This window comes from Photinus pyralis, unplaced genomic scaffold (genome assembly GCF_008802855.1).
Source record: "Photinus pyralis isolate 1611_PpyrPB1 unplaced genomic scaffold, Ppyr1.3 Ppyr1.4_LG8, whole genome shotgun sequence".
In the NCBI taxonomy this organism is placed as follows: domain Eukaryota; kingdom Metazoa; phylum Arthropoda; class Insecta; order Coleoptera; family Lampyridae; genus Photinus; species Photinus pyralis.
In genome coordinates this window covers 22,079,701-22,141,074 of record NW_022170819.1, presented here as the reverse complement: position 1 = coordinate 22,141,074, position 61,374 = coordinate 22,079,701, and the positions used below count along the sequence as shown (strand labels likewise).

Below are 61,374 nucleotides of genomic sequence, written 5' to 3'. Positions count from 1 at the left end.
AACACAAAATCGGCAAGTTTTGGTTTTTCTGTCATATCTTCGGAAGTAATCGGAATTTTTTTGTTTTCTCTAAAGCACGATAATAATGGTTTAATTGCGCATCTTTTCTCTAATTTGACCATCGTCGTATCTTCTATGGTTTCGATCTCCATGATAGACATCCTTATCTTGGACACAGTTTATAGATTTTTTCCAATTAATTGGTGAATTATTTCCGAAGAGTTGGCCAAATAATGAAAAATCCTGGCCCCCCCCCCCCGGGACGTCCCTGCGTTTATCCGACCCCGACTTTTACCCCAAGCGAGAGAAAGCCCGCACCATACTGTAGTTTATATAGTAAATCTTAAATTACTTAATTCTTAAAAATTTGGAAAATGTAATCCCTTTATGGCTTAATTGTATGTTGGATCGTCCTTGCCCTTTTTATAAATAGAATTTGCGGAAATGTTTTTAAAGTAGCCGCAGATGTAGGGTAGGTAGGTACGAATTTATATTGAATATGTCGAAGACTATTATTTTCATAAATGATATAGTAACATTTGCATCCTTTGCGTGCATTTGTTTGCTTTCATTTTTAAGAAAAGAGAGCATTACCTACATGTTTCGATAACGCAAGCACAACAAAAAAAGGACTATCTAATTTGATGCAGTCGTTGATGCGCGTAATAATATATGTATAGATAGATAGACAATAGACATGGAAGATTGCGATTTGTACGACGAAAGAAAAAAAATAGTTCGTGTAAATAATGCAGCAGTGGGCAGTGAATGTATAAACGGTTGACGCCATCTATTAGTTATATTGCGATTTAAACGGCGAAAGAGAAAAGTCTTGTTTTTACGTCTTTCCGTACAATTTTTACAAACCTTGTCCTGATAATGAGAAACACAACAAAAATAGTTATTTGTTTCATTAGTACAAAAAATGTCAGTTTTCGGGACGAGGAAGATAGTTGCTGGACGACGCGTTAGCGGAGTCCAGCAACCTTCCGAGTCCAGAAAACGCATTTTTTGTACGAATAAAACATAAAATTTTTTCTCCAACCCCCTTTACTTCAAATTATATTCGAATTTAGATTCAGTCACAGTTTCACTACTAGTATAAGAACTTCTGCTTTCTTGTCCTCACGTGTCATGCCACTCTAGTTTTTAGGTTAACTTATAACCTATTCGTTCTTACTTCTTACTTCTCACCTATCGCGACTTTGTAGGGAGCAAATCTTGAGGTAGCATGTTCTGCCGTTTCTATAATCTCTGGCGGAGTGCAATCCATGTCGCTATCAGTTTCAGTCATTTCTAATGCATACACAATTAATATTGTTATATTTGTATTGAAATAAAAAACTTACCATACAGTTTTTTAATTAAAATTAATTGCAATTAACTTTTTCAAATTTTGAATTCAAAATGACAGATAATAGTGCAAGGGGTCTGAAGTAGATGGCGTTACGCGCGACGGCGGGTTGTATACGTATTAAAATTACGTTCATAGAATATGTAAATTACGTTACACATGGTTTAAATAAAAATAGCGAGCGTAAATCATTTTCAATACATGTACATACGTATAGGTGACATCATTATTTGCATTTATATGCAAAAAGATTTGATTTGTATGTATAGAAATATCTTATAACCTGCAATGTAAAACGATGTCAATGTGACATATCTCCGTGATTGTAATTTTTTAATTGGCCAACTTTCAAGGTCAATTTCTTTTTGGTACTAGGACCAAAAGTATCCACTTTTTGTACAGTTGCCAATTGCCATGGTGAAAGCGATTAATCCGCAAAACGTCAATTTTACGTACCGAACACTGTCACAAAATAGCGTCTTATTCAGGTGGTTGGAGAAAAAAGAATTATCTAATTTGGTGCAGTCGTTCTGAAGTGATGCGCTTACATAAATTTCGGCGATTCATTTTTATATATATATAGATACATTCAATGGTGTTTTTTTGGTAGCAATGGTAGCAAGCGAAACTCGACCGAAAGGAACTTTAATATGCTAAAGATAATAAGGCACGAAGTCGCTTACGCGCCATGTTAACTGCAACGGTAGCAAGCAAAACTCGACCGTAAGGAACTTTTCAATTTTTTTACCTCTTGCCGTACGATTTTTTTATTTTCTCACCTTTTAAACCTTCCCTGAACTTCCACAAATAATTCAAAACCAAAATGAGCCAAATCGGTCCAGCCGTTCTGGAGTTATAGCGTCAGGAAGGAAAACACGACTTATTTTTATATTATAGACTATTGTCGAAAGTCTGTATTGAATAAGAAAAAATAACGATATACCGATACCGAATAATGATATCGAGTTTTCAACATTACAGCTCTCTAAAATAGATTGTTTTAATTTTATTCCTATGATTCATTGATTCTGTTGGTTTGATTTTAAGTTTACTTGACACTGGTAGCGACAAAGGTCGTCGCCGCGGACCATAACCTCCCAAGTGAAGATGTTAGCGACCGTGCAGAGGACTGCCGGGTACTAAGGTGTATTGTCGATAACGGTGCCCCTTGGATACCGGGCGACCTCCGAGTGGTAGCCCCTTTCCTTCGGGACCAACAAACCAAGCGTCCAACGCAGGCCTTATTCAAACTGCGGAGGGACACTGTTCCGGAGTCGCATCTGGAAGTTGACATCACTGATCCTCAGTCGAGGTGCATTACGGCTGGCAAAGCCATTATCGCCGATTGCAAGGACCATAGACTGGTTGGAGAAGACCAGCCCTCTTATTAGGTCCTAAAAGTGCAGAGACACGTGCCTAGGGTAACCAAGATGATGGTTGTCATACGGGCTCTCGGATGACACGGCCGCCATCTTCGAAGCTTCTCCAAAGCCAAAGCCTTGATCCTGGTTCCTTATGGAGGACGTTCTTCCGCAGGGAGGAGCATGGTAGGATTCTGCTCGCATTTGGTGTCGATTTTCAAGCGCACAAGTCATTTTGTGAAATTTAATGAAAAAGAAACGTTTAAGCTTGTTCAACTAGGTAGTTCACCGAATAAAAATAGAAATTGACTGGGGAAAAAAGAACTTACTAATAAAAAAAACCAGCCGTCCAATTAATATTAAATTATGTAGTAAAATTAATTGTAATGATGAGAATGCGTAACATAAAATTATAAAAGTTAGCATGTAGACTTCAATAGGTAACATTTAGGATAAAAACAAGTTTTGGGAATTATGGGTCAGGTAAGCAGGTACCAAGGTTCAAAGAAAGGGTGAAATACACAGGATGTGACTGATCTTTGGTAAAATAGTCTTTTTGTTAAAAGATGGAAAATTACATGGCCTTGTAGGCAAATTTAACTAAAAACAAGATATGTGGAAATTATTGAATCGCCACTCATTTATCGCACATAGATTCTAAACTGCAGAGCTTTGATTAGCGTAATCCCGCTCCTGCAAGATAGGTACCAGCCCCTGGTTTCGAGCCTACAGTTGAATGTCGAAGTCAATCACGGAATTAGGTGTCGCTCAATTTTGACTAGTTTTTACCACCCCCGTGACTGCTTCATTCACGGAGAAAATGGTTAGTTACAAACAATAGTCCGTACATACATCAAACGAATCGGTAATTTCCACATATTAAAATAAAATGATCAAAACCTATATGAATGTAACTTCTCGGACAAGACCAAGTAATCAACACATAAACATAAATAAAGCAAATATTACACCAAAAAGGTAAAGGATTATAAACAAAAGGATAACGGCATTAAGCATGTCATTCTGCATTGCGGTTAAACCAAGTAATTTCAAAAACATACATTGAAACACAAAAAATATAAAATGCGGCATACAAAACACAAATACGATATAAAGAAATGCAAAAATTACTACCTGCATTAAATAACACAAAACACTGTGATGTACCCAAGTCGACAGCTCCCGCGCTATCGAAAATGGGAAAAAACACGAACTCGGAACACTGGAAGTAATACAAACCTCACACTCGACAATGGCCGGAACCCCTACGTTGTGGAAAACCAGGTTGCACTTACTCGTACCCATGCTTATTATCGGAAAGGTGGAACGGAAATAACACGCTTAATTGAATTTGAAACACAAAGTTTATTAAATAACTAATCAAAAGTGTAAAAATGAATCAAAAGGCTGAAAGACATCCTACAAATTTAGACAGAATACATTTAAAGCCAAAAAGTGCGGACAAAAGAACTGTACTAAAGAAAATTCCGACTCACCGTTCACAGGTGTGAAATCTAGAGGGAAAATCTGGAGAATGAGAGGTAACATTGGATAACGCTAAACACATTTTACAACACATCTACAATAGTTATACAAAGAGTAATAATCGGAGTAAGTAACTCTTGAATTGGACAGATTGAAATCTGACGTTAATGAAATACAAACTTGATAAGTTAAAGGATGGCCATCACAAGTAGATTTAAAAAGCACCTTCAATCTTTTCCCCATGTGTAAAAGAATACATTCCGAAGTCTCTTACATAAAGTGCATAAAATATACATCGTTAATTAGCCAGACCTCCTCCAATGTAGCAGGTATGTAAGATCCTTGATACGGTAACCTTAGACTAAAGTTGTCGTTCGAGATACATACCGCTAAGTATCTTTATCACTCCGGAATATACCTCTGCAAGGGCGAAAAGGTTAATTATACTCAAAAAAGGCTGATTCATACACAAAGAATTGAAGTCTGAAGTCGCTAATCAATCCAAATGGGTGCAAGACAAACAAATGAAAATTGATAGCTGGCCAATCTTCAACAAATCAAAATAGGAAACATTTTTACATTGAAAGCAAAATACACCAAATTCAAGAATTACTTTACCCTGCATTACAAATAGCTGAAGGCAACATAAACTAGCTACAATATAAATCAATTACAACTAGGCACATTACCTTTCCGTTATACGGAGCACCACCCTAACTGTCCTGATCTCCCAAAGCAAAGCAAAGTGAACTCAAAGACAAAAATGAACCTGTGTGAACTCTAAAAAGCTAACTCGGTAAAAACTAAATCTATCCACCATTTCCTCCCTATACAGACTACTATTGTTATAATTGCTCACATCGAAGAATGAATACATTTGAATAATAAACCTATTGTTTTTCATGGGAATGCTATTGAATTGGGTCTCGGTATCTGGCAACGGTAGTTTGAACGGTGTCTCAATATACGGTAACGGAACTTCTTGTTTGAAATTTGAAAGCAGGCATCTCAATACTACAGTGACTTTATAAGGACAGTGGCGACAACTTATCATAATCCGCCATATTGGAGCTAAAAAATTGATTGTAAGATCAATATACCTTGTCATGTCAAATTGTGAGCGTAGAATAATAAATGTCAGTTTCATTTAAGTAAAGATTCTTGTTCAAAACGAACGGCGCAGAAATGATCGTTTAAAGCTTTGCAGAACAACCTATGGGAAAACAAATGCCTCCCAAATTAAAAAGGTATGGGTATATGGAAAACGGTATAATAAGTATGACATATGGTGCAATATCCAAAATGTACATATAAATAATCATTAAATTGTGTTTGACATTTCAGTGTCTTCTGTCACTTCTTGTCCCCTGTCGCGTGTTGCTCCTTCCGGACTTAAAAGTATTTCTTTAGTCTCTTAAATGGAAGACAAAACACGTTGATCTAGTCCACGGAGTACAAGAGATCAATATTCCATGTGCTCCAGCAAACATGAAACCAATTCAAACGTATTTACGATCACAATTGAATTTGCTGCTAAATTTCGGATAAGCTGCTTCTCTAACCAGTTTTCTATCTAAACTCATTAGGTATTTAGGGCGTCTGAAAAAAATTTTACATCAATTACCAGTCGTAAGGTTAGGCACAGTTTTACATCTAAAAACACTAAGCGGATTACATACCTTATAATATTGTAATAAATCCAAACTATATGCGTCTTTAAAAATCGAGTTTATATAAAACTGGAGACGGAAAACGTAAAATAAAGCAAATACAAGAAGCAAAGTATAAACTATACTTCGTTCACCCAACAGAAATAGTTAAGCCCCTCCTCAACAATTACCGCCAAATTTGAATACGACATTGTTATTGGTGTAATTTTTGAAGCCACAATCACACTTGTAAAGCGAATTGGCCGAATTGGGTAATCTGTCATCTTGCCTATTGCGTTTCTGCCGGTTTTTACGTTTTTACATCTTTACTTGCGTCAATTTGCCATTAATCTCCTTTATTCACACAAAATAGTCTTTATAAAGACTCGTCGGTGTATTCTAAAGATAGTCAGGTGAGTAATTATAAAATTTTATACACGATTTTTACATGCCTGTTTTTAGGGTTATATTATTCGCGATCAAGAAAAGTTGTACGCAAACATGAATGTCGCCGGTGCTGCTTTCTCTCCACCGAAAAAACGTTTTGCCAAGCACTTTTCAGTTGAAGACAAAACTGGCATTTTAAATATCTTCAAGGCATATTCGGAAGACAACCCGGAGGTATCTAAAACGGATAAAGTTGAGTTTACGGCTAAAGCAGCAGGTAATTTTCATCTTAGGCACATTCATTTTTACTTATTATTGTGTAATTTAGGTGTAAGCATTCCGAGACATTGGCCCAAATTTTGTAGGAGTGGCTTAACTATTTCTGTTGGGTGAACGAACTTTAGTAACATGAAGCCGTGACAATTACAGGTGACACTGTCAAAACAGTATAATTAATAATTATAGCACGGAGTGTACCGCGTCGTTTTGAAGGTTTTATATTGGCCAGTTTGGAATTTAGCTCCAATATGGCGACCGGAACCAACGACCAATCAAAAACGAGATACCCTGTTGTCGCCACTGTCTCTATAAAGTCACTGTACTCAATACCAACAAACATTTATGGTGTGACGCGTTCACGACCGCCATTCAAGACAAGATGCCAAACGTAATCCACGTTCGTGCTCTTCAGATGGCGCAAATCGGTTTCCTCTACTAAAAATTGCGTGGTTGTCAACTCTCAAAAATGTTTGCATCGTCGTAAGTTGTATATACAGGGTGGAACCCCTCAAACCTTAAAATTAATTATTTCCAGTGTTATGAAAAATTAACGAACACCATAATTTCATTATATGTAGTATTGATAAGCTCTCATTGAAATTTCGTGGCTCTATGTTGAACGGATCCGGAGTAAAAAAATAAGTAGTGGAGCCGCGCACGGATTTTCCATAAGCCGTAATGTATTCCTCCTAAGGTCACGTGACTTTTCGAGCGCTCCGGAATGGCTCCGGCCTGTAAGTATCGTAGGCCTCGACTTTACGCCTTACTTATGTAAAGTTGACGTTCACTCATTAATATAAACATTAATTGGGGGGTTATGAATGCAGCGTAAACACGGTTTTTTTATAAGGCTAGTAGGAAGGTTCATTATGTTAACCACAAACAGCATAGAGCTCCTTGGCTTTGACATTTGACATTGGTTTTCATTTTCAAATCAAATCTATTTGTGTGTTTCGTTAAGTAAAATGATGTAAATTTTTAATCGATGGTATAGTCTCATTTCTTATTTTTACATCGTGTACCAAAATTTAATTTTAGGACAATTTAATAGAAGAAACTCGGAAGCTCTCCAACACTCTAAATATATGGGAATTTGGCTCAATCTTGCAATTATTTACAAAACATGAAGACAAGGAACCAATAGAGCGCCGTTATTTAGTTTTAGGAGACTATTTTGGATCAATTCCATCTCAAGATAGTGCAACTTGTCAGCGAGAAGCCGACATTATAAAAGAGATTTTCCCACAAATCGACAGAGGATATATTGTAAAGTTATTAGAAATTATAGGCAATGAAGAAAATCGCATTCGAATTATTATAAAACTTCTACTTAGAAGGGTAAATAAAATTCGCAAGCGAGCCAATAATGATATGGACTCTGTCAGTCAATCGCCGACAAAAAAAGTTAAATTAAATGGTAATATCCGAGAAGCTTCTGTTGCATATTACAATTTTTTTCCTTAGACGAACTTGATGTTTCGTATTCTACTGCTGGTGAACCTTCTACCTCTAAAGTGCAAACTACCTTACCCCGCCACAATGTGCTTGATATAAACCAGCCGTCTACTTCTAAGGCACCTGAAGTTCCACTGCTATGTGATTGGCTTGGTACAAATCAGCCTTCCACATCTAAATCACGAGAGAATTCAACAGTGGTTAAAATAGATGATGCTAAATTGCCCGAATTATCAGTGGTTGATGAAGTCTCGCATTTGTTTCAGCTTCCTACAGCCACTAACAGAGGTAGTTATGACAATCAAACATTGCAAAGATACAGATAGTGTTTTAGATAAAGTTGCTGAGTGGTTAGATATTGTTGACGCACCTCCAGCGGTAGAATCAAGTCAACCTAAAGAAGGTAAGGAGTCATAAACGTTTCATAGATATTTAATTGTTTAATTATACAAAATAAAAACTTTATTTATTTACCTATTCTTTTAAATTATAATTGAGGTATTCTTTTCAAACTGAATCCGCTATAGTAAGTTGCGTTATTCATTTTAGTTACCCCAATACTGTTAAATACGATTTAAATGTGTATGTTAGTCAAATTCAAAGATTTTAATGAGTTTATTTTCATATCACCAATTAGCAAAATATTCGTGTTTATTATTTTTTATACGTTTCAAAGAATATTACACTATGTGTAAGCAGAGAATGAAGTGTGCGAAATTCAGGTCAATTTGCTGCAAATCCTATGTCACTAATTCCAGTGGCTTCGATACTTACTAATGGACTGGGTCTATTCATAAAATTCTGAACAAGTTCTTCCATACAAGGTTTTGTGGACAAACACAATCTTAGAGTTAAGTGGACGTCAGAGATGGTGGCACAGAAGATCCACAGCAATCTCCAGACTTGACTCCCCTTGATTTGTTTCTTTAAGGCTTGGGGACATTTTTTTAAATTTATTTTAATTATTGTCCCTCCCTTGTTTTGGGCTCTCAACAGTCTTGCAGTAATGCTTTTTTTTCAAAACGGTAGTGTATAAAACTCCACTCTCTGACAGCTCCTAATATCTTTCTTATATAGCCTTAGGTTTACCTCATAGTCCTCCCAATTACCTATAGTTTTGTTCTTCTTTGCCTTATTGAACAGTTTGCTCAACTGAATTTTCTGCTTTTCGAGCGACCTACACCACTTGGTCATCAAATGTTTATGTTTCCGTTTAAAAATGTGCTTTATTTGCTCAAGAGTTGTGCACAATTTATACTTGTTTTAAATTAATTCTAACTAGACCATCCAAATTTGATGTGGGTATGTTTGTGAAGAGAATTTTATGGTCGGTGGGGAGCGCATGTTATAATTTTAAAGTGGGTGTAGCTTGGGGTAAATGCTAAAAGTTATCTAAAAGGACGTGTTTTTGTAATTTTTGATTTTTTATAAAAATTACAATCTGTGGTTCATTTTGAAATGAAAGCCCTGTGTACGGGGTGTCGCATCGAACATAATTAAAAGCAAAATTGTGCACAATAGTTCTGATCGCCAGTACCGTGCTATATTCCAGTGGCATATCAAACTTATGTTTTTTTAAATGGACTACATATTTTTTTTTAAAGGTTTGACTGTTATGGTCATTTGCCTTTATTTCTTAACTAATCACTGTAACTATTTGCCTTTAAATTCTTTTTATTGGCCCCGTTATTTTTAAATATTCCATTAAAGTTTCTATTGCACACTTCTCATCACGAAAAATTTCTCGTTCCGTTTCTGGTATACCTACTTGCATTATTCTCTGTATGTTATACGTTGGGCATTCACAAAGAACATGTCTGACACTCAAATAGATATCACATTTGTTGCATTTCTGTTGTGGGCTGTTTCCTAATAAATGTAAATGTGTTAAGTTTGTGTGACCGATTCTTATTCTTGATAACGCAACTTGTTCCCTTCTACTTCCGTAGTACTTATTTTCCAATGGGATAATGATTGGCATGATTTCCTTTAGGTGAGTATCTACATTATTCCATTCCGTCTGCCATGTGTCTTTGTTTCCATGGCTATGAGAACACATCAATAACCGAGTCAATAACACATGCCAGATTGCGTAAAGTTTGGCCGTAAATACACTTGCCTGTTTATGTAAAGTCCAGGAGCAAGGATGCTATATAATATAAGGATTGCTCGATCACTGAATTTTTTCGCCGCGTGTAGTGACGTCAATAGCGGACCCCGACGCACCGCATGCTTTGATTTTTCGATTTGTGCACCACTTTCATTTGTATTTTATATTATTGATTCTAAGAGCTCCTTCTCACGATGCTTTTTTGAAACGCTGCAGAATGGAACTTTTCTTCGAAAAAAAGATAGGTTATGCGGAAATCCATTCCTCCCGATGAGAAATTAGCTTTATTTCTCAGATGAGTAAGAACTGAAATTTATTACAAGTCTCTGATGTACAATTTCTGTTATAATTTTGCAGTTTTCAACACCGTGCTACAATGGTTTTTACCACACAATATGAAGTGTTTAGCCTAATAGTGCTTCGCCTTCCTTCAAAGGTCGAACTACAACCCCCACATATCAGTAATAACAATCTTAAACATAACAAACCTAGCTTTATATACAAAATATCAGTACACAAATATGTACGCTCTTCACTAAGGTAAATGATACACAAGTAAATCAACTCTCCTCAAACCAGACACCATTTTTTAAAAAAACGACGTCCTTTCTTGGTATGTGCGCTTTTGTTGCGTGAAGGCGCTTCTGAAAATCGCTTCACTTGTGGCGCTGCAAATCGCATTGTGTGAAGTGGTCACGCTACCAGCCGCTTCAAAAAACGCCTGGTAAGAAGGGGATCTAATACGTCCAAGTGGATGTTGTAGGTAGGTATTTAAATTAGAAACATTTGTCATTCATCGTCTACAAGTTTACAAATTCTCCTTCGGTTTTTCACATAAATGTCGTGAACCCATCTCATCCTGCGTTTTCGGTTTTTTTGCTCTTCATCATCCATGGAAATTGCAGCTAAATCAGTTTATTAAACTTTGTCCATCTTAAAATATCGATTTCTCGACGTTGACGTTTGACACTGGCTAAAATTAGCACCAGTTGAGTGTAAAATGTGAATACTACCTCAAATTATTATTACAGTCCAATATTGCACGTCGGCGTCCAAGCATTTTTGTTGCAATATAGCGAACACTAAATACACACAGTTTTAACGCTAATGCAAAAATGTTGACAACTTAGCAAATTATAACTGTCAATTCTGACAGCCAGGTCCGTTGGTGACGTCACATATGACTTAAACGCGGGCAACATTACAAGTATAGGGATCGAGCAATCCTTATATTATATAGCATCCTTGTCCAGGAGTATGTTTTTCCGTAGGTATGAATGGCGCTTCCAGTACCTACCTATTGTCGTTTTAGATCCATCTGTGCATATGGCTCGGTAATCATAAAATTTGTTTTGAATTTCATAAAATGAAGTTTGATATACTTTATTCGGTGTAGTATCCTTAGGAAATCTTTCAAGGCTTAGTATAATATCATCCTGTCTGATTACCCATGGTGGGTATTCCGAAATATGATGTTGGAATACATCAGGTTGATTAGGGATATTTGTATCCATAAAGTATATGGCCCTAGCAGTACTTGGTTGGCACATGGTAGGTCTTGCATGAAATAATCTGGCAGTGATTTGGTAGTTCAAATGTTCTGGGAGCGATAAAACTTTCAGGTAATAGTTAGTAAGGATCTTTTTCCTTCTCAGATACAAAGGAGGGATACCAGATTCTACATGTAGCGGTGAATGTGGGCTCGTTCTAAAAGCACCTAGTACCACCTTAAGACCGTTTGCATGAATTCTATCTAATACTTTTAGATGTGATGGTCGAGCTGAGGGGTAAATGATGCATCCATAATCGTAGATAGGTAGTATGTACGTTTTATACAGCACCAGGAGTGTATTTGTTTCAGCGCCCCAATTTATATTAGCGATACATTTAATGTTATTTAGCCGTCTTTTGCACTTCGCACTAAGATATTCAATGTGGTCCCTAAAGTACATTCCCCTATCGAAAATCATTCCCAGAAGGCTTATCGTGTTTTTTATTTGAATCAGTTTTCCTTTAATAAATAGTTGTGGTTCAGCGTATTCTGTTCTCAAGCGGCAGAAGTGAATACCTGCTGTCTTTTCTCTAGAGAAAGTAAGTTTTCTATCTTCAGCCAATGTCACCACGTTATCTATTACTTCTTGTATTCGACCTTCCAATTCCACCATAGAACTTGAACTGCTAAATATCAATAAAACGTCTACGTAGAGTACCTTATGTACAGTATCTGGAATGGAGTTAATTATGTCGTTAATTCCATTGAGAAAAAGCGTTACACTTAGGACAGATCCCTGGGGTATACCATTCTCCAATTTACATAATGTAGATTCTACCTGATTTAGCCTAACTGTAATATATCTTTCTTCCAAAAAAGATAGAATAAAGTTTGCCAGGTTGCCTCCACATTTCCATTGACGCAACTTTTCGATTATACTGTGGCGGCACATGGTGTCATATGCTTTTGAGATATCAAAGGACACTGCAACCGTATGTTGTCTCTTAGCAAAGCCTTTAAACATTTCGTGTTGTAGGTTTACTAACTGGTCGGTTGTAGAGTGAAACCTCCGGAAACCTGTTTGGAACTTAGATATCTGTCTATTATCTTCTAAAAACCACATTAATCTTTCATTCACCATTCCTTCTAGTATCTTGCTCATGTTACTCGTTAGAGATATTGGTCTATAGTGTTTAGGATCAGATATGTCTACCAGGTTTAGGTATGGGAATTACTACTGATCTTCTCCACTGTGGAGGGTATATACCAGTTTGATAAATCTTGTTGAAAAGGTAGAGAAGGTCTTTCTTTTGGACAAGAGATAGATTTTGCAACATAGCGTAAGTGACATTATCTGGGCCAGGTGATTTGTCTGTTTTTTGCTTTATTATGGTTTCCAGTTCTTCGATGGTAAAAGGTTTGTTGTAATTATGCATGTGATCTTCAAAACGCGTAAAAGGGAGAGGAGTTTGATTAACGTCTTGATCTGCGTTGCAAATTAAACGAAAACTTACAGACAATGCTTCCGCTATTTCTTTGGGGTCTTCTACAGTTTGACCTTGTATTTTTAGTACTCTTGAGGGTTTCTCATAGGTTTTCCCCATTATACCTCTAACCTTTCTCCACACTTCAGCTGTGGGTGTGTTAAGGTTTATTGATTTTATATAGGTTTCCCATGAAAGCTTTTTACTTTGAATAACTGCACGGCGTGATTCTGCTCGTGCCTTTTTAAACGCTACAAGTTTTTCAACTGTACCTATGATTGCGTTTAAAATCTTTAAGGGCCTTGTTCTTGTTTAAAATTACCTTTTTTAGTTCTGCATTCCACCAAGGTACATGAACTGGTTCCATTTTCCCACTAGTTTGAGGTATACAAACGGTTGCTGCATTTATAATGTTATCTATGAATTGTTTAACCATATCTGGTACATTGCCCGAGCTTTGAAATAATGACTTGTTTAGAATTTCAGAGTATTGCTCCCACTTGGCGTTTCTGATTAACCATTTCTTTGGTCGTATTTCAACGGCTCTTTTATTTGTCAAGAATAGGTTAATTGGATAGTGATCGTTGTCTTGTAGATCGTCAAGTACTTTCCAAGATGGTGTTGAGAAAGAAAGATCTATGGCAATGATACGGCCTCCTCTATCTGTTGAATCTGACCCCCACATTATTGAATGTGCATTAAAATCTCCGAGAAGTACATATGGAGCCGGGAGTTGGTGCAGGACATTTTCTAAATCATTTAAGTTCCAATTAGGGTTTGGGAGATAAATATTGCAGATTGTTGTTTTTAAAGGCGCTTCTACTGCAATTTCTTGCTTGCAGGGTTCTTTTGTAGGTATTTCTGATTTTATATACCTACAGTGTGTCCCAGATCGCGTGGGATTGCATGGGTAACTTTGTTATTATTAAAGATAGAGAATTGGTTAAATGGGCAATGTTTTGCAGTTTTGGATGCTTATTTAAAATTTCCTTATGGAAATTCAAAATGTCGCATAGGTTCGACGTAAATTCAAAAAAACTAAAATTGGTCATTTCCTTGAATGTCTTATATCATCGAAAGTATAAGAGATATAAAAAAAAGTTTTATATAAAAGTGACTGTCTTTGATACGCTTAATTTAGAATTGATGTCAAAAAAAAATTTAAGATGGCTACTTTTGAGGAACATTTACCAACTTCCTAAAGTTAAATGGGCGCCATATTGGATTTTTAGATTACTTGATAGATTTTTTAATTCTCTTTTCAACGAGCCATCATAACATAAGATTGAAAATAAGATACCAATTATATTAACGGTTTTTGTATTTTAATCAAGTAGTCTGTGACGAATAAAAAAAAAACAAAACAAAATCTATTCGAGGCAACAAAACATGAAAATAATTACACCAGATGTTTCAAATACTGGCCATTATTAGTGAAACACACTTCAAGACAGTTTAGTTTAGGCAACGTGTTGCCATTGATGATTATTATTATTATTGTAGTGGTAGCTACTTCCACTATACTTTTATTTTTTAATTAAGTACTTACTTTTATAATTTAATGTACTGTACATAATTCGTGAATTGTGACCTGAGCAGCCAACTTGTTGGTAGGTAGCATAAACCAACCCTTTCTTCGAAACATACGTTGTCGAGAAAAATCCTTTAAGGAAGTTTATTGGAGAATTTGTAAATCATGGTGAGCAGTTAAAGATCCAACGAAGATTACATGACTTCCCATTATGCCATAAAATACATTAATTTAAAAAAAATATTACTTGATTTCGGCGTGAAACTACACATGTAGGTTTTCCTGTGACGAGTAAGTGTTCATTATGTCGATTTGAACACTCCGCAGTTAGAAAAATAAGATTCATCTGTCCATATACTCGGACTGGTAAAACTGTTAGTTTCGATATTCTTGCGGATAAATCACCTACAAAATATGACCTGGGACAATGTAATACATTGTGTAAAATAAAGCGAAGTGTCTTGAAATGTGTTTAACTGTATAATGGCATGACATTTTTTCGAGGGGATAGTTTGTAGTTATACCACCATTTGTAGGTATGTAAGTATGGATAATAAGATAGTCAATAAGTGATGTTATAAAAATCAAAATTTTTCTAGGCCTACTTATATAAAATTTTGGAGGGAGTTGTAGTGTCCAAACCCCCCTCTCATGAGTGCGCCCCTGATTTTTTAAACATCTGATGTAATTATTTTCATTGTTTTGTTGGCTCGATTAGATTTTGTTTTGTTTTTTTAATTCATCACAGCCTACTTGATTAAAATATAAAAACCGTTAATATAACTGGTATCTTATTTTCAATCTTCGTTCGGCGGCTAAACACAGGCGCGCCATGAAAAGTAATACTTCTCCTCCACATAAAATAATCTACTATTCTCTCCTGGACTCCATTACACGGGTAAATTTGTGGATATCGTTATGTTTGTAAAAAGTATTACATACTCGCATATTATTTAATTAGCAGAATTGAATAATACGTTGCCCATTACCATTCAATGCCCTTTCCCCGTAAGCACCCACCAGATACCCTTGTTCATTACTTATACCTACTCGGCCATTTAAATCCCCAATTATCATACACCTTTGTTTCACTCTGTCCGTTTCATCCTGCAAACAGTCCCAAAAATCATCCTTAATTTCCTTACACTCCTTTTCCGTAGGGCCGTATGCAATAAGAATTGACCACATGTTACATTGACTATTATCATTAATATCAATCCTAAGCAGCCTATCTGTTATTACTTTCCAATACTTCACTTTGTGAAACCAATTCCTATGAATAAGTGCACCTACCCCTGCTTGTGCTCGCTCCGTCTCCTTACTCCTCCAAAAATCAAATAGTGCCCATTTTTTAACTTAATACATCCTTCTCCTTTCTTTTTTGTTTCTGTTAGTCCTATTAGTTTCATGTTTGTCTTTTCAAATTCGTCGATAATCTCGTCCTCCTTTGTGTTCAGGCTTTGCGTATTCCATAACCCAAATTTCCATGTTTCGTTCCCTGCTATTTTTATTTGTCTTTGATCTTGATTTAATTGCTGTTCTGCACCCCTATTAATTGCCGTTTTCGCCTTCCCCCTTTCCGATGTTTGCCTATTCTCATAATATTTGTTACGTTTGATTGAATACCTATTTCCTTTCTCGTTTCCATTTCGCATTGCCATGGTTGTCGTCTTTCCTATCTGTTGAGAAATGCCTGTCAGTTTTTTGATAGGCATCCCAGACTTAATGTCCTCTTTGACGATATCTCTTGCGGTGACCTTTGACTTATGGTTCTTCCCTTCTTAACCATATCCTCACCGCCTTCCTGATGCTCCTCAAATAGATCTTCCACTCCGTACTCCTCTCCATTTACTATTAATTTATTAAATTTTAGGTACGCACGATGCCCAGTTTCCTTTGCTTTTCTCATATGGGGGTTCAGTAATTTTCTTTGCTCAATTACATGGTTATATTATATTATATTAGGGAAATCCTCCGTTATAAACACGTCCGTGCCTCGCAAATTCTTTGTCATCTTCAGGATTTGCAATTTTACTTCAAACGTACTCAATTTCATAAATATCGGCCGATTTTTCTCGCTTGGTTTCTACCAATGCGTCCTATTTGTTGGATTTCGGATTCTATGATTGCGTTTACACCTATATCCCTTAGCACGATTCGTATCTTTTCTTTTAAGTGTAGATCGGTTTCATTTTCCATCTCCTTTACTCCATGGACTATCAGATTATATTTCCTGGCATCTTTCTCGAGGAAATCCATTCTTTTATTTTGTTCGGTTACCATTGTTTTGGGTTTTTCGTTCTCGGATTTCAGAGCCCGATTCTCGTTTTTCATTTCCTGAATTTGTCTCTGGCAGTCGTCTAATTTGTTTTCAATACGCTCCGATCTTCTATTCAAATCTTCTAGTTGGAATTTAATGTTTTCCAGTATAACTTCCATTATTACGAGTTATTTACGATTGCTGGGTTTGTTGATAAACAGCGCGCGTTATCTTATTATAACCAAAATAAAAAAAATAAAATAAAATAAACCTAATATATAAATTTCTACTTACAGTACAATGGGTGTAAAAATTTCTCACTCAGGCCCTGCTTTACACCTGACACTTTCTTTACAGGTTAACAGTGCTAAATAACTCTTTATCTGTATTATATATCACTTCTTGAAAAAAAGCATCGACAATTGGTAAAACACGGTATTTTAATAGTGCTTTATTTTGCAATGAATTAAACGATTCACAAAACAAATACATAGGTACAATACGTTACTACCCTAATATCAATACTTTTTCGATCTTCCTATTTTTCCCGCCTGCTTCTTTTTTGCTACCCTTGATTATTCACGGGATTTTCCACACTTCTATCACTAATAATTAATATTTAATTGCACAGCGTGACTGGATCGTATTTACGATTTAACGCGCCGACGCGACTCCAGATCCAGAGTAAAAAAGAAATAATGGAAGTTGTGACCTTTCGAGCGCTCCAGCCTGTAACTATCGCAGGCTTCGGATCAGCGCATGCGCGCTCGATAAAAAAATTGCGAGTCATATAGTAGTACTGTTCTAATGTTGAAAGCCCTAATTTATAAAAGGCGTCTAAGCGAATGGCTGATAGTTATGCCGACCTTAACATTTATAGCAGCACTTTTAGCTCTGTTTCAATTTAACATAGCAAATTTTTCTGTAAGTGAAGCGGTAATATTTGACTTTAGTGCCACCACATTTTATGTTATTAAAAATTTTCTTATTTAAACTTATGCCCATGCCAAAACTGCCTTCATATTCTAATAGTTTCTATCATTTCAGACGTTACGCCATTCCATCTGCATAAACATATTCAGGAGATGTTTTCAAATATTTCCATAAAATATATAAGGACTCTATGTAAAAGACTAAACCTAAATAAGCACGAGCGACCTCCTGAAGAAGTGATGGATTTCATAATCTCAACATTGGTAAACAATACTTTGTACGATGGAGATGAAGATGAAGATGAGGAAGATGAAGATGAAGATGAGGAAGTTGAAATAAGTAAGTAATTTAAAAAGAAAAATGGTTCGGTTATATTGTCTTTTATTGTTATAGCGAATGTGACAACCCAGGAACCTACAAAATCCAAGTAAGTCCTAAGATATCAATTGAAATTATTCTTGTCATGCACATAAATTTTTCCTACTGTAAAACAACAGCACGCATCTTCTCACAACAGTTGGGAAATGCACAAAGTACACTCCTGCCAGAATGTATGGGGGAAACAGTGAAACCTGCACTTACTAAAACTTTTCTTCCTTCCGTTCTGTTTGTATGTTGAACGGGCATTTTTTGACTGACAAGACCAATTGTGCTGTTTTGGTCTGTTGATTCTGTTACTATCATTTTTAGCGCATTTCCACAAAAATAAAAAAAAATGCGCTATTGTGCCCACTTTGTCCGTCCGTCCGTCCGCTCGTTTTGAGACGCTACTAGTTTTTTATCTTAAGAGCTATTGTTCTACTTTTTTCGCTATTTGGTTCGTTATGGTGTCGAGTCTTGCACCAAGGAAGGAATTTTTTCTATACCGCTTACAAAAAAAGTTATTGTAAAAAAAACCGTTTTTTACATGTTTCATAATTTTACACTTTTCCGTTTATTAACGATCCTAGAGATCGTTTATAATTTTGCATTGCTGTGTGTCATCTGCCTGTTGGTCTGTCCGTCTGTTCCTTCATCTGTCTGTCCCTCTATCTGTCCGTGTGAAGGATAACTTTGTTTAGAAATGTCCGATCGCTTACACATCCGTTAGTTATGAACTGAATTGCATGAAATACGCAATGCCAGAAGTTGAGTCGAATCGATTCAAAATTCACAGTGCCCTTTTCGCATCTCGACCATTTATAAATCGAATTGCAAACTTTTTTAATTATAAAAGTATTTAAATGAAATTTGATACATAGCCACTTGGAATAAAAGCAAATTTAACGTCAATTTCAAAATTTGGTTTTGCGCATGCGCAGTGCCAACTTTTTTATTTATGGAAGCATTTAAATGAAATTTGATACATAGGCACTTGGAATAAAGGAAAATCTAACGTTAGCTTCAAAATTTAGGTTTGCGCATGCGCAGTTCCAACTTTCTTATTTAGAAAAGCATTGAAATGAAACTCTTCTTATAAACTGAAATTGAAGTAGCACGTCAAAAATGGATTACACATGTGCAACGCTATCTTTCATATTTGTGGCCGGATTTTTTACAATTTTAACAAAAGTTGCATCTTACAAATAGGAAATGAATGCAAGTGGAAATGCGCTTTATGTAAATTTTTGTTTACGATTACTTTTTAACTTGTTTGTGATCACACATTTTAGTTCTGTGAAACTGGGGGTGTTTTATCATTGTTTATAACAGTTTGTTCTTAAAAATGTTAGATTACAAATTGTGATGAAAGTTTTATCATTTACAAGTGTTTGAATGACAGATGACTGAAACTTGAATTTTGTTAATTAAATTTGCTCTTCAAGTTAAACTTTGTCATGTGTGCGAAATACTTTTTAGCGCATTTTTTAAGAATTAAAAAAAATGTGCTACTGTTTGCGTTTTGTCCGTCCGGACCCACTTCTGTCGTTTTGAACTACTTCTAGGGGAATGGTCCTTGAGTCCTGGAATTTTTTGCAGTAGGTAGCCTATACCTTGAAGGTGTGCCAGACGAATTATTCCTGAGATGTTGTTTTTGAAAGTAAAATGTGCATAACTTTTACATACGACAACCAATTGGTCTCAGATTTTGCATACGTATGCCTTTAATGGTGCCAAGTTAAACTTTAGTAACTGGGCGGGGGGGGGGGGTAAACACATGTGTTACCCTTCATGTTATTCTAATGAAAGGTCTCATCGAAATAAATTGGTTTGTACCGACTATAACTTTCCCACGCTACTATTTTTCGAGATCAGTGAGCGACGGGGCCGGGAGGGGGGGGGCTTAAAAATTATTGTATTCTAATTAAGGGTCTCAACGAAAGGAACCGTTTTCTACCAACTACTGCCCTTCTTTCTGTCCTCTTATCAAAGTACGGGCTAGAGGGGGGGGGGGGGGGGAGTGGAAATAGTTTTATCCTTCATGGTACTCTAATGAAATGTCTCAACGAAAGGAATTAATTTCTACCAACCATAGCTCTTCTCCTCGAACTCTTATCGTGATCGGGTATATTCCCTTATCCTCAAGAACGGGTTGTCGGAAGAGGGTACTCACAAAGGGCGATTGAAACGTCTGCAAGAAATATATCCATTGATGACCGATGTCAAAACAAGAGCTATTTCGGTTTAAAAAATGCGCTTTATCTGCACAAGACCTGTGCACAATTTATACTTTTTTTATTATACCTGAATCACAATCTCCGTTTTAAACACTCAAATGCGTGCGAAAAAAGGCCTTTAAAACACACGTGCTTTAAAGTTGCTAAGTAACGATACTTCAAGTATGACTTTTGAAACTGTCATCTGGGACTGAAAGAAAAAATTTTCTTAGGTCGCTTTCTGTAAATGCAGAACATTTCTTTGGCTTTTGTACCTATCCTTTGGTTGAAGCTTTCACAAACGCGCGTAATTTAGGGTATGCTTCCAAATCTGTTCCACTTTTTAATCGCAGTATTGCTTTGAAGTTTTGAATGAATGCACCAAAATATAGAAGATTTAAATACCTTTGACATTTCCTTCATATATGCCAGCATTATCGATGCATTTAAGACTGTATTCGTAAGTAACTTCCTATTCATCCATGGAAACAACTTTTCATATTCTTTATAATAGGCTTTACTGGAGTTGGATTTTACACCTACCAACGTTTGTTTAGATTTTACAACAACCGATTTAATGGACGGTGTATTATCTTTTTCAATGGAAATCGTTTAATTTACCAAGACGATGATTTTTATAAGCAAACGTCAAGTGACATTTCCATGGCAATCGTGAAATTACGAACACCCAGCCCACTTAATTAGACATGTATTCAAGTATAACGTCAATATGACTTCATTGTATTTCCTATTTTTAAATTATACTGCAGGTATAATAAAAAATACTATAAGATACACGTGTATAATTGGTCTTTAAAGCACTTGCAACGTTAAAGGCACTCCGCTTTGCGTCGTGCCCTTAAACTCGTTGCGCGTGCTTTAAAGACTTGATTATACACTTGTATCTTAATATACTATTTTCACTAAGTCAATAGTATTCGAGTTATTTGCGAGTGAAAATGTTCATTTTTCAACAAAAAAACCACATTTTCAGACGGTTTTTCGCAAATAACTTTAAAAGTAAGTATTGTATCGAAAAAATATTCTTAGCAAAAATATAGCTTATAAACAGACAAACAAAATGGTCTATATATGAAGTCTGTAGACCCAGTAGAAGCAAAGTTGTAGCTCATGAAAAGTAGGTTCTCATTCGTCAAACTCCAAATCGAGTACTTCAACGTGAAATAACTGAAAAATGAAGCACTTTTTGGGAAAAACGTATGAATACTTTTTTAAAGTATTTGAAAAAACCTTTCTTTTTGTTTTAGAAAAGTTAAGAAAAGTTCCTAGTATCAAAACTAAGTGAGTTACGATCAAAATAAAGTTGGTCCTTTTTTTTGGTAAAAAAAATCGATGAAATCACCCTCTAAGTAGCACCCCAATTGAAATTAAGCGTTACCGCTTTACAGTTTACTTTATTTATGTATTGTTTATATGATCTGTAAGTTTGACCGGTGCAAAGTGCTTATTTTTGAAAAAATGTAGTTTTGAAGTAAAAAAAAATTTTGAAATTTTAAAAAATTGCCTTTTTTTCAAAGTAACTTCAAAAGTATTAGTGCTACGAAAAATTTACAAGAATAAAAAAATGTAGCTTTTGCTTTTCTGAACGTTTTGCTTTTTTTTTGTAAAACCAAAATTGGTTAAGATATGGCTGTTCAAAGTTTGCATACACTCGTCATTAGTGACTCATTCGAACCCTTTCAACTACAACCTTTTCAAAAATAAGGGTTTAAAAAAAATTAATTTGAATAATCTTATACAAAATGGTTTTTAATTTAATTTTTTATTAAATACATGTAAGTTATAATGTAAAATAGGTGTTAAATAAGTATCAATTGTAAAAAAAAAATAAAATTCTATGAAGTTGTTGCAAAAAAAAAATGGTTTTTTAAAGCACTTCGTAGGTTAAAAATTAACCGATTTATGAGGCACAGACATACTTTCACCCATCCTTACAAACTATATACAGGGTGGTGACTTGCGTAACGCATCATAGGGATTTCAATGTAAAATTTGTAACATGCGATTATTGGCTCCCCAAATTATTTTAGAGCAAAAATGTATTAAGGTTTTTTGTAGAAAAAAATTTTTTACGTCAATCAACCGTATTGGTTTTCAATTTTTTGCATAATAAAGACGGAAAATTGGAAAAATAAAACTCCCATCTTTTTCAATAATCTGTGATGCCATGGAATTTTATAATACAAAAACGACGCCATTATCCTTCATGCCATGGAATTTCTGCTATAAAACAAATCAAATTCTATGAAAAAGTTATTATATTTAGAACAGCGAATTCAACATAAAGAAAGACCAAACTACTAAAAACGGTTTCCTAATATAACAATTTACAATAAATGTTCGAATAAGTCACCATTAACTGCAATACAGTAACCAAGTCGATCATAAAAGCCATTTCGAACTGCTGCTAATTGTTAACTGGATATCTTTTTGTTTTAGAAAATTCCATGGCATCGCAGATTATTGAAAAAGATGGGGGTTTTATTTTTCCAATTTTCCATCTTTATTATGCAAAAAATGGAAAACTAATACGGTTGATTGATGTAACAAATTTTATTCTACAAAAAACCTGAATACATTTTTGCTCTAAAATATTTTGGGGAGCCAATAATCGCATGTTGCATATCGCATATTGCAAGTCGCATGTGGTGTATTGTAACCTCACAAGTTAACAATACACCACACTATCACATTTCTCAACATTATCCGAGACATAATCATTAGAAAATCAACACAACCACGATCATTCGACTTATTAGATGTTTAATTGTATTTCAAATTTCAAATAATTTTGACGCCAAGGTCCGAAGATGCTACATTAATAGATAGCGAAATCGATAACCTAAAGGAAAATATATTTTAATTACTTACCTAATACCTATTAATTAAATAATTGCATGGTTTATTAATTTTGTCAGTCGACATATATTTAACGTCAAAGATTGAGTTTTTTTAAATATTGGTGAACAGATTCAGGGCACCAAATTTAGTAAGTGTTTTAAATTTTAATAGTACAAGTTGTATTCTGATCTTATTTTGACATATTATAGAGAATAAATCTTCCCTTACTTTGATATTGTGACTATTAGTCTGGGGGATTCAAATCTAAACAGTGCCACCTGAACCAACCAGTAATCAATACGACGACTGGTCGCGACTACGACCAACAACACATGCTATTTCAATAGGAATATTCCCTGGAATATTCACATTTGACGGTCAGGTCACGGTCAGAACATGCTCATAAGAAATACAAGCTACAATAATTGACCGGACTGAGATCTGACGGTGACGTGACCGATACTGTGAATTGGCCTGAATAACAAAATTTCCTCAAAGATTTCTCTCTCGAGTTGCTGTCTGATAGTACTGTCGAGGTGTAAATACCACCGTACGTGAACGCACCCATTGATTGAATTCTGAAAAATCAAAGCATGTGATTGGCATGCATGAACACCTTATGGTCTCACTTGCATCCGCATTTCCCTAGGATTGTGAGCTCCTTTCATATTTACACCTATTTGGTCCAGTTTGGTTCCCAGCCCACTTTGCCTCCATCCCCAAGTTGACGGATGTGGAGGGCATTCAGTAGGATAAAAGCAGTGCCCCCACAACACATGACCTGCTTGATTGGGGACAGGAACTGCAGTAATTTATTTTTGGTACAAAATAAATATTTTCCCACATTAGTAGTGGATTTCTCCGGAGTTTCGGGGTCATAGAGAACGGTAGAAAATTCTTGCAAAGTTTTAATTGTTTTTTTTCTGTTATTCCTCTTTGTGAATTGGAGAGTTCAAGTAAAGCTGGTGTCACGTCCGGGCGTTTCATCCAAGTCATAAACGCCTTCTTGTTTCCAATAGAATTGAAGCAGGGCGTTGTGGCATAACCTGTGTAACAATGAAAGCCCCGTAGGGCTTGTGAATTTTCTTCTCCAAGTGCTAATACATTAAAATGGGTCGCTAGATATCGACGCTTGGCCCCAACACCTGTCAGATATCCTTCTTTCAGGTCGAGTTCTTTCAGAAAAAACAAAACAAAATATATATGACCATCAGAACGTCAGTATCTCAAGACTGGACGAGGATGTTCTGGGCTCCATGCTCCACCATATCTTTCGCATGGAGGATGATTCGCCCGTCCGCCTCTTCTTGCGTAACTTGTATCCCATCAAAAGGGAAAGCGTTCTCAATTGTAGGAAAATGCGGCTGCAAGTCAACTTGTGAGACGATGAGGTGTTCATGCTTACGAAACAGCCTTCCCTGCACCCTACAGAGTTCTAACTGCCAAGAACACGGCAAAAATCTCAGCCGAGTATATTGTACATGCTTATTATAAACATGACTGTGAGCGTTTTATTTTTAATGATTATAACTAAATATTATTTATAGCTTGACTGCAACAGGAAATCTATGATCAGGCATTTCCCTTTGATGACTGATGAGTTTTTACTTGTAAATACGTTTCAATAATCAACAATTTTTAGTTAAAAACAGGATTCAATGAAGAAGTTTCAGTTTTGCACTTAGTCAACCTCGATCTGTTTATTCAAAATACATAAAAATTCATAAAAAAAAAGGCCTTTAATGGGTCTTTTTTGGTAATCTTCGCCCAAAAGAATCTCAGAAACGCCACCTCAACTACGAAAATCGGTCAAAACCTCTGAATCTTGTCAGACGTTAAAGATATCATACAATTGGCCTACATATGATAAATGAAACATGCTTCCCACTAAGAAATTAGCTTTGGATATCATTTTTGTGATATTCACCGTCGGAAACCTCGTAAACGTCACCTCAAACGTAAAAATCGCTCTAAAAACATATACAGGGTGTCCCTAAAAGGTCTGTACAACGCGCTACCAGGTGTTCTTGGTATTAAAATAGGACGATTTAACCCAACTTACCTCTATCCAAAAGTGCTTCGGTAAGGCGCTATCTACCGCCAAAGATTCAAAAAACAAATCGTTATTTTTATTTTGTCGGAAAATGGTTTTGCCGATTAAAATGAAATTCGGGATGTGAATGTCTAATGTAAAAAGGGTCTTTGTGATATCATCGTTTTGATTGTAGTTGCTATGTAGGTGGTAAAATACTGATCATCCACATCTGAAGAGGTCTAAAACTTTTTAACTACTATTTTGACGGCTCTGAATTTTTAGACACTGATAGACAGTTTACTTGCAAGCATTTTTTGTCTCTTGATGAATATCGCTATCGGTGACGGTTTACGAAAAAAAAATAAATTTAGGCATGATGAATGGCATGCACCATACATGCGATTGTTCCTCAAAAAATCAGAAGATGGCTGTTAAACCTTAGAGTGGCTTAACGTTTGTTTGTTGTTTCTTAAACTTTAACAATTTACGTTTTGCTTGAAGACTTAAAACTTTAAAAAATAACGTACCAATGTTCCAAAGGGCACAGTTTAATTTATTACGTCGTATAATGCTTTGTATGCGTGAAAATGGTGGTTACTTTGAACATTTAGTACGTTTAAATTAATACATTACATTGACTTACTCTGATGTGTTCGTTTATTCTACATTACTTGCTTGCACTACGGTTTCATAGCCTACTTCTTGCTTGCACTTATGGTTTTTGAGGAACAATCGCATGTATGGTGCATGCCATTCATCATGCCTAAATTTATTTTTTTTTTCGTAAACCATCACAGATAGCGATATTCATCAAGAGACAAAAAATGCTTGCAAGTAAACTGTCTATCAGTGTCTAAAAATTCAGAACCGCCAAAATAGTAGTAAAAAAGTTTTAGACCTCTTCAGATGTGGATGGTCAGTATTTTACCACCTACATAGCAACTACAATCAAAACGATGATATCACAAAGACCGTTTTTACATTAGACATTCACATCCCGACTTTCATTTTAATCGGCAAAACCATTTTCCGATAAAATAAAAATAACGATTTGTTTTTTGAATCTTTGGCGATAGATAGCGCCTTACCGAAGCACTTTTGGATAGAGGTAAGTAGGGTTAAATCGTCCTATTTTGATACCAAGAACCCCTGGTAGCGCGTTGTACAGACCTTTTAGGGACACCCTGTATTTCCTGAAATTGTCAAAATTGGCGCCATTTTCAATCCTAAGGGACGGAACTTCCGGCTCTGCGTCTCAAATCACTCCAATAGGTCTAGGGAACATGTGTTCCAAGTGGCACAATTTTAATACGAAATGCCGAATAATACCAATATTTATCACGAGCCGCTCCTACTATAATGAGAGTGATTTCTTAGTAAGAAATCATGATGTAAAAAATTTATTTAATTTAATATGCAGCAAGTAGTAGCTGTAGAGAAAATCAATTAGTAATACTTTTCTTGACCTTCTGTTTCAGTTTGGTTGTTTATGGGCTGCGCTGCATGTCATATGTTACTTGTCATTATGATTGCCATAATCTAAACAGATACCAAATCATAAGTATAAATGCGTTATCACTTCATGGCAAATTTGCATTTATTGAAAATGTTTAGTGCACTAATACTCTCCTTTGCAGCATGTGGTGAGATTTAGTGAAGGGATTTTGTGTAACATAATTTCTTTCTCTTTCAGGAACACACTTAACGAAAATGATATTCCAAAAATACGTTTAAGAAGAACAACAAATGGTTTTATACAAAATGTGGCAAGGCTTCCAACTGTTGAGGAAATTGTTGAAGAGAGTCGAAATGCAATTTTCCCAGATGACGTAGAGATGACTGAAAATGGCTTGGAAAGCATTTTAGATCAGTTACGAGAAGAACAAAATGCAGATGAGCCACACGCATTACCAGAAGAGGAACAACTAGATAATAAATTGGTTCATCCGCTGATGGAAATATTTCCAGACGCATGTCCACAATTCATACGGAAGATTTGTAAAGGAAAGCGCCACTCGCCTGCTGTAATGGACAATTTAATTGCCAAAATCCTGGATACGGATATGGATTATCCAAAACGGCAAAAAGTTGAAAGCCCACCGTGCCGTTTGAATGCTTCCGAACAGCTGGAGCTAATGAAGAGCATACTTGTGGACGCTGATCCGGATTATTTACAAATGCATTGCGATCGTCTAATAGATAATCCAGACGAACTTAAAGCATTTGTGTCTGAAGCACTCGAAACACGAGACTATCCTACGTTGAAAGAATATTTGAGGTACATGTGTATCTTTTCCAGGGTAATTGTTTAATTTATTTGTTTGTAGGAAGAAACAAATATCCGCCCAACAAAACCAGTACACAAATAAATTTAGTGTCGCCAAATTTCTAGAGGTAATACCCGATCCTTTTCAGTATTTTGCTGATTCAAAGCGTAAAGTGAATGGATTAGATAATCATAGTCACCATTATGCTATGTGTTACCTACGAAACAAATTTGCATTAGTAAGTGTGCGATCAATCCGCGAATCCTTTATTAAAAATGAAGAAAGGTTTTTGGCAACTTGCAAAGAACTAGAAAGTTACCCTTCTTTCAAAAGATTGAAATCAAAGCGACCAAAGGTGGTGATGCCTTCTGTAATTCAAAACATACCTCTTCTTCAAGAAATTGCCTTCTATGACCATCAAGAGGAAATAACGGAATTTTTAAATAAACGAAAAATAGAAGAAGAGATGGAACGTAAGCAGGCCAAAGCCGCGGGATTATTGCAAACGTGTGCTTGTTGCTACGACGATGAAATCATGTTCAAAGATATCACTTCTTGCGAAGCTGGCTGTATATTTTGTAAAGATTGTGTACGGAAAGGTGCGGAGGTTGCGTTTGGAGATGGTAAATTGGATTTTCCCTGTCTTGGCGATTGTGAGTCCCATTTTAGTTTACAAGTTTTACAGGTATAAACATAAAAACCTGAATAGATTTCCTATTAACCATTTTTTTTTGTAGGCTGTGCTTACCCCAAAAATGTTTTCTGTCGTCGCTTTAAAGAAACAAGTCGAAGAAGTAAAAGCGGCTGGAATTGACGATTTGGAAACATGTCCTTTCTGTGATTTTGTCACTATACCTGCTCGTGATGATAAATTGTTTAGGTGCCTAAATCCTGAGTGTATGAAAGAGTCATGTCGAATGTGTAAGGAACCTTCGCATGTGCCTTTACGTTGCGATGAAGTTGAGAAGGATGCAGACGTTAAAGCTCGGACATACATTGAAAATAAGATGACTGAAGCACTACTTAGGTATGTTTGTTTACCCAAAATCGTCCTGTAACCTTCATTTTCATGCCTACTTTCTGTCAGGAAATTGTAATCTCCATGAAAGAGGCAGAGCAGACTAAGTTTCCTGCCGCTTGTCACTTTACCTGCCGCACCTGTCACATTGTTATAATGACTCCTGCCATCATTGACAGATTGACATTAATCAAAAGTTTTATATAAGAATTGAAATTTTACATTAAAATACGATTTTGGCTAAAATTTAATACAAAACTCGTCAGTAAAATGACATCCTGACTCGAAAATTAAAGTACTCGGCCCCTCAATATTTCATTAATGTGTCATTTTCCTGATTTTATGTAAATAACACTATTTCCATTTTGTTGTCCATTGTAGACAAAAAATGGCAATGTGGGACCTACCATATTATTACTTTTCCATATCCATATGCGGATATGGGTAGTAGGTATTACATTTATCATAACGAAAAAGTCACTTGTTATAGTTGTTGTTTTAGTACAGTAACTCATAATTTAATGTGATTATTATGTAAAATTTTGCAGGCTTATTACCTGCTTAGAGCTTAGAGACCTATTAATTACGTTGAATCCTTTCTCTGCTACTTTGTTATTTATGAACCGATTAATTACATTAAACATGTCAAAAGCTGCGTGCGCGTATGCGTAGTAGTAAATTTCTTATTTGTGAATCGATCTTACTGAGATTTTAAATCAACAAATTTTTCACTCTTTATTCTATTTTCGAATTCTTCATTTAATTCTACGTACAGTGGCTCCCCAGAAAGGGTGACCTAAGCTATCCTCATATGTATATCTAGGAATTCCAAGGTCTCCTAGATTGAAAAATAAAGGTTCTGGAAATTTTTTTGTAAAAAAAACAGATATCGCGTATTTGTCAATTTTCATTTATAATTTTTAAACGGTAATTTGTAGGTATGTACTTATAATGGGAAAAATTTAGCATAAGTTCTCTATTGGAGGCGGCCGATCGGAAGGCAATCGGATTGGAACTAACCCCTTGACGAGGGGTTGTTTCGATATACGATTATGGCGTAGTTTTTTGCGTATGGAAGAGAAGTTATTCGACCTATGTTGTCGGTACTTCCGGAATATGTAGTCGTTGGGGATATGCACATTTTCGATCCGGCTTGACATCCCCGGGAGCTAGTGGTAGGATGCGAAGTGTACTCTGGAGGTCGTTTTTTGGTAAAATTGCGAGTTTAAAAATTCGTTGAGGGCGAAGGAGGGGAGATATGAAAAAATTTTGGAGAGGTGGATATGGTAAAAAGGTCGAGGGGCATAGGGGTCTTTCGAAAGCGCAGGGTATCGAGTATGTAACCTCCCCCGCCTGCCCCGCAGCATGGCGGCAAAATTAGAATCTAATAAATGAAAAAAATAAATCATTTTAAATTAGTTCTTGCAAAAGTGCAGTAAAATGAACAGTCCGAGGCGAAGCCGAGCTGTAGACCTCTACAAATCAAAGCGAGGCGAGGCGGCAAAGCCGAGCGTATGTCTCATCAAAACCAAGAAGTGTTATCAAAATTAAAAAATCTTATGTGCAGATCTGGATTCAACAAGTTGAATAGACATTTGAAAAAAAGGCACTTTATAGGAGATGTTCCCAAAAACAAAAATATTCCTCACAAATTCAAAAAAATTATAAATTCAGTCTCCTCAATATCATTTTCTTACCGCTCCAAAACTGAAACTGAGAAATTGTTTTTGTTGAACAGTGCGAGGCGAAGCCAAGCTATGGACCGCTAAAAATCAGAGCGAGGCGAGGCGACGAGCCGAGCGTGTGTCTAATCAAAACCAAAAGTGTTATCAACATTAAAAAATCTTGTGCAGACCTGGATTCAACAAGTTGAATAGAAATTTTCAAAAAAAAGTCACTTTGTATAGGTGATTTTTCCAAAAAAAACAAAAATATTGCTCACAAATTCAAAAAAATTGTCAATTCAGTCTTCTCAATATCATTTTAATATCGCTACAACACAGAAACTGAAAAATTGTCTTTGTTCAAACCTCATAGTGCGTGTTAACATCTTACAAAAAGAAAATATAAATCATTTTAGACTATTTCTTGCAGAAGTACGGTAAAATGAACAGTGCGCGGTGAAGCCGAGCTATGGATCGTTACGAATCCAAGCGAGGCGAGGCGGGAAACCCGCCGGAGCCGACGTATGATCAAAACTAATCTAAGTTAAAGAATCTTATGTACAATTATGTGCAGATCTGGATTTAACAAGTTGAATCGAAATTTAAAAAAAAATGACTTTGTATAGGTGATGTTTCCAAAAAACAAAAACATTCTTCACAAATTCAAAAAAATTGTCAATGGTCGCGCCAAAAGTCGTATAGCGCATGCGCAATGATAAAGGGTAATTTGATCGAAATCTTTATGGTAGGTTCATCTAAAAAATTGTGTAAAAAATCGCATTGCGCCGAACATAGATTACACCTCCAATTATATCCCATTTTCGGCGATATACTCACTCTAGCGCAGTCTTGAAATGCGAAGCATTTTTACCAACCCATGTAATGAGATTGACTACTGAGTATTGACATATCGATGCTTTTTTGAACCGAATCAAATTTCTTTTCCCTTTTTAGAAAATTGTAACGTCAGCCAACCTTAACTATATTCTCACAAGCATTAAGCAAAAAAAACAAAAAAAAATATATATAAAAAATTTTTTTAAACATTGACAAATGGTAAACCACATAAATAAACAAAAAAATAAAAAAAATTTAAAAAAAGTTAAAAATTTTTTTAATTTACAAACGGTAAACCACATAAAACGGCGTTTGCTAATTAAACGGCGCCGATAGGTCCGTAAGGACCTATCACTAGTTTAACATATAAATAATGTAAAACAGTTTATTTCATACTGCTCTTTTTTCTATTAAAATGCCATATAATTTTTTATTAGAATGTAATGAAAGCAAAAGTCGTGAGGTTAATGCTTGTTTATTACTGTGAGTGCACATCATGGCGGCCCCCATGTAGGTGTCATTTGTTAATTCAGCATTAGCAGTCCATCTTAATTTATAAGTGCTTCGGATCAATCTGCTATGTTGGGATTTGCAGTAGTGTGTGAAGATGATTTTAATATGGCCACTGGTTCAAAACGCGAACGTTTAGTAATAACCAAGTATTTTACTACTTATTTCAAGCTTAAATGAAAATAACCTTCCCTCAAGGGATCAATTAGTAAGCCAATCTCTCTCATTACAGACTTCTTTCATTACAGACATCTTTAGAACCGAAGGTCACATTAGGTTCAATTGAGAGTCGAGATTTTAATGGAAGGTCCACGCGGGTGGCGGGACTTGTTTTTGGATAAAGACATACATCATTTGAATATGAGAATACTAGAACTACTTCAATTCAAGATGTCTACATACAAAATTTCATTTAAATATCTTGAGAAATAAACAAAATCGGATTGCGCATGCCCAAAACAAATTTTTTGATTTGGCATTGCTTACTTTTACTTTTATTCGAGGTGCCTACATACAAAATTTCATGCAATTCAGTTCATAACTAACGGAGATGTCAAGAAGGCTTTCCTTATTTTTTTTGCCTAAACGCTAAAATATTGGGTCCCAAATGATATGAAACCAAAAAGAAAATATAGACGCAGTCTATTTTCTATCTAAGAGGGAAAACTGTATTATTTTGTCCTTCTTCCCGTATGTAACTGAGTTTTACATTAAAATTGCCAACAGGGATTCCAACTATGATTTTCAATAAAACTAGGCTACACATTTTTCCATCTCCATTGTCTTGATTTTACTGTGTGTTGAAACTGTTTGACGTAAGATAATGTGCAGCAAAATATCTGAAACAATTCTTCTTATTTCTGAAATGAACTAATTTTTGTCGGCCAGTTGCACAAAAAAAATAGTCCAGGATTATTGTTTAATCCTGTATTAAGTCATTTGATTGACTTTATATTGCAGTAGGTAGCCAATCAAATGTCAAAATTCTTGTTTAAACTCAGATTTGGCAAATAATGTAGGATTTTGATTATAATTTGCTTTCCTGCAACCGTCCGTGTGTATGATGAAATATGTTTTCAGAACCTGCTACAAATGCGGTATGAAGTTCATAAAATCAGACGGTTGTAATAAGATGACATGTTCGTGTGGAGCTCTTATGTGCTATGTTTGTAATCAACCTGTCAAAGATTATAACCATTTTAACGGACCCGGTGGTGATAAAACAAATCTGTAAGTACATATACAAACATTTATTTTCCTTATAGTTCTCTTGTAGCTGTCCGCTATATAGCGATACCAATCAGCTGCATAAGGATGCAATATTAAAAAGTGCAGAAGAAGCTAAGAACGATATAGGAATTAGCGTAGCCAAAAAGTTAAAAATTGATCCCACCGCTGATATTCAACACCACTATAAGACGAACACAAAACCCGTTATTCCAGCAGCTCCTGTTAATCCCTTTTTAGGATTGAATCGTGAAGATCTGCTTTTACAGGTAATGCTTATTGTGATGTATTTGATTATTATTAAATTTGGCTTTAGGAGAGAGCATTGCAAATGTTTGAACATTACAATAGACGCCTGCATCATCGACGTGGCCATCACTAGTTTTTAGATTATGTTTTGAAGTTAATAGTGTGCATATATATGTATTTTTGTACTGAATTTTATAAATACCGTTTCAAATTTCTATGTTAAATAAAATTATATTTTATGAGAATAATTATTTTAGTGGCAAAAGGGAAAAAGTTTTGGTTCAAACGCTTTGCTTAGGAAATTTGGGTCTTTCTTACATAAAAAACAGAAGGCAATTAGCAAATTCCTGGTAAGCATACTATGCAAAAGGTCACGCTATTATTTAGAAAAACAACTTTCTTACTTAGTACCCAATAGTTATTATTATTACTAATTACAAATCAATATTAGGGTAAGTATTAGTTTTTTGAAACCACATGTATTATGTATACAGAGGGTGTCCCAGATCATCAGCCCTGCATGGGTACCTTTATTATTACAGAACGGGAATTAGGTCAACAGGGCAGTTATGTTTGCTATTTAAAATTCCATTTAGAGAATCTAAAAACTCGGACCGAATTAAAAGTTATTTTTTAAAACAGTCAAAATTAAACTGAAGATATTTATTTTCTATCACAACCAATTTTAGTATTTTTTTAGTACAATAACAATCGTAATAATTTTTGCAATAAATAACTACAGGAGACCCATATCAAGGTCCATTCAAACCGACGTTGGATATATTTGTTCAGCGGGATATACGTGAGTTTTTTTTAAATGCGAACATAGGAGTTTGCACGCAATGTAATTTGCCTATGTTCGATTTAAAAAAAACACATCAATCTATGAGGTGTTCACATTCCCAAAACGCGCAACTTGTGTGACTATGAACAGCAACTCATAGTCTTTATGATGAAGAGCACTCGGTAAGATTTTTTTAAATAAGCCATGTGAGGCTATAGCAAGTTCAGGATAAATTTTTCTTAAACCTACGATAACTTGACTTCACATGGCACGCTCTGACATCACAATTCATTGTGAACCAACCTTCAATTATTTGTAGGTCATGTGCACCTGGAATTCTACTAATTTGATCTAATCAATACATAAATGGTGAAAATAAGCAAATAAATAACGAAAACAATAAATTACAATAAATGTTCGAAGTGTCCTCCTTGACATTCTAAGCATTAACCTAACCGATTTCGTAATAATTAAATTGGACGGCGGTATTTTTAAAAATGCGACAGCTGTCAATTGTATCTACTACTCATTTGAACTACTCAATAGATTGATGTGTTTTTTTTTAAATCGAACATAGGGAAATTACATTGCATACAAATTCCTATGTTCGCATTTTAAAAAAATTCACTGTAGAAGTATGCATACCGATTCGGCGATTCGCATGCATATCCCGCGTCGGTTTGAGTAGACCTTTAAGCTAAAGCACCAGCGCGCGTCGTGTGCATGTTTTTCAACTATCATTGGCTAGAAATTGTATGTTTACAAGTAACGCCGCCATTGGGTATATTTGAATTTGCCGCTCACCGCGCATTTCTCTAACTAGTACTCGGGTCGCTTCTACGAGTAAGGTCGCTTACATACATAGATCATTGAATTTATAACTATCAGAAGTCTTGTGAGGTGTTCTGTTTGTGAATGAACTTTTATCAAATCAAAATTATAAACGTCAAATTAGGGGTCGCGAGTAAGGTCGCTTACTATACATAGATCATTGAATTTATAACTATCAGAGTCTTGTGAGGTGTTCTGTTTGTGATGAATTTTTCAATCAAATTATAAACGTCAATGGATGTAGGTATTACATAAACATCTATGTAATCTTAGTTAAGACCAATGTAACAAAATTATAGGTTGATCGTTAGATCAGTTTTAATATTAGTATGTAAAGACGCAATAAACAAAAATTTCAGTAACGAATAACAGGGCGACAGTCTCATTTATCTTAATTTGTCGATCGATGTGATTGGACTCACTTTTTGCCCAACTTTGTATATAAAGTTGTAGTTTAAATATGCACGTAGTTCATATGCACCATTTGGTAGTTTAAGCTATACCTTCGTATTTGAACTAATTTTATTATAACCTTAACATTCAGTAAACAGAAACACGCTACATTTATGTACTTTCAATGTAATTTAATTTTTTAACACAAGAAAGATGAATGTACATAATAGTGTTGAGAGTATTTTAAACGTTTTTGAAAATGTGGTATCAAAACCAGAAAGTTATTTAAGGTAATTTGTTTGATCTTTTATGGCATGTTAACATTTCTTAAATTTGTCATGTAAACATAAGATACACTATAATTGGATTTTTGTGTTAATTAAACTCTTCTCTGTATAGTGCCGAGGAGAAATTAAATGGAAACATTCGCAAGCTACTAAAAACTTCATACGACTTTTCAAAACAAACAGATGCAAAAACAACTTCAAATGCATTACCCGAGCTAATAATTGACAATTTTGACTTGGAACAGATATGGCAACAATTAGAGTTGCAAAACAATTTTATTTTAAATAGAAATGTTAATACAATTAGCAAGCTTGTTGTTTCAAAAGAAAAATTATTCTTCGAAGAAACGACCGATGATGTAGAGAGTGAAGAACCAGTAGAAGAAAATGTCATAGATGATGGTGCTGAGCAATCTGATGCAATCTCTGAATTAGATCATACAGATAATGAAGAACATGAACCGATCCCTACCAAAACTAAACCATCAGTAGTTGATGACAATTTTTTTAAGTTAGATGAAATGAACAATTTCCTTTTATCTGAAGAGAAGAAAGGTAGCGACAATAAAAAACCCCCAGAATCTGACTCCGAATCAGAAGGAAGCGTAGATATGTTTAAAGAAGATTCGGATAATAGTGATGACGATCCTGAAGCATATAATAACAAAAAAAATCCCAGATATAAAGATTTTTTTGGAAAATCTCAGCAGCAACCTGAACAAGTAGAAGATCAAGAAGATTATTCTAATGATGAGGAAGACGATTTTCATGATCATTATGACGAAAGCAATAACTTTAGTAACGAAAATGATGAGATAAAAAAATTTAAATCTCCATTAGAATTAAGGGAAGAACGACTAAATGAAAAAATTAAAGTTTTAGAAGATGCTGCGATCAGCGATAGACCTTGGCAATTAAAAGGAGAAATTCAAGGAGAAAATCGACCAATTAATTCACTTTTGGAGGAGGTCTTGGAATATGATGTGGGTAGCAGACCAGGTATTCTAAATAAAGCAAGTGGTAATTTCTCTTTGTAATTGTGGTATGTTTCAGCACCTGTAATAACGGAAGCTACAACAGTGCTGTTGGAAGATGCCATAAAACAACGAATTAAAGATAAATGCTTTGACGATGTTGAACGCAAAGAAAAACCTGTAGACACACCTTTAGAATACAAGAAAAAGCTTGTTTTAGATCAAGAAAAAAGTAAGCAGTCTCTTGCGCAAATATATGAAAAGGAATTTTTGCAGCAGAGAGATGCTTTACAAGCTACAGAAGAGAAGGAAGAGGAAGAACCGGCCTTGCACAAGGAAATCAAGTCTATGTTGAGTAGCCTATTTTCAAAGTTGGATGCATTATCAAACTTTCATTTCACTCCTAAACCAGTTGCACCAGAACTTAGAGTGGTTAATAATTTACCTGCAATTAATATGGAGGAAGTTGCTCCGGTTGCGATGACTAACGCATCACTTCTTGCACCCGAAGAAGTTAAGGTGAGGTCCAAGGGGCAAGTTATAGGAAAAGATGAAAGAAGTAAAACAGACAAAAAAAGAGAAAGAAGGAAAAAGAAAAGCAAACAAAGCGAACATGCCCAGCAAAAGATGAAGATGACTTTGTTGAAAAAGCCTGGTCTTGGAAATAAATACAGTAAGGAGAAAATGAAGAAGATGATAGAACAAGTGTCTAAAGATACAAATGTTGATAAGGTAATGTATTGTTAAAAGTTCTGCGTATTAATTTTGTTGATTTAGATGGATGAAGTTGTTGGATCTAAGCGGATAAAATCCTCAAGTGCATTTTTCACTCAGCTACAAGAACAAGTGTCGTCGCAAATTAAAAACACTTCAAAAACCCACAAGAAAATCAAAAAACAAACTTTCAACGCTAAGCAACTAAAATTATAAAATGTACATATTCCATTGATCTGTAAACATTAAATAGTTTCACAGGATTTAAATTTAATGAATTAATGAGACATACTTCCATATGACAAAACAAAGGGTCAAAAATATGTAAATATTATTTACATGGATTTACAAAATTTAGTTTTACAGTGATGTCTTTAACTTGAGGTACCTACCTAGTTCAATTTATCTCCTATAAAGTGAATTATTAAAATGGCAGAGCAAAGCTATGCAAACGTTATAGGTCTATGATGCCCATCTGTCTGTCTGTGAGCACGTTAACTGCCGAACGCTTGGTCCAGTTTGGTTCAAACTTTGCACAATTATCCTATATACCTACCACATGTAATAAGCCTACTGAGAATGGGTCAAATCCAATGATGCGGGGTCACATCGAGGTTTTTCAGATCTGCTTTAGGGGTTTATTTTGGCTTGGCAGTGTTTCACAGTTTAAGTATCGTCATTGAATAATAAGATTCTATTAATTTGTATACAAACATTTCACATGTACAAATAAATTGAGCTTGAAACTGCCCAATGGCGTCTACTTAAGTTAGCAACATGTAAAACAATGTATACAACATATAAAAGAGGGGTGCAATAAAACCATGGCTTAACATAATTTTGGTAATTGGATTTATTGTCGAATTTTTGATAAAATAATGAGAAATACACATGAAAATAAACTAATTCGTATATCAATGATGAGAAAAAAATCTTCTTTCGATTGGTGTTATTATAAACCCTCTTAAGTTAACATGGGGGGAGCAACAATCTGCAAAACGTTTTTCCAATGTTAATTGCCTATATTCGGTTTCGAAATATTCACCCGGTATAAAAACATATAGGTACACTTTAAAAAATGTACACTGTGTTGCCTTTAATCAGGCGGAAAAATGTTAAGTATGTACAAGCATTGTGTACAAGCAAAGAGTATAGTACAAGTACTACATTTTGTTGTTAATAATACAAACGTAGTCCTTATAATGCATAATGCATCAAATCAAAGGCATTATGGCGATATTTATTCCGAGGGCGACAGAGCCCGAGGGCCTACATAATACCTACCATATACTCTGTAGCTGGAACGGTATCGACTATCGAGCGCCAAAATCGCGTCCCGCAATAATTTTAGGCAACCAGCATAACGTAGATATTTTCATCCTTGTCTGGCACGTTGTTTTGTAATGTTCTTTTGTATTATTATTCTTAGAATGGGATCATTGGGATGGGTGGGATCTTCTTCTCTTTTTTTTTAATTCCGGAACACATCTCGGAATTTTTTTTTATTCGGAACACATCTCGGAATGTTTTTTTTTAATTCCGGAACACATCGGAATGTTTTTTTTTGCTTTCCGAACACATCGGAATTTTTTTTTAATTCCACAACACATCAGAATGGTTTTTTTAAATTCCGGAACACATCGGAATGTTTTTTTTAAATTCCGGAACACATCGGATCGGAATGTTTTTTTTGTGATGTTATTAATTGGGATAATTCAGGAATAAAATCGTTTTTGATTACAAAAAGGCTTTTTTTTAAGTTGAAAGATGATTTCAAAAATATTTACGAATGCTAGGCTTGCACTTTTGTTTTTCATAATTTGCTTTTTTACGATATGAATCGAGTTAAGGATCAACGCTACTTACATTTTTTCATTAGCATTCTTGTGGTGTGTAGGGCAGGGATTGAATTCGCCATGAGGAGCTACTGTAGTAGTTTGGGTAAAACGTGCCTCTCCCTGTTTGGAATGGTGGATGGACTTCATTTTAATATTAGGTGTCCTCCACCAGCTACCTGCTAACCTTCTACAGCCACTGAATCTCCAACCAATTGGTGCTAGGAAAATAATTAAACTTCCCTTAGATTATGCAGCTGAGCAGCTCTACTTCAATTGATGCAAATAGAAGAATAGAACGAGTGCTTCATCTAGGGAGACGATGCCGCAGCGCTGAAGGACCTACGGGGCGTGCGATTCAATAGGGAATATGCATGTAATTTTTTTAATTTTTTAATCGCTTTTTTACATCGTTCTAACATAGTAAAAAGAGTAAACACTGTTAGAACAATTCAATTTAACTTGTAAAATAATATTTAAAACGTTGACTTTATTCAATGTGTTTAAGCGCCGCCACATTTTCAGCGGGCCTTGGATGACGTCACAAGCCACCACGAGTATTTGTTTACTTTTAGAGTTGATTTCAGATTTTCAGTTGTAATAGCTATTTAGACCATGGAAAAAGCTAAAAAACCATTTTATAGGTATTGTCTTGTACCAAAGTGCAAAAACACTATTAGAAATATTCCCGATAAAGTGTATTTTGCAGTTCCAAAAGGACGACTCCCAGAGCGTTCTCAATTTTTTTACAGTTAGTGAACCCTAAAACAACCTTTTTCAACAATTGTGCCGTTGATTCTTGCAAATCGACGGACTATGCAATTTTTTTTCAAAATCCGATGAATTTTCTTAGTTAACAAATGGAATAATTTCCAAAATACCATCAAGAAATGTAAATCTATAGTAGGCGAATGGAAAGCTCTCGGAAAGACCTACATTAAAAAAAAATACGTCCAAACCCGAGTTCACGAGAAATCAGCTTTTTACTTCGGACTTGTTTTCGACACAACAAAAAATGATTTTGCAAATCGGGTCGCATCGAACGATTCTTTAAAGGGTGAGCTTTTTAATGCTTCTATTTTACCAAAATGTATGATTTTTATTAATCAGAACGCCAAGGGCCTATTATATAGAGTAACCTTCCTTGTTATATTTCGGGAGATATTCAATTTGTTAGTTAACTAAAAAAAATTCCACTTAGTAATAACCAATTGATCATCTTCGGGATTGCTTTTTTTATATTTTTCCATAAAAAACAATAACATTTGAAAAAGAACGTTTCATACCCATTGTATCTTATAGAAAATTCAATTTCTAAACCAATTCATTTCTCTTCATTTTTTCCCTTAGAGTAATAGTTAACGAGATAATTGAAGTCAAATGCGAAAAGAAACGACATCTTGCCATTTTTTCATCGTTTTTTGTTTATACATAACAATATATTCCGGGAGTTTTCGGCTAGGGGGACTCTGGTTTTCGGATTCAGCGGATCTTTTTACATAGAAGACACTTGATTTCGTTGAGTGAAATGACAACACCCAGCTCAATCTGCCCAAACTGTAATTTGACTGCACTAAGTAGAAGTACTTATGAATTGACACAACAAATGCGATCGGGTGGCATTTGACGTCACTTTCATTCGTCCAATAGTGAAGCGTTTCGCAAATTTGAATTTCGTTCGCTTATTTTGCACTTTTGAATTAACATTTTTAGCAATTAAAAACAAACTAAATAAGAAACTAATGGTTTAAGTATAATGTCAGGACAATATTACAATAAATATTTGCTGGAGAAAGAATCAAGTAAATTTAAACCACATGCATATTCCCTATTCGTAAGGCTCATATGGCGTTGCTAAACATCATGTGTAATTTGTAAAGGACCGAAATTTGATGTTTTCTTTTTTATGTAATTTTGTGTTAGTGTGTAGTGTGCTAGTAAATAGGCAAATGAAAAATAAGGAACTATTTTTTGCTTCAACCGAAATCGCGCAAACTTAGCCACGTCCAGATGTAGATATTCTGTGGTAACCTGTCTTTGATGGGTATTATTTTGAATTTTTAACGGTTTGTAAAAGTTAAAGTTTGTCTTTGCCCTGCTGATAAAGCAAAAAGCTTGGCAAAGACGTGATGGACCCAAGCACAAACGAATATGTATGTAACCATTCTTGATGTATTTATACAATCAACTTATCTAGCACCTTCGTTGCAAGTTTCTATGCCCGTAGTACTACTGCATGTACTTTTCTTAGGAATTAGTTGTTAATTGAACTTGATAGTTGCTTGTATAGATGGTAAAGTTAAATTTTGTAGGTTAAAACACGAGAGAAAACTGAACGGAAACAAGATGCTGACGATGAGTGTGATAAAAGCTCTCCAACTTTTGTAGAGAAACCGTCTTCTCGAAGAGTCAGTTTTGCTAGTATGAATTTCATCAAGTAATGTATATAAATTACATTTTGTACATTACAAATTAATTGTTGTAGGCAATTTGCCATAGACCCGGAAAAGAATACAATATGGGATGCGACATACGAAGAAATGCTCACGTTAGATTCAACGCATTCTTCTGAAAATGTGCATGGTACACTGTCTGCGCGGCAAACAGGCAGTTATAATTCGGATATTAGAAAAGGTATGCATAAACACTATATTTTAACCTTGATTTTAAATATTCGCTTTCATCTAAAACACAGTTGTTCGAGATGAGAAATGTGGCGCGTTCTTGCAACAACTTCTAACTTTCTGAAATTTTGCTTAGTGGCTAGTAACGATTTATCCACAACTTGTGTTTTTATTATAAAATGTAAAAAGTTGTAGATGACGAAAGGTACTATTTGTTACATTGTATACTACAAGCGCAGTCTTACTGGCCACCAACAATTAATAAAACATCAAAATTTTTAGAAATTGAAATAGAATTTGAGTAACTAAATACAGAGACAATCAAAGTCAGCTCCGAGGTCTGCTCAAAAACACAGTTTTGTAAGAAATTTTGTGTTTTTCTAGAACATGTTGGGGATGCAGAAGATTTTCAACTTGATTTAAACTTACCTAATATATGGATGGATAAGGAAAATATAAGTTTTCCAAACAATAGTCAAACGCAAAAAGGTAAGTATACCCAAAATTTAAGACAGAATTTCTCGAGGAATTTCTGATTTCATCAGCCTATTGCCATATGCGAGAAATGGCTTTGAAATGTTGTTAGATCAGTGTTCTGCAAACTTTTTACGTAGTCGAGGCTAAATAGCTGTAAAATAATTTATTTTCAAAAAAAATTAGTTACCGGGCGAAACCGGGTTTTTCAGGCAGGTGAAATGAATAGAAATTGGGAAAAAATAATTAAAACAGCTGAATTTTTCCGCGGGTGAAATCACGGAGGTTGAAAGGAGTGGAAAGTGGTGTTTTGCAAATTGTGGCAAAACTATTAATTTTAGAGGAAAATGTTTAATGTAAAAGTTATAGAGATTAAAAAAATTAGCAACTTTTGTATCTGCACTATTTTCACATAACCTCCAATTTTCGTAGAAAAACTGGAAAAACTGTTTCTTTCGTTTTTTATTCTTAATTTTGCGAAAAAAGTCGTAGGGGTTTGAAATTTGCAGTAAATATAGTTTGTTGTATGATAAAAGAGGAGATAATTTTTTGGGCCCGTAAAGTCGAACCGTTTCCAAGATCTCACGATTTCTGAAAAAAACCACCTCTTTTTCAAGGGGATGAAAAATCTATTTTTTTTCGTCGTACAAAGGTGCGCGGGGTAGCAAAAGTTTCGTAAGGACTTACAATTTAATAATCAAAAACAAAAAATATCCCCAAAAAAAATTTTAAGAAAAGCGGCAAGAACTGGGGGAACAGTTTTAAGATATACCGTTTTTGACAGTAGGTAAATAGCTTTTTTTGCAACTAAATTAACGTTTTGGGTCCGCGCTAATGAAAAGTTTTTGAAATCTGTCTTTTCTCTCCTCTTTAATGTTGCTAAAATATTTTCTTTTGTTTCCTAGTGCCTTAGTGTAGTGCCCAACTGCCTTAACTAAAACATCTTTATTATTTCTTTTTTCTGCATTTTTACCGCAATGAAAGTAATTCGAAGTAAAATCGAATTCTTTTGCTTCCTGAACAATTTGTTTTTGTTCACTAACCTTCCTGCCTGTTTTGCAGCTGATGGGATTAAGCTGGGCCTGTTGATCTATAATTTACAGGAATTATGAGTTCTAAAAAGAACACTAAACACTAAAAACAGCGCGTGTTGTCGCGGTTTTGAAGAAGGGAGACCCTACGCAAATCGAAAATTACCGACCAATTTCGTTATTGAGCGTATTCTCTAAAATATTAGAAAAAATTGTCTTCAACCGGATAACGTCTTTTATAACAAAGCTTAAAATTCTACCACCCAGCCAGCATGGGTTCAGATCGGGTAAGTCAACAGAAACCGCATCATTTGATCTCTTGACACACAATTCGACACCAAAAAGTTTATCTCTATGCAACTTGTTCTATATCCACTTTTGGGCGAAAATGAGATATAATCACCATTGGATGCAGAAAAATATACTTGTTCTATATCCGTTAAAATATTAAAGCTATCTTATTCGATAGCAGAGTTAGTGTGTTCTATATCCGAGACAAAATACAATTCCGAAGGATTATACTGTTCTATACCCTCTTAGAAATCTGGCGCGCTTGAATTTGTTCTATATCCTACTTATTGTATGGTAGTTTTCTACCATAATTACTTTGTGCAATATCCCTGTAACGAATGTGGGGATATCAGATACAAAGCCAAACGCGTTGCAGGAAATGTTGCCGCAAATGCCAAAAAATGAGCAAGAATTCTACAAAATTCTGTTGTCCAAGAACAAAACAAAACAGAAAAAGAATGCAAAAAAATTAAAGAACCTAACAAATAAATGAACGTGAAGTATCACTATAATCGCCTATTATTTTGTCAGAGTTTTGTTTACTTTTATTATAACAATATATTAAAAATTTCAGATGATTGGTTCTTTTATCACGTTGAATCTTAACAAATAAATTCTGCTTAAAGTGTTCTATATCCTTACTTTTCATAAAATTTCATGTAGAATGTCCTATATCCAATTTGTTTTTTGTTTTACAGCTGAAATCTATGTAGAGTTTTGATGTCATACCTTTAGTATTATTCTAGCAGTGGAAACATGTACCTAAAATAAAAATACTAGTGTTCAGCCAGTAAGGTATGTCAATATCTTAATGTCCATCTTTGAAGTTGATTTTCTTAAAACTACAAAAAGTGGATTTAGAACAGTATAATTCTTGGCTGACGAATTTAGTCGTGCATTTGATACAATCAAAAGTGATAACACCTGTTACAAGTTAGACCAACTAGGAATTAGAGGTCAATTTCTTGAATGGATTAACTCATTCCTATCAAACAGACAGTTATACGTGGACATTGACAGTGTACACTCAAACAAATTTAAGGTTAATCTAGGCGTCGCCCAAGGATCGATACTGGGCCCTCTGATATATTTACTATACGTGACAGACTTAAATACTCATGTGAAAAGTGGCAAAATCATTAGTTATGCTGACGACACAACCATTGTGGTAGCAAGAGACTCCCTCTTGGATTTAAAGCTAACAGCTCAAACTGCAAATGAACAATTTAAAAACTGGTGTAACTCGAATCAATTAGTGCTAAACTAACAAAACTGTCTGTATGTATTTTGGTAAATCCAAGCAAGAAATTATGTCTTCCACTCCTAACGTCAGCCAGTATACCAAGTTTTTAGGTACCCTTATTGACGACGATTTATCATGGACATGGTTTTTCCGGTTTTTCTAGGAAAATTGGAGGTTATGTGTAAATAGTGCAGATACAAAAGTTGTTCATTTTTTTATTCTCTATAATAATAATAATAATAACTTTATTAGATCGTAGACCAAAGTATGTGGCATTGACCAAGTCGGTAAAAAAAAAACATAGTTCTTAACTTTTATATTGAACATTTTCGCCTAAGATTAATACATAGTTTTGTCACAAATTGCAAAATACCAGTTTCCACCCCTTTCAACCCCCGTTATTTCACCCGCGGAAAAATTCAGCTGTTTTAATTATTTTTCCCCAATTTCCGGTAACTAATTTTTTTGTTAAAAAATATTATATAGCTTGGACTAATGTTCAAAATACACATACGAAATCGGGAAATTTAATTTTAAAATACAAAAGGGGTATTTAATGAGAAATGAGAAAAGGCGGTCCAAATTTTTGGTAATGGTTGACAAGCTGCTTTCATTTCTTCATCGATCGTCTTCCGACGTTTTCGCTTTTGTGTTTTTATTGTACTGTAACATAAATTTAATTACGTGATTTATTTATGCTATTTGCATATGTTTATCTTTACTAAAAGGGTCTGTTGTTAAAATGTCAACGAAATATCTTCTTAAATAACAAAGTTGGTATTTAGCAGTCTTTGCAAGCGCCCGACTGAGTTTTACCATATGCAGTATATTTGCCTTTAGTAGAAGCACCTTTGATTAAAATTTCAAAAAATATGTCCAGAAATGAAAAAGGTAGCATTGGGCGGTCTGCGCATGCGCATATTTCATTTTTGCTATATGCGAAATTTGTCTTTACTAAAAGCATCTTTGGTTAAAATTTGAAAAAATATACGTATCCACAAATAAGAAGTTAGAATTTCGCAATCTGCGCATGCACACAACCAATTTTTAGCGCATTTCCACAAAAATTAAAAAAAATGCGCTATTGTGACCACTTTGTCCGTCCGCTCGTTCGTTGAGACGCTACTAGTTCTTTATCTTAAGAGCTATTGTTCTACTTTTTTCGCTATTTGGTTCGTTATGGTGTCGAGGCTTGCACCAAGGAAGGCATTTTTTCTGCGTATTACTAAAAAAGTTATTTTAAAAAACCAAAATACCGTTTTTTACATGTTCCATAATTTTACACTTTTGCCGTTTATTAACGATCCTTATAGTTTTGTATTGCTGTCTGTCTGTTGGTCTGTCCGTCTGTTCCTTTGTCTGTCATGAACTGAATTGCATGAAATTCAATATGGGCATAGATGTAGCCATATAATACGCAATGCCAAAAGTTAATAATAATAACTTTATTCCCTATAAAGACAAATATAACACGTCACAGGATCGTCAAAATAACATCAAAGCAAAAGAAAAACATGTTTGGAAAATTAAAATGTGTCTTCAAAAAATTCAAGTAAGCTGTAGTAAGGTTTTAACATTAGTATATTCATGACCTTCTTCTTAAAAAGATTGACGTGATGGATCTTCAATGTAGCGGGTAGGTGATTATATACTTTAATCGGCATGCAACGCGTGCTGTTCGCAGTGAGAGCAAGTCTATGTTGCGGGGGTCTTACATTGTTACATCTTGTATCATATTTATGTGCTGCGTGGTTTTCAAGAATCAAATTTCTTTTGCGTTTGTGTACATATGTGGCGGCTTCTAGGATATACAGAGAGATAACAGTCAGAACGCCTAGATCGACAAACAGATCCCTGCATGAGGTACGACTTGCCACTTTGAAGATCGCTCTGATCGCACGTTTTTGGTAAAGTAGTGCCCGATTAACATGAGGACTGGGTCCCCAAATGATAATACCATAACGCAATCGGGATTCAACATCTGCAGTGTAAACAGCTTTTAGTGCCGGGATGCCAACTGCGTCTCTGAGGAATCTGAGCTTATAAATAGATTTAGAGATAGTTCGACTGATAGCTTCGATGTGCAACTTCCATTTGAGATCATGGGAGAAGGTGATGCCTAGAATTTTAATGTTCTCCTGGTATTCGATTCCTGACCCTGCAATATTCAGGGATAATTGTTGGACACTCTGATGTGACGTTGAGGAATGAAAGCGTGTATATTTCGTTTTTTCTCTATTTAAGATTAGTTGGTTTCCTGTACACCATTTGAACATGGCATTTGAGATGGTATTGGAGTCCTTTTCAATGTTGCCTTGGCTGCTGCTGACGAGGACGGTCGTGTCATCTGCATAAAGAGTGACTGCGTTGATGGGGAGGTATGTAATTAGATCGTTAATATACAACGAAAATAAGAAGGGAGATAGGATCGCTCCTTGCGGTACTCCAATTCTGATAGGTAGCTCTTTGGAGTGATAATTTACTCGTCAGTCTTTAGAGAAATGCGGTATTCGTACGAATTGAGATCTGCCAGATAAGTAGGAGGCGAACCAATAAAGCGGGATTCCTCTAATACCATACTTCTTCAGTTTTAAAGTTAGGAGATCGTGGTTAACGGAGTCGAACGCTCTGCTGAGGTCGTAAAAGATTCCTATAGGAGCTGTTTTATTTTCTAGGTCGACAACTATATTGTTGTAAAGTTCCAAGTTCGCTGTAATGGTTGACATTCCTAATCTAAACCCATGCTGTTTATCGGAGATTAATTCGTGTTTATCGAAATATGTTGATATTCGTTGTAGCATAGCATGCTCCAGTAGTTTGCCAATGCAAGAACTAAGAGCAATCGGTCTATAATTAGAAATGCTAGAGGCGTCTCCTTTTTTAAAAATAGGGATTATGCCGGACTTTTTAAGACACAATGGAAATATTCCAGACGCAAACGATGCGTTGATAAGATGAGTTACTATCTTCGTAAGAGGTTGTTTTGCTTGTTTAAGTATATGAGGAGCAATACCGTCAGCGCCAGGAGAGCTGTTGTTATTTAGTTTATTAAAGAGGTCTGATACTTCGCACTCGGCATATGGGAATAGGTAAAAGGAATTTGCATGATTTTTAATGTGAGCTTGAGGGAAATCTGACTTAGGAATAGATTCAACTAGGTTGGTGGGTGTTGTCTGGAAAAATTCATTAAACAAGTTTGCCAATTTCGTGGGAGACTCGATCACTGATTGTTCAATATTGAGGGACATATTTTGGTGAATACTGGTACGCTGATTTGTGAGTGAATTGATTATTTTCCAAGTCGTCTTGCTAATATTTTTCCTGGCTCCCATTATCTTGGAGTTGAAGTAATTGAATTTTGTGTTTCTCAATAAAATCCTATGGGCTGCTTTCAGTGCCACAAATCGGTGTTTCAGACCAGGATACATTTTTTGTAGTATGTACAGGTCGTTTAGCTTTTGGTTTGAAGATATTATTTCACGAGTAATCCATGGCTTTGTTCGGAGTTGAGTCGAATCGATTCAAAATTTACAGTGCCCTTTTCGCATCTCGACCATTTATAAACCGAATTGCAAACTTTATAATATATAAAAGTATTTAAATGAAATTTGATAAAATGAAAATCTAACGCCAGTTTCAAAATTTGGTTTTGCGCATGCGCAGTGCCAACTTTTTAATCTATGGAAGCATTTAAATGAAATTTGATATATAATGGGCCGTATGAATAAAAGTAAGCAAATGCTTATACTTGCAAAACTCAAAGTAAATACTCGTAACTGCCCCTTCATACTGGTCTGTTTAGCAAGGTTTAGCAGCGCTGCACTGCGTCCTGTCCTTCTGCTTAGAAGGGCTGCTAAGTCGCCCAGTGCGAAGGAGCACTTACGAGTATTTACTTTGAATTTTGCAAGTATAAGCATTTGCTTACTTTTATTCATACGACCCATTGTAGGCGCTTGGAACAAAGGAAAATCTAATGTTAGTTTCAAAATTTAGATTTGCGCATGCGCAGTTCCAACTTTCTTATTTAGGAAAGCATTGAAATGTAATTGTTCTTATATACGGAAATTGAAGTAGGACGTCAAAAATGGATTGCACATGTGCAACGCTATCTTTCATATTTGTGGCCGGATTTTTACGATTTTAACAGAAGTTGCATCTTACAAATGGGAAATGAATGCAAGTGGAATTGCGCTTTCTGTAAATCGTTTACAATTACTTTTTAACTTGTTATTATATGCAACATGTTTGCATTTACTAATAACATAAGCTACCGAACTGAAATTCAAAAAGAACAAACTAAATGAATTGAAAACTGTAGGAGTAGGTAAGGCCACGGACGAGCGGGCAGAGAAAGTGGCTGTAATAGCGCACCCAACTTCGTTAAAAAATGCGTTAAAAACCTGCAAATGTTTACGTGATCTAAGTGCTGACATCTTTTCTACCTGAAACTACATGTCGACTGGACTATTACAGTATTACCTACAGTATTATAGGGTTTGTCATCTTCTTTAGTCAAATGATAAGATCTTTTTACCACAGAGCTTGGGGAGGGATGAAAAATTCAACTCGAAAATGTAACAGAAATAAAGTTTTACTATTGCACAATACAAAAGTTTCACATATTTTTACATAGCGCTACATTTACTATTTTGTTTACTAGAAATCACTTAATCTCTGCGCTAGTTTAACAGCCTAAATCGACTATTGGCGTTCCCTCGACCCATACAATTTATAACTATCATCCTACACTGTTTAATTAAAATTATAATTAGTTTTTTTATTTTTAGTTCATTCTTCAAATAAAGGAAACCGAAAAGTATTAGCACTGTCAAGTGTGCAATTTATGGGCAATAAAACTGTTTTAAACAATAGCGACATGGAATTGACTAGAGCTGTAACGTTTCAAAACGTTCGAAATATAACGCTACCAATAAATGAAGCTATGGATTATACGCAATGTGTGGCTGCCGAGAACCCCAATAAAGTGAAAAATTGCAAGAATGTAACGTTATACGATGCCAACATTGAATACACTTGTCAAATACCCCATCTTAATTTTCCAAAAATGCCTCTGGTGGTTAACAGATCGATTACAGACAGTACTAGTATGGACTTGACAGGAGGAATTGGTGAGGAGTCTCTTGTACCATGTAATTCATCACCATCAATGATGGAACAAACAGTTCCCATGACTGATTATCAATTCAAAGATAAGACCAATGTAGAAGGTTCTGTAAACATAGAACTGACTCAGAATGTGTCACTCAGCAATCTTTGTTCGTCTTCGAAGATTAGCTGTGACTCAAGCGGAATAGTTTCGGCCAATAATGTTCAGAATGAAATTACAAAGTTGGGCGAAACTTGTTGCGAACTCCAGTCAGTTCAATCAAGTGGAGAGAATGACAAAACAAGTCTGTTGGTAAACTTAAATGTAGATTATATTAAAGGGCAGGTTTTTGCAGAAAAAAATAAACTGCATCATTCATCATTGAAGGTACAGTGTGATTTAAACTCATTTGATAATGCACAGGCCGATGGGGGTGTTGAAGTGTACTCATTTCAGTCGGATATGGAAATAGACCAAACAATTCCAATAACAGCACGGAGTAAATTAAACTTAAGTCGTGATGGAATTGCTATACCATTGAAGATCTCGGTAGATAACTCGAATGGAAATTGTATAGTTTGTAGTGGTGAAGTTAAGAATTTAATGGATGCTGCAACCACTGATGAATCACAAACTGTTGGTTTAGCTTGTCAAATACCTCGACTGCATTTTGCAAACACGGCGGCTAACAGATCACGTCAACTGCATTCGTTTCAAACAGATTTGGAAATTGATCAAACAATTCCAATAAAAGAACTGAGTGACTCAAATGGAAATCGTACAGCTAAAAATTCAATGAATGTTGCTCCTACAGATGAATCACAGACTGCTGGTCCAGATATTTTGATTGAGAAATGTAAGGAAGGTGTGCTAATAAACCTTGAGAAAGAAGGGGGCCAAATATTACCAGTTAAAAAGTGTGAGATCAGTGGGGTCACATGTACAGAATTAGCGAACAAACCAGAGAAGGAAATGGAAGATGTAAAATTGGAACTTACGTGCAGTATAGACACCAAATGCAAAAGCATCTCTGCATCTCAGTCAATGCTAGAGAAATCTACAGCACTTCCTCAAATGTCGCCTCTGAGACCAGATTACTGTTACCAAAACAAATCAGTCCAAGGAACAGTTGCGGAAACTCTTGTGACTGATTGTAATAATTTGAGTAATTGTCAATCACAGTCCGATTTCTCAAAGATTATTACGGGTGAACTAAATCCGTCCTTTATCAACTCCAAGGTCTTGGCTTTAAGCGATTTTAGTTGTGACACCTTTCCAACTTCATTAAACAACACACGTGAAACTATGAAAGATGGAAAGAAAAAAAGTTTTGGCCTACAAGCAACATACGTTGTAGATTCGAATGTATCGAAACAACCGTCAAAAAGTATGTCAAGTCAAGTACCAACTGATATTAGAGACGTAGAGACACACTTAAATAGTCACACTGGCAAATCTATAAATATCTCCCAAGAAGATATTACACTACTGGAATGTTCAGAAGACACGTTCGATCTGATTACCCAAGAGGCTCAATCTTGCATCCAAAACATTGCAAACCAAACGAAAGCGTCCGATGAAAACAACGTTGATTTCAATCAATTATGGAATGGTCATAAAATTGAAGCACAAAGAATTGAAACTTCAGTGCAGGAGTTAGCAGACAGCATCACAAATTCCGCCGCTAATAGGGGCATTACAACTAGATTTCAATCTTGCTTGAAAATGTATGAAGAAGTAGCAACTCAGTTTTCTGAAAAACATAAGGTGAAAGAATTTCAAGACCGTCACTCGCGAATTGTACTAAAAAGGGCATCAAGTATTGTGGCCGAAGATTCACTACCTCTTCAAACGAGTAGCGACTTCTCAGAAAATTCCATCGAAATTTTAAGCTATGAGGAACAAATCAGAAGAAAGTGTAAAAGGTAATTATTTTCTTTTAATCGTAGCATACACAAAATTGAAAGAATGCAATCGCCAGTTTGCCCTGGAAAGATTTATGCTTTTTTTCTCACAAGTGCTAATGGTAAAAAAAGGTTTCGTCGTTTAGGGGTACATCTTCAAAAGTTTGTAGCGTTCTAAATTTGCAGAAATTGTGGATTATGTTTATGAACAATTTATTCTTTTTAAATGAGGCGGGAACGGTTAAATAGTGTAACCAATAGAGGACACTATGTCTGATGTAAGAGCGCATGCATGTATACACAACTTATGATAAGAGGGATTTTTGAGCGGGACCAAGAAAAAGGCGAATGGCGGTCGTAGAAAAGAAACGTTCCCACGGACATAATAATTAACGTTGTGATTCGAGACTTATTTAAGTCAGTGGGGCTAGGTAGCGAAAATAACGCGTGAGTTACTGAATGTAAAATTAATTTATTGACAGTAAATAATTTTAGGATTTTGGTTACCTACCTATACTACGTGCAATTATTCCGGTACAAACCTAATTAGGCAATAACTTAATCTACATTTCAATGGTTGTCTAAAATTCTTTCAAGAGCCGTTTGTCACCTTAAGTAAGCTATTAATTTGGAATATTCGTCATATTAGCGTACGCGTTACCTTTTAGGGCTCTTACCCCTAAGTACTGGAAATTGGAAAAAATATATAGTAGCCGCCCCTGACGTCACGTGGGACGCAAATTTATTACCTGCACAAGTAACTGCGGAATACCAAGCGCTGTTCCTGATGATAAGATTTTAATTCTATGGTGATAAGCCGCCATCCCACCGTCCACCTGTATGTACGTGCTGTCCATGTGGATAATGGTTCACACAATGCTCTGAGGTTTGAGATAACAAAATTTGAAAGGAGATGTCAAGTTTATTTGTTTAAATTAAGCATATTTGTCTATTATTAATTGTCCATCCTAGAATTAATTGATAATGTTGTGCTGTCCTTAAATTGTCAATTGTTAGTTAGAGTTATCAGCCCAATATTGAAGTCCGTTGAATGATCATTCATCTGAAACACAAAAATTACGTTATCGATATCATCGTCAAGTTATACTTACCTACCGAGTCAATTACCTGTTTAAATAAATTAATAATAGGATCGGTTTTTGCATTACGTTATGAGCTTGTCCGATTACCTGTCATTGGGCAAGTTGGTTTAAGACAGGTTGGCGCCCCCTTCAAACAACACTCAGTACAAGATCCACGACTCAGCTCCCAAATCTTTGAGCACTGTTAACACCCATTATAGCCAACCAAAAAAGGGAAAGTCATAAGTTCCAAAAATTGAACTTTTTTTAGAAACCATACTATACACGGAAATTTACATAGCCCATTCCCATGAAATTTGGTTTACAACCGCATAATCGACCATTTCGAATTGAAATAAAATAATTTCCAAATGGCACCTCTTCCGTAAATACCGGTGGTTTTTTTAAAATAGAAACATACCATTTTCTATTTTTTTTTTTCTAAATGCGCTATTTTATTCCGAATTCAGCACAATTAATATTTAAGTACTTATCTGTCATAGATTTTGACATGTCAATTTTTGAAGATAATTTAAATGTAAAAAATTTGAAGATGCAAGAGTCCATTCAAAAATTCATCTCTTAAACCGTTCAAGATAAGTGAGTGCTCTTTTCTTGTAATCGAATTCTTAAAGTCTAAGGGATTTCTTGAGTGACCGCCGAAAGTCTTGAAAAAGTTTCCAAGGCTGCAAAGTTAGCAATAAAAAAATATCAAAAACTTCAGTTTGTCAAATTGCAAATACTATTACTAATGCCAGAAATGAATGTAGATGTAGATGCACCATGTGGATAATGGTTAACACTGATTGACATTTGATTCGAAGGACATTCCAAATAAAACAATTGCTTCCAAAGCCTACCATACGTAATGAAAAATAAGAATACTCAATAACTACGGGACATATGCATACAGAATGTTAATAGTGACCGTAAAATTTAATAGTAGTTGCAATTTGAATAAGTAAAAAGGTTTCGCCCTAAGGCGAGTAACGTTAGAGCATTTTCCATGATTTTATCAGTACTTCCCAAAAGGTTATTGGTATGTTTTTCTTTACTAAATCTATGGTCAAAATTTCGAAAAGATATCTCGATAAATAAGACAGTTGATATTACGAATCCTGCGCATGCGCACATTAATCTTATGTTTACAATATACGATACGTGTTTGTTTTTACTAAAAGCATCTTTTGTTGAAATTTCAAAGAAATATCTCCATAAAAAAGAAAGTTGGCAGTGCACAGTCTGCGCATGCGCACATATGATTTTTACTATATTGTCACACTAGGGGGTTTGGTAGCTCTGGTTTTAGCACTCAGCATAGCCAGAGGTGTGTGACTTTCAACCGAAATCAATAAGTCATGTTAAGATGTAGTTATTGAATTATTTATTTAAACATAAAAAAATGTACTTACATGTAATCTGTCATTGTGTCACTAAGTACTAACTACTGATCACTGATTTTGATGGCTGATGACTGATCCCCTTAAGAGACTTGGATCGTCTATTTATTGGTGCCCGCCGCCGCAATTAGGTCGGAAATCTCACGCCCCTGTTCAATGGAAATTCTTACATCCAGGACTTTAATTAACCGCAGCCTTTGTATGGGTTGTGAGAAATCGGAACTAACGCAATGCAGCTAACCAATGTTTCCTGATTCGTAGGCTCAGAAATCCCTATGGGGGTTGTCATATCCGTGACTGTTTCCTAATATATTGATTGCAAATTGTAGTTAAGATAATAGCTAAGGTTTTGCATGAATCATTATACCTAATAATTGATAGATTATTAATTTAGAAAAATCACTTTCGTGACATTTGCCTCCTCCCACAGAAATTCCTGACCTCAGGAATTGACTTGTATTTACTGAGGGTAAATACTCAATCTTACTTGCTAACGTAAAAGGTGAAAAATAGAGTGGAATTTCCAGGATGTTCCAGGACATTTCCAGTCTATTTATCCATCCTGTATATACTAAACTATATACAAATAAACCATACTATACAATCATGTTTTACAGTAAGGAAATGAACAAATGTTTATCACCAAAAATGTCTTAACCGCAGTTTTTTTTTTAATTATCACTGTAAGATATGCAAGTATCCGGGTCTACCAAAAACGACTTTTTTATAGTTCATTTGTGATTTAAACGTACTCGCATTAGGTAAGTATCACTAATTAGTTTTAAAGTTACTCACAATTGGTCTCAAGGTGTCTTTATCACTATATTGTTTTTCACTTATTCACATCACTTGGTCCATCGATATATAATGTGTATCTTCCGACGTTGAAGATCGGCGATTTCCCTCAGGGTGTGGCACGTACATAATAGGTGGTGTTGATGGACTCTTCCTGGGCTGAAAAATCACTTTCGTGACAATATGCGGTGTGTTTGTCTCGACTAGACGATTAAAATTTCAACAAAACATTATTAAATAAGAAAGCTGATATTGGGCAGTCTGTGCATGCGCATATTGATCTTCAATATTTTTCTTGGCTCAGATGCCAGAGCTACATACTGAATTCAGAAAGAACGAACTAAATATATTAAAAACATAGTAGTTAAGGCCTTGGGCGGACGGACAGAGAAAGTAACTGCAATTGCGCTAAACACTAAAGTTTTTGACATTTTTTGATTACTAACTTGGAGCCCAGCCCAAGCCCCTGCAACTTTTTCAAGATATGAATTTTCGAATGGACCCTTGCATCTTCAAATTTTTAGAGTAGAATTGACATGTCAAAAATTATAACAGATAGGTACTAAGGTACTGTAATGAGACAGGGTTGATTATTATACCACTCACCTTCACTCAGAGTGAGATCTCCTAAGGGCTGATTCTACAATGAAGGTATATACCAAGAATAAGCTATACCTAGAATAAATGTCGACGGTTGCGTTGGTTACAATTGTGTCAACCAATGAGATACATGTTGCTATGGCAGTTATTCCAAGGATGTCTTATTCTGCGTAAAAGTGTAATTGTAAAACCGGCCCTAAATGATCGTGTTAAGACCCTAGATTTTACATTGTGTCTTGTAGTATTTTAAGTTACAATTTTAGAGGTCGTCATCTGTCGCATCTTTTATTTGAAGTATCACAGAGACAAATTAAAAACATCACGGCATCTTTAAAGCTTTATTCTTTAAATCACAATGCCTGATAGACAATACAACCAGATGTCACAGGTTCTAAGCTATTGTGACATTAGCACACCGTGGTGCCTGAAACCGTGTTAGGTTTCTTCGAACGTAGACAATGGTGGCATGCCCTAAACTAACGGCACCACCTTTCCACTTTACCGCGAGAAGCCTCCTGCAACGACATCACTGACCCTTCATCTTTTGGGTCAGAATTTATTGGCTTTGTATGCCATTTAAGTTTCACGGTCACCAAAGCTGGATACCTAGGAGTTGGTGAGTGTGAAGCCGTATGCCAACTTCTTTTTCCTTGCCTGAGGCCCTTAATTTTCGATCTACTTACAAGCGAGCGCATAAATTGCAGTACTCCACTACCAATTGGCCACGAAATCACGGACTGGTATTAGGACCGAAAAGTCCTGCGGTCTCTCAAGCGCAGTCAACATTCCAAAATCAACTTAAACCAGTAGAACTTCCTTTGAAGGACTTCAATGCATATTCATGAAGTGGTAAAATTAAAATATAAGTCGGTTATAAGAGAAGCAATCAAAAGGATCCCTTCGGCTAGTTAAATTTAATCTAATTTCCTAGTAGCTTGCGTAATTGGTAACCTTAACTCCAATTACAAAAAATTGATGATCGAACGCATTCACAAGGGCTCAATTTTAATTAATCATAAGTAAGCACAATGTGTAATTTTGACAACATTAAATTTAATTCGTTGTTTGGACCACGCCACCCAACGACGGCATGTTGCACCCATTTCGAGGAAATTAGACTTGTGACTTATATACAAAAGCGATATTAAATTACGTAGGCCATTCGATTATTCAATATAAATGAAAAGATTCTTCTTTGCAATATTCCTATAATGGATTCAAACTCCATATAATTAACAATTGTCTGAGGGCCAATTGCACCTTAAAAATTAAGTATCCCTTAAAGTTAAGCATCACTTAAATACCATAGCAACGATTGTCTTAATAATCGTTGCCATAGATTTTAAGTTCGACTTAACTTTAAACAAGGCGTAATTTTGTTGGTGCAACTGGGGCTGATTACATTTCACTCCTACAATTCATTGATTGTGTACATTTTTAGTAAAGCTCTGCACATGGAAGTACCACATTGCTTTTTTTTTACCAAGTAAGTTCCTGAATTAAGTTGCAAATTTCTACATTTTTCCTCTGTCAATGTATGCCCGAACGCTTTCTTTACAAGTTCTTATATCCATTCATTAAAAACAACATATAACAATTAGCCATGCTAGAAACGTAAATTTTTCGCCTTTATTACTTTAGTCGCATACGGACTAACTCTGTTTTGTTTTAAACTGGTTTATACAGAAAAGGGCACGTTACGCGCGATACAAGGACCACTTATAACAGGCGAACCGTACTTTCTTACGTCCGCTCTGTAGCGGGTTGTGTACAGAAAGGCCTTATGTTCGCCTTAGAATTTTTATTACAGACTTTTGTAATTATTTCTTCTGTTTAATAACAAATTTGTGTAATCTAATGCTTATAACTATGTTTTATTATTGGTTTCTTTTTAGAAGTAAAAGCTACTGGACAATCAAATCTCTCAAAGGAGATTTCTGTCAAATACACACTTTATATAAAACTATAAGGCTGGATGTAAAATTCAACACAATGAATGGTATTGTTTCCGAATGTGCTCTACACGACTGCATATTGGGTAATAAATGAGTTTTTAAGTTTCCCAAATATATTAATTTATTTTGTTAACAGATACCTCCGATCCAATTGCATTACTGGTGCATAAACACTTTAAGCACCGTCTCATTGAAAAGAACATCAAATCAGGAGTCGGTGAGAAGTACGACATATTGACGTTGTTAGATTATGTGCATATAAACATGGAAAAGATGTTAGATATTTTTAACGAATTTTGTTCATTTTCCAAGAAGTACAACTTTAAACTGGATAAACAGTTTATGTAAGTAATAGATTGTTATATGCTTAAATATGGTAAGTGACAATAGTATCGATCTTCATTTATAGTTCGTACACTGAGCAATGTAACATGTCATTAAGTCGTAAATTAAATGTCATTTGTAACGCAACCGATAGTTGTATTGAATATACACCTGAAATGCAATGTGAAACTCCGTTTCATACGGGCAAGATTCGCTCAAAACAAACTATGGGAACTTGAAAACAATAGAGCAATAGTTTTCTACTACTTAGAGTCAGCGGTTCTCAATAGTTTTATTAATTATATTGTTCGTGTAAAGTTTATTGTTCAATGAAGCAGCTCAGGTTGAAGTTCTTGGCCAATTTGCCATAAATCCCTCAATGTCAACATTTAGTTTTTTTTTGTTAATTGTTACATTTTTGTTAAATTGTCAAGATGAATATTGACTCTATTGGTACCACTGGAAAGGATTTTTCAGTAGCTTTCCAACGATGTGTCACAAGTATGGGGTTGACATTTAGGATTTTTGAAGAGGGGGGGGGGTCACTCATAACTTCATTCTGGTTCCCCTCGATACCCCCGTAACGGTTTTGTGTGATTTTCAATATCTTTAGTTGGGGAAATATGGCCGACTGCAAGTTTTAAAATTAACACCCTGTATATTAATTGGTAACGTTACATGTTTACAATGTCTTTCATGCCATGTTCACTTATTCATTATGGAATACGTAATTACATTAGAAATTGTGATGAAACATGTTGAAAATATAAGAATTGAGACAATAAATGAATAAGCGAACATGCGGGGTGTTTCTTTTGTTTGTTTTAAAATGAATTTGTTTCGTTTTAGGGGAACGTTTAACATAGTCAACCTTATTTTAAATAGTAGTTGGAGATTTTATGTCGATATGTCCGAATTAGACAACATATCCAAAGACTCAATTAGGATAGAAGGAGATGGTGCAACAAATGAAGTGCATATAAGGGAAATGAAGAAATTAATGAATAGAGTATCTTGTGGTTTACCCTTTTTAAAGAAGTTTTTAAGTGATGCTTTAGCTTATACTAGTTTGTGTGGTGCGCAAGCACATGGATAATTTATTAATAAACGTTTGCAATATATTTAGACATTTAGTTAAAACGTTATTGCAATATTTGTTTCATATTTAATTTTTTGAAATATGTCTAGTGAATGTTCATTTCCTTAATAAGTTTACATTATATCAGTAAAATTAAGGTATGCTATATAAAATGAAGCAGTGTCACTTCATTCTTTTTATGAAAACAGCTACAGATTGGCGGAGTTTAATGAATGCAGTAAAGTAAGGATCTAATAGATAACATTTCGCTTGCAATTCACGATGTAAAGGTGCAAAAATTCTAAGAGTGAAAATTCGGAAAATGAGTCGAAATAAATTGCATTGCAAGAATAAACTTTGAAATTAATTGTTTGTAATGATGTGAATGCATAACGTAAATAAATAAATGTAAAGCGATGGGGTATACAAAAGGGATTTTTTTTAAATATTGATTTATGAAAAAAATGTATTCTTCATGATATTTTTTGCTTGCTTTGAAAGTACCAATAACGTTTCGATAATCTAAAATTTATGTATAGAAATCTGGTAAAATAATAAAATTAATTTTTTTTTATTGAAAGTTATCATTCTACATTATAATTAAGATAGAGTATTGCTATCAAACCACAAACAGTCGAAACGTTATTGGTACTTTTAAAGCAAGCAAAACATATTATGAAGAATAATTTTTTTTTATAAATCAATATTTAAAAAAATTCCCTCTTTTATACCCCATCGCTTTACACACTGTACATAGCATGTAGGAAAAGGTGACATATAGGTTAAAAACAAGTTTTTGGAACAATTGGTCAGGTAAGCATCAGGTAAGATTCTGAGAAAGGGTGAAATACACAGGATGTGACTAATCTTTGGTGCAATAAAATTCTTCTGTTGAGAGAGCAAGATTAAATTACATAGTGTTGTACGGCAAATTCAATGTTACGACAAAATTTGTAGAAATCTGTGAATCGCAATTCATATGTCACAAACACACAGATTTTAAACTGAAGAGTTTTTAATAGCAAAATCTTTCCCCCGAGATAGGCAGCAAATTATGGTCCCTATAGTTGAGTTGACAAGTCGAGAGCAGTTTTTTACCACCCCTGTGACTGTCTCTTCATGGCAAAGATGTTATAGTTTACAAACAAGTCAGTACACATACACACATCAAACAATCAAACAATGCAATAATTTCCACATGTTTGAAAGAACGATCAAAAATGATCTAACTTTGGGCCCAAGACCATGTAATCGAAACAAAAATGTAGCAAATATTACACCAAAAATGAACGCGATTTCAAACAAAAATGGATTGCAACGCACGATGAGTGAGGAGCGTTGTGCTAAGTGTTCCGATTTGATTATCGATTTAAAAGTGTTAATTCAGTGTACAAATTGTTCAGCATGTTATCATGCTGCATGTGTGTGTATCACGGATTTAAGAGGGTTTCATGCAAAACGTTCCACATGGAGATGTTCTAAGTGTATTCCTACTGAAATTCCTGAAGGCGATGGCTATCAGAGAAAACGGTTGCGCAGTGACAATGGTGATTCCGTAATTGTTGATCGATATGTCTTAATGGAATTAGTAGAAGCTGTCAAAAAACAGAACGTATTGGTCGTCGATTTGAAAAACGAATTAGTTGAAATTCGTAAGGAAAACAAGACTCTTATCAACAAGGTCGCCGCGTTAGAAGATATAGTGTCAAATAATAACAAACAACAAATGTCATTTGCCAATATTACTAAAGGCATTAATCGCAATACGCCAGTCAAATCTTCAACACGTGCTACTACTGCTACTAAACATTCAACAGCTATCCCGTCAACATCGCAGGAGCAGGTCCATAATGCCGTTACGAATGCCATAGATAATTTAGATAAGCCGAAGACTGATGACTTTCAAGTAGTAACGTCCCGCCGGAGGAGATTTCAAAAGCCTCTTTTTTATTGGGGAAATGGACTCCGGGAATGTTAATGGCGGTTCCGATTCCAATACCTTCGAAGGATCAGAGAGACGTCAATGGGTGTATGTAGGCAGAGTTAGAAGTGGTACTTCCTCGGATACCATTACTGATTTTGTTAAATCGAAATGGAATCTTACCGATGTTGTCTCTTCTCTACTAGTTGATAATAAAGACACCTGCTCTTTTAAAGTTGGTGTAAGGGAATCGCACTTGAAAAGTTTGCTGGATGCGAGCAAGTGGCCCAAGGTGAATTTGTTTTCATTGCTAGAAGAGGTATCAATTCTACTGCCGTAAATTTTTCAAGGGCGGTGGGGCCGGTGTCAGAAGGATAACTAATGACTCTGCATTTATGGATATTTATTATCAAAATGTTAGAGGCCTAAAGACTAAGGTGAAATCGGTTTATTGTAATTCATTATCCATCGATTTCGACGTTATTGCTTTAACGGAAACGTGGTTAACTCCTGAAATTGCTTCCGGTGAACTATTCGATGCAAATATATTTACTGTATACCGCAAAGATAGGTCGCCCGTAACGAGTGTCAAAGTTCGTGGTGGTGGTGTGCTTATCGCAATCAAATCAACATTCAAATCGCTTCCTCTGAATGTACATCAAGTTTCCATCGTAGAAGAAATTTGGGCAATAATCGATTTAA

At 35.2% G+C, this 61,374-nt stretch overlaps 4 protein-coding genes and 1 long non-coding RNA gene across 9 annotated transcripts in view; all 5 read left to right on the top strand.

The window, feature by feature from the left end:
* The first annotated feature begins 6,015 nt into the window (after positions 1 to 6,015).
* On the top strand, positions 6,016 to 6,587 carry LOC116179735. The gene is made up of 3 exons (XR_004147024.1): positions 6,016 to 6,262; positions 6,312 to 6,513; positions 6,565 to 6,587. It is a non-coding gene; the product is annotated as an uncharacterized LOC116179735 (long non-coding RNA).
* Positions 6,588 to 7,198: 611 nt separating this feature from the next.
* On the top strand, positions 7,199 to 33,266 carry LOC116178594 (E3 ubiquitin-protein ligase RNF216-like). The gene is made up of 12 exons (XM_031498140.1): positions 7,199 to 7,249; positions 7,554 to 7,932; positions 7,980 to 8,258; positions 8,305 to 8,373; positions 17,895 to 18,119; positions 18,174 to 18,207; positions 26,947 to 27,531; positions 27,581 to 28,205; positions 28,258 to 28,547; positions 32,630 to 32,779; positions 32,826 to 33,045; positions 33,093 to 33,266. The coding sequence occupies exons 2-12, from the start codon at positions 7,887 to 7,889 to the stop codon at positions 33,156 to 33,158; spliced, it is 2,589 nt and encodes an 862-aa protein (XP_031354000.1). The 5' UTR covers positions 7,199 to 7,249; positions 7,554 to 7,886; the 3' UTR covers positions 33,159 to 33,266.
* A 1,901-nt stretch (positions 33,267 to 35,167) lies between these two features.
* Positions 35,168 to 37,277, top strand: LOC116179392 (U3 small nucleolar ribonucleoprotein protein MPP10-like). Its single transcript, XM_031499181.1, has 4 exons — positions 35,168 to 35,323; positions 35,433 to 36,319; positions 36,374 to 37,026; positions 37,072 to 37,277. The coding sequence occupies exons 1-4, from the start codon at positions 35,247 to 35,249 to the stop codon at positions 37,222 to 37,224; spliced, it is 1,770 nt and encodes a 589-aa protein (XP_031355041.1). The 5' UTR covers positions 35,168 to 35,246; the 3' UTR covers positions 37,225 to 37,277.
* A 3,579-nt stretch (positions 37,278 to 40,856) lies between these two features.
* On the top strand, positions 40,857 to 58,794 carry LOC116178501. 5 transcript variants are annotated; one of them, XM_031498009.1, is made up of 9 exons: positions 40,857 to 40,996; positions 41,156 to 41,280; positions 41,329 to 41,477; positions 41,852 to 41,956; positions 49,294 to 49,917; positions 49,969 to 51,538; positions 57,290 to 57,432; positions 57,486 to 57,693; positions 58,523 to 58,794. In XM_031498009.1, the coding sequence occupies exons 1-9, from the start codon at positions 40,973 to 40,975 to the stop codon at positions 58,767 to 58,769; spliced, it is 3,195 nt and encodes a 1,064-aa protein (XP_031353869.1). In that variant the 5' UTR covers positions 40,857 to 40,972; the 3' UTR covers positions 58,770 to 58,794. The 5 variants fall into 5 exon arrangements, with proteins under 5 accessions (XP_031353869.1, XP_031353867.1, XP_031353870.1 ...); XM_031498007.1 differs by having other exon boundaries at positions 49,294 to 51,538; XM_031498011.1 differs by having other exon boundaries at positions 40,981 to 41,103; positions 49,294 to 51,538.
* A 1,536-nt stretch (positions 58,795 to 60,330) lies between these two features.
* The window catches only part of LOC116179461, a gene marked incomplete at its 3' end in the record, with an annotated part of 1,895 nt that continues 851 nt past the window's right edge, over positions 60,331 to 61,374 (top strand). Inside the window, exons 1-2 of the mRNA XM_031499254.1 lie at positions 60,331 to 60,657; positions 61,023 to 61,374. The exon at positions 61,023 to 61,374 is cut by the window's right edge and continues 851 nt beyond it. Of these exons, the coding sequence (XP_031355114.1) occupies positions 60,331 to 60,657; positions 61,023 to 61,374 (679 nt within the window). The remainder of the gene's footprint in view (positions 60,658 to 61,022) is intronic.

Coding starts and splice junctions, on each gene's coding strand:
- LOC116179392 (XM_031499181.1), top strand. CDS start 35,247: ATGAATGTACATAATAGTGTTGAGAGTATTTTAAACGTTTTTGAAAAT. Junction 36,320..36,373: donor TGATGTGGGTAGCAGACCAG/GTATTCTAAATA, acceptor GGTATGTTTCAG/CACCTGTAATAACGGAAGCT. Junction 37,027..37,071: donor AAGATACAAATGTTGATAAG/GTAATGTATTGT, acceptor TTGTTGATTTAG/ATGGATGAAGTTGTTGGATC.
- LOC116178501 (XM_031498007.1), top strand. CDS start 40,973: ATGGACCCAAGCACAAACGAATAT. Junction 41,478..41,851: donor TAATTCGGATATTAGAAAAG/GTATGCATAAAC, acceptor GTGTTTTTCTAG/AACATGTTGGGGATGCAGAA. Junction 57,694..58,522: donor AAACTGGATAAACAGTTTAT/GTAAGTAATAGA, acceptor GTTTCGTTTTAG/GGGAACGTTTAACATAGTCA.
- LOC116178594 (XM_031498140.1), top strand. CDS start 7,887: ATGGACTCTGTCAGTCAATCGCCGACAAAAAAAGTTAAATTAAATG. Junction 7,933..7,979: donor AAAAAAAGTTAAATTAAATG/GTAATATCCGAG, acceptor TTTTTTCCTTAG/ACGAACTTGATGTTTCGTAT. Junction 33,046..33,092: donor GTGAAGATCTGCTTTTACAG/GTAATGCTTATT, acceptor ATTTGGCTTTAG/GAGAGAGCATTGCAAATGTT.